Below are 71,872 nucleotides of genomic sequence, written 5' to 3'. Positions count from 1 at the left end.
GGGATGGAGTCGGACTTAAGTTAGCTTCACCAAACTTTCACCCGACATTACGTAAACTCTTGGCGGGTTCCAGACGGGCTTTCACCCGCTGTCCTCCCTGGTTCTCACGATATCAGGAGAGGATGCTTTCAGTGCTTTCTTCTGGTAGCCAAGCCACAGGCTAACGCTAGCGGCTAACAACGGCTACAAATGAACGTGAAAGAGTCAGACAGCGGCTCTAACCTTGTCGAAACGGCTGAAATTAATGAGTGGACTGGGCACGGACTTCATGTAGCAATCATCCTGTCGCGTTATTTGGCATCTCTGTGTGATTTCTCTGAAAGCTTTCATGATGGTATAGCACTCAGCATAAAGTATAATCCAACAGTGAAGCCTATATAATGACAGTTCAATGGCCACAGCTATTTTTCTGTACGTGTTTGCTTTATTCTGCCATCATAAAACCTTAAATGTTTCATTGGCATCAGAGCAATACAGCTTTAACCCTTTAAGGTCTGGGCCTATTTTGTCTGATTTTGCATGCCTTTGAAGTTGCCTTTATATTTCAAAGAAAGAATTGTTTACGATGGCCTGATTTGGTCCCTTTTTTTGTGACACCTTGAACTTCATGTCCAAACTGTTGTTTCATTCACTGACCAATTATAAATCATCATTTTGGGCCCAAAAAGACCAAAAATTCCAAAATCGTTTTGTCAAATTTTTTAATATTGATGTCCAATTGACAACCAAACATGCGTAACGAACAGTTTTGAAACTTTGTAATATTTATTCAACATGTTAGGATGAACATTCAACCAAAAAAATTTAGAATAAATAGTCTTATATTTGACAATTCAACATAACCAACAGGTATAGCCATAGGCGTTTTTTGCCTTTATACATGCTCTAGTCAAAACAGGTTATATACAGCAGACCGAACAGTGAAAAAATATATACCATCTAACACAAAAAGTGTTTAGAGGCCATCTCTTTAAGAGTTTAGGTATTGCGGCCCATCACCTGATGAAAACTATGTACACACAATCAAGCTTCTTGAACACACATTTATATAGACAAATTGAGAAGACTGATTGTGGGGGAAAAAATATATATACAACATTGGGGAAAAAAAGTATTTTCAAAAATATTTACAATAAACAAGTTAAATTTTTTTCAGGCATGCCACTCCGAAAAGCAGTTTCGTTCTGGAATTCGACACAGGGCGACATCACACAGCCCACACTTCCATGGGGTGTCGGTCCTCTTTCCACCCTTCCATTTTCATTTCACTTTACTTTCATTGTCACTATAAATGTACATGAAAAAAAGTCAGTATTTATGAAAATAATAAAGTATAAAATAAAACTATATACAGCAATAAATAATAATGGAAATCTATATGTATGACAATAGAAAGAATACCATAGCTGACTTTGTGCTACATCCCTAATCTTCATATAGAAAGAAGATCACAATTATAAATTCCTGCCTTGGATACACACAGTGCACGTGCGACTTTGATCTGATATGCACATTTTATTATTATATACACAAACACACACTTATATTGCATCAAAATTAACTTTGTCTTGCAATATCAAAAGAAACTTTCAAAAGAAACTTTTTCAGCATCAAAAAAAGTGAGTTTGCTTACCTCTGCTCGTCGATGGCGTCGCCCACGTGTTCAAATCCGTCACTATCTTCACTCGAGGACTCTTCCGAAGAAGACGATGATGACGAATTTGGACCATCCTCTTCCTCAAGTTGATCAAAAAGCACAATTGCCTGCGCTAAATTTAGTTTTCCGTTCATTCTCAGTCACACAAAGTCGCTGCTCGAGCCACACGGCCGTCGCTCGCCACCTCGCTGCTTCAGAACACTCCTCCCTCTTGTTCGGTGGAACCTCGCACGGCAGTTATATTTATTTAAAAAACACATTTTGTGCTTCCACTGTGACTTCGAAAGGGTTCGTTTGATTTGTGTTTTTTTCATGGAGCTTCCGTTTTGAAAAAGGACAAGAAATGATGGAAATATAGACATAAACAAATGATCCATGCAGCGTTTTAATGTTTTTTTGAGAGGACAATAAAACTATTAAACTTAAATGACAATATCTCACGTTTTAGTTGGTCGATTGACTTCAAATAATGAGAGTAAACCGCAACTTCCGCACTTTGAAACGAGACCAACCAACGGCATGTGGGTGACGTAATTAAAACGTGAGGGCGCTTCAAAGACGACGTGCGCTGAGGACGCGCCGGCTCGTCCTTCGACTCTCAAGGGTTAACCTGGTTGTGTCTGTGTGGGGGGTGCATGTATTAAAAAATGTTTTGGGAAAAAAAACCTGAAACCTTGATGTAAACACTTGTGTTGAATAATTATGTCACAGCAGCCATTACCAATAAGTTGTCTGAAGTGTACTGTTAAAGCTGCAAGTCATTTGTGTTAGAATGACATGTTTGCACAGTCGTCATGTTGATTTTTATAATGTACATTTTTCAAGTCATACAAGCTGTTATAAATGTTCACACTAAAATTCTTATTGTTTACAAGATTTTTTTAATACTTAATGTTTAGACTGCATGTGCAATTGTTAAATTGAAAGCTGGTTAAATAAATTTAACGAGAAACGGTTAATTTGTATTCCATGCATTGATTCAAAATTTCAAATTATATAACAGTCTGCTTGGGCGAATTTATCGTCATTTATCGTTATCGAGGTAAATCTGCTCAATTTATCGGGATACGTACTTAAGGCCATATCGGTCAGCCCTAACAGCAATTCACATTTTTTGCCAATTTTCGGACATTTTACTGTCTAACCTAGTTACTTAATAAGGCAGCAAAAACTAATCGATTTAAGAAACAACTGATAAATTCTCAGTTTTGTTCGATTTTAACGATGCCGGTGGACAAAAGCAGTAGTGTTTTGCCTTATGAAAGACTGCTTTATTTACTTAAATGTCCCTTTAGGGGCTCCGTAACATATCACTAATTTTATGAAAATATTTTATAGAGGTTGAAAAGTTACCTAGTGTTGCTTTAAACCGATTAATAAATTGCCAACGAATTAGATAATTGATACAGTTGAAGGAAATACTCATCCATTTTGTCTATATTGCTACTTACAACATGCTGAAAACAACTTTAAGGGAAATGGTGAAGGTAATTGAAAGAAGTGACATTTATCCGATTAATTATTCGCTAAATTAATGATCCAATTAATCTATTTTGAAAGTCGTCTTTAGTTGCGGCCCTAATTGCAATAAATGATTGTTTCAGTGCTATCGGAGGTGATAAATGTCCAATCCATCTGAAGTGGAATCTTTCTGTTTAATTGGATTGAATGTCTGTTCCAAATATGTAACTGATACTTTTTCACTTTTTTTAATCAAATAATTAAAAATACACTGAGGTGTGTTATATTAGGTATAAAGTGCCCCACATCATAATAGATGTTTTTCCGTATCGTCCAGCTCTATTGTGTCTTAACATGGTGTTCTCTGCACATAGGCTTTGACTACAAGACCTGCAATGTCCTTGTCGCTTTGGAACAGCAGTCTCCCGACATCGCCCAGGGTGTCCATGTGGACCGCAATGAAGAGGACATTGGCGCAGGGGACCAGGTCAGTTTTCAGATTTTCTTTTGTTTTGAAAAATACGCGAGCATGACACTGAGCTTTTTGCTTTCAAGGGCTTAATGTTCGGCTATGCCACTGACGAGACTGAGGAGTGCATGCCCCTCACGATCGTCCTCGCCCACAACCTCAATGCCAAGATTGCCGAGCTGCGACGTAACGGCACTCTGCCGTGGCTCCGACCTGACTCGAAGACACAGGTAGTTAATGCGGATGAGCCAATCAAACATGCAGCAAGTGGTCCGGGGTCAGTCTTTAGTCACAATTTAAGTTGCCGTCTCTTTTGCTTCCTCTAAGGTTACCGTGCAGTACCGTCAGGACCACGGCGCCATGCTTCCTGTGCGCGTGCACACGATTGTCATTTCCGTTCAGCATGACGAAGATGTTTGCTTAGAAGAGATGAGGGATGCCCTGAAGGAAAAAGTCATCAAGTCTGTTGTTCCCTGCAATTATTTGGATGATGACACCATCTACCACCTGCAACCGAGTGGCAGATTTGTCATTGGTGGACCTCAGGTAATCGAAGAGGGTGGAATTCAGACATGTTGTAGCCAGTGTTGTTTTCGGCAGCCCTTTTAATTTCGTCTGAGCCTTTAGGACAATAACAGGGATGCATCTGGGCCGCGCCATTTACGCATTTTGACAGTCACTGGCGCAACTTTGTAACTCCGCTGCGCCAGCACCGGCGCAAGTCTATTACGATTGGCGCATATTGCTACTTGATCTGCGCCACATATTACATACTTCTGTTGAAATAGCTAAAGAAATAAATTTAGTTAAACAGCAATTGAAAACTGTTCGTTTTCCTTTAGAGGTTTTAACTTTCGTCGTCTGCCATCTTGACATACCGATATCTAGCCTAGAGGTTAGATCGGGCCTAAAATATCCAGCACGACCCGACACGGCCCGCTGGTATTGAAGCTCGACGCGGCCCGAGCCTGAAAAACCCTATTTAAAAAAAGGGGGAAACAAATGTATTTGTTGGAGTGACGCGAAAAAAAAACGCAGCAGCAGCAATTTACTTTCATTTCTTCGAGTTGGCAGAAAAACGCAAGTTTTCAAAATGTTTCAATAGTCTACATATTTTTATGATCATTATAAAAGCATTTACACAACGAAATAATGCCGGGAAAGTTTAATATTAAAAAAAAAAAAGACATGCGGTTTTGCAGACACAGAGAAGATTCAAAAGGATCACATTTGTGTTGCCTTTGTGTGCATAAATAAGTGTCTTTTGTAACGAATTCTCAGTAGGCAGAAAAAAAAACCGCAAGTTTTCTTAATGTTTAAATAGTCTACATATTTTTATGACCATTATAAAAGCATTTACACAACGAAATAACGCTGGGAAAGTTTAATATATTAAAAAAAAAAAAAAAAAAGACATGCGGTTTTGCAGACACACAGAGAAGATTCAAAAGGATCACATTTGTGTTGCCTTTGTGTGCATAAATGTCTTTCGTAACGAATTCACAATAGGCAGAAAAAAACGCAAGTTTTCTTAATGTTTAAATAGTCTACATATTTTTATGATCATTATAAAGCATTTACACAACGAAATAACGCCGGGAAAGTTTAAAAAAAAAAAAAAAACATGCGGTTTTGCAGACACACAGAGGGCAAGATTCTAAAGGATCACATTTGTGTTGCCTTTGTGTGCATAAATAAAAGTGTCTTTCCTAACGAATCGCAAGCGCTCCAGCGGGAGGAGAAGAAGAAAAAGCGGGCGGCGCCACAGCGTTCATGTGCTTGCACAAGCAAATGCAAAATACAGAGCGCCTGCTCTCGGTTTTATCCCTTTTTTTTTTTTTTTTTAAATATAATTTATTAGTCCGGCGCGGCGGCCCGACCTGACCCAACCCGAACGTGAATGCTTTACATTTTGGGCCCAACCCGACCCCAAATTCGGGTTCGGGCACAAGATCTAACCTCTAATATAGCCATAATCACCTTGCATTTGTTTCGGTGCGTTCCAATTAGGCTCGAGCGTTTACGTCACAACAGCACGGGATCATGCAAGATTTGCGACAACGCAGCCATTTCGGAAGCACGTCTGCATCACGGGACATTTAAACTTAACGGCAAATACAATTCAACTACGAGTGCCAAAGATGGAAAAAAAGTAAGGAAAACTTGCGAGTTCGATACAGAGACAAACTTGTTACCACGGCGAAGGACAGATATGTGAGCAATTTTAAGGATGTGAACAATGTTGACCCTTACGAGCAAGCCGAACACAAATGGAATAAAGATGTCGACAAGCTTCCACACCACTACGCGAAACTGACATCGTGCTGTATTTAGTGTTTGGTGTAAGTTACTACACTCATCAGCAGTTCCGAAACTACAACTCGCTACAAAGCTACGAACAGTTTTGCTGCGGATGGGTGCAGGATCTGCACATTATGACCATAGCAAACGGCAACACCATCTTTCTAGCAAAGGTAGGCAGTGTGTGTTTACATTAGTCTGTGAGCACGGATGTACAATTTTTTTGTTGCAGAAAATGTAGCCTGTGTACAAATTCTTTGCCACTCTCTCACGTCAAAATATTACAGCTTTTTCATTTAGCAACGACAGGAATTATGTCTTATGAAGAAAATGCACATGTATGCGTGCTAGTTGTTTAGCTGTAGCTATAGCTAACAACAGGCCGACTTAGGGCATAAAGTTACCGAAATTTGGGTAAACAAACGAAATTAACTTACCGGAGTGGAAGTGCATAGAGCAAACTCTGTGTGTAACTGGAGAATCAAACGTTATGCCCTTCCTTCTGATCAAGGCCACCCATGCCATTCTTCGACATTTGGTAAGTTCAGATATGACCTTTCCCTCGCCTTTTCTCCATGTCTGGATCCGGAAGAAACTCAATGGTGTTCCGTCGAGCTGTACATTCTCCTTTCTATTCGATCGGTTGTTGCAATTCTTTACCGCACAATAATTTCCAACCATTTTTAAAGAGCGACCTGTGTTGAAATGCCTCACTGTTTGTTTACCGCTTCCATAATGGCGATAGCGGCGGAAACCTCGCGAGTGCCACGTCATGCGCTCGAGCCTAATTAAATTGAAATTGAATTAAAATTGTTTGTTGATATACACTGGGGAGAACAAGTATTTGATACACTGCCAACATTGGCAGTGTATCAAATACTTGTTCTCCCCACTGTATTAGAAAAATATATTTTGCTCAAATAATGGTTTTTCATTTGCAATTTAGAAATATCATGCTCCAACGTGTAATGTATTTTGTTTTATTTCAATCAGTTTTGTATACTTCGTCAATCTAGTTAAATCGGGCCCCATCAATTTTATAATTTGGCCCCCTTGTCAGACACAAGGGGGCCAACTGGCCCCTTTTTTTAAGTTCCCAGATGCATCCCTGCAATAATACTTATTAGTCTTGGTCAAATTTTAGTCATTATATGGGGCATTGCAAGGGAAAGATCCAGAAAATTCTTTTTTTTTTTTTAAATCTCGTTTCTTCGGCACGTCACACAGCCCAGACAGTTTAAACGTGGCGGTTCGAATGTCAAAATCACCTGATTTTTCGTATGACGCAGGCAATTTTCCAATGACACTCCAATAATTTTTGGGGGGAGTTTTTTTTTTTGGGGGGGGGGGGGATTCTAAATGTAGTCCTACAATTTTTGACATAATCTCATCTCGTCACATAACCAAAACACTGCTACGATGCAGGCTAACTACACATAAATTGTCTCACATTGTGAACATGTGACGGAAACTGCTGTATTTTTGTCTTGTTCTCGTCATGTCCGACGAAAACAGGCATTCGTGTCATTATGTTTTAGTCTCGCAAGACATGCTTTTAGGTCGTTATCGTCTTGTCATCATCATGGAAAAAAATGGTTCGTCGACGAAATATTTTTGTTATAGTCATCGTTGACGAAAGCAACACTGGTTGTAACTTGAGTATTCCTCACACATCAACACGTCGCTTCTGTGTAACAGGGTGATGCCGGCCTGACCGGGCGCAAGATCATCGTCGACACGTACGGCGGCTGGGGGGCCCACGGAGGCGGTGCTTTCTCTGGCAAGGACTATACTAAAGTGGACCGCTCCGCTGCGTACGCTGCTCGATGGGTCGCCAAGTCTCTGGTGAAGGCTGAGCTCTGCAAGAGAGTTTTGGTTCAGGTCTGCGGGAGCTTCTGGCAATTTTCCTTCCGGATGCCCTTGCCGCATGATTAATGTATGCCGTCTTAGGTGTCCTATGCCATTGGAGTTGCCCACCCCCTCTCCATTTCCATCTTCCATTACGGGACTGCCAAAAAGAGTGAGCGGGAGCTGCTGGACATTGTAAGGAAGAACTTTGACCTCCGTCCCGGAGTCATTGTCAGGTAATGTATGACTCGAAGTGTTGTTCACTCACACGGCAGCACTCTTTTCCTTTCCTTTTTGTGCGAGAGCCGTGGTCTCTGCTTCTTATTGTGACGAAGGTGATTAGTGAAGTTGCATGGTGAGTTCCACGAATTAGTTGTTTTGTACATTAACTGGAGGGTAGGGCTGCAACGAACAATTTTTTTTTTTTTTTTTAATAATCGATTAATCGGACGTTTAATTAAGGTTGGTATAGATGTAAAATACTTAACAGTAACACAACACAGTCAATAGCGTCAATGCGACTGAAGGGCTGTGTACTGTACAAGTGAATGAACTCCGTCACATGGTGGATGCAGTGAACTGTTATGACCACAAGGTGGCAGTAACGAACTCTGAAATGTTAACTGGCTCTAAACCATGGCAGCTCCAGCCAGGACATGAGCTTTTTTGTTTTTTTAGAATTATACATAGCATAAATTAAAAACCCGATCCTTTTCACCCGATTCTGATCCTCTGAAAAATGACCTGATCAGCCCGATTTCAGATTACACGATCGGATGGGGACGTCACGAATTTGACTAAACAACAAAATCAAATGAGGAGACTGACTGACTAATGAATCTTTTCATCAAAAAGTTGCTTCAATCAATCCAATTTCAAAGCACACACTCTTGTATGACAGTTTATAGGAGACTACGCTATTATATGAATGTGGTTTCTTTATCAAAAGATATGAGACAAGTTTACTATCTAACAATAACGCAAGCGCTAATATGCTTCTCCAAAACAATACAAGCGGACACTTAAGACACTGATTAGCATAATCGCTAACTAGCTTAGCGCGCCGTGCTAAGTAGTAACGTCTCATCAACAAAGAATACAAACGATACAATTGGCTTTATTTACTCACCTCTGGATCTAACAACACAAAAGACAATCTAACTCTTGACACTTCGTAACGTTATTGATTCAGCAACCCAACCTGAGTGTAGCAGTGAACTCTCTCTTGCTTTAATCACTGGTGTACGTGCGTCCTCACATTACACACAGACAAGGACCCAAACGGGACGGCTCGTAGCTGCTGGTGAAAATCTATTAACAAATTAGTTGGCAACTAATTTATTACTGGTAATTGATTAGTTGTTGCAGCCTTACTGGAGAGACCAATGTAGATACCGCATTGGTCAGAGGAAGTATGGTAGGTGGGTAAGTGATTTGTTTCGTTTTCCTTCTACAGCCAGCTTGGTGCACAATGCACATCTCCAGAGTTTGGCCTGTGTGAGGTTGAAAGTGTGAATCTGATCTCTACCTAGCCCCTAATGGGACATTGACAGAAATAAAACAAATTTAAACAATATGGTGCACACCAGAAACCATCTGGTAAACATTAGCATTACATACATTTGCTATGCAAGTTAGCCAATTGTTGTAACCATTAGCGTTATACAGCATTTAGGCTATCGGACTTTTTCTATGCAGGTTGGCCAGTTGTTGTAAACATTAGCATTACATAGCATTTATGCTAGCAGACTTTTGCTATGCTGGTTAGCCAATTGTTGTAAACAGCATTACATGGTATTCAAGCTAGCGGACTTTTGCTCTGCAAGTTGGCTAATTGTTGTATGCATTATATAGCATTTAAGCTAGCAGACTTTTGCTCTGCAAGTTAGCCAATTGTTGTAAACATTAGCAATAAATTGCATTTAAGCTAGCAGACCTTTGCTATGCAAGTCGGCCAATTGTTGTAAACATTAGCAATAAATTGCATTTAAGCTAGCGGACCTTTGGTCTGCAAGTTAGCCAATTGTTGTAAACATCAGGATTATACTATATTTAAGATGGCGGACTTTTTCTATGCAAGTTAGCCAATTTTTGTAAACATTAGCATTAAATAGCATTTATGCTAGCAGACTTTTGCCACACAAGTTGGCCAATTTTTGTAAGCATTAGCATTACATAGCATTTAACTTTTGCTATGCAAGTTGGCCAATTTTTGTAAACATTAGCACTATATAGCATTTAAACTAGCAGACTTTTACCATGCAAGTTGGCCAATTGTTGTAAACATTAGCAACAAATAGCATTTCAGCTAGCGGACCTTTGGTCTGCAAGTTAGGCAATTGTTGTAAACATTAGCATTTTATAGCATTTAAGCTGGCGGACGTTTGCTATGCAAGTTGGCTAATTGTTGTATGCATTGGAGTTTTATATAGCATTTAAGCTGGCAGACTTTTGCTCTGCAAGTTAGCCAATTGTTGTAAACAATTGCATTGTATAGCATTTAAGCTAGCGGACTTTAGCTATGCAAGTTAGCCAATTGTTGTAAACATTAGGATTATACTATATTTAAGATGGCGGAATTTTTTCTATGCAAGTTTGCCAATTTTTTGTAAACATTAGCATTAAATAGCATTCATGCTAGCAGACGTTTGCCATGCAAGTTGGCCAATTTTTGTGAACATTATTGCATAGCATTTAACTTTTGCCATGCAAGTTGGCCAATTGTTGTAAACATTAGCATTATATAGCATTTACGCTAGCAGACTTTTACCATGCAAGTTGGCCAATTGTTGTAAACATTAGCATTATATAGCATTTAAGCTAGTGGACCTTTGCTCTGCAAGTTGGCCAATTGTTGTAAACATTAGCTATAATAGAATTTAAGCTAGCGGACGTTTGCTCTGCAAGTTAGGCAATTGTTATAAACAATAGCATTTTATAGCATTTAAGCTGGCGGACGGTTGCTATGCAAGTTAGCCAATTGCAACAAATCAACAATTGGCATAGCAAACGTCCGCTTGCTTAAATGCTATATAAAGGCAATGTTTACCAGATAGTTTCTGGTGTGCAACAGATTGCCTAAATTTATTAATTTTCCGTCAATGTCTGGTTAGGGGCTCCGTAGATCTCACCGCATTTGTGTGGTTGCTGCTAAACCTGTTGGTTATGTATTCTAGGGATCTGAAGCTGAAGGAGCCCATGTATCAGAAGACTGCAACCTACGGCCACTTTGGCCGTGACTGCTTCCCATGGGAGAAGCCCAAAAAGCTCAAATACTAAACCTGTTAAGCTTTTCATCCCCCAGGCTTGTTGGTGTATACTACAGAGAAGCCTCCAAGATCCAGGGGGTGAAATGCCCTTCGCTGTCTTTCTCTCCCCCCTTCCCGTTCTCAAATGATTCATCGTTTACCAACGTGACTCCCTGTTTTGCCTGTCACATTTATTACACTGTCACCTCGAAGGCATTCTTTTGTTTTGTTAGTTTTATAGGTTTCCAAGAACTTGTCCCTTGTTCTTGTCACTGTGCTAGAACTTGATTGGCTGCAGTTCTGTCATTGAACATTGGTGTAGGTTAACAATCATAGGACAGTGGTGGCGTGTGACTGTAGTTGGCCTTCACTCTATGGTGCTAGGAACACGTATGACCTGCGAAGTAAATTTTTGTCTTGTTTTGATGATCCTCTGCTATAACTGAGCAACATTTTTCCTTCGTCAGTATGGTTAAACAAACGCTCACCCACTTTATTTTTGCTAGCATTACTGGACCGGCACAAAGAAATGGGAAGGTTCTTGCTGTTGACTAAAATGCTATGCATTTCAGGCTGAAGAAACAGCCACATTTTCAAGCTCTAGCCACATGCCGCTGCAGACCTTTGCTTTTTTTCTGACGTCATACAGAAAAGTCAGAGGCTGCTGTGTCCCTGCTCTGGTCTGCAGAGGTGTTAGGTGAACTTGGTTTTTAAGTTTTTGTTTCGTTAATATTGGTTTTTTTTTTTTTTAATTACAAAAAGAGAAAAATGTGCCCTTAGACTCCGCATGTGTATCGATGGCAGGTGTAGTTACAGAGAAACCTGGCTTCCCATCTTTATCCTAGCGGAGTCGGTTAGTCTTAATTGGATGTCCAATGTCAACGCTATTTATTTGTTCTCTGAAGCTCAGCGTGGATACAGAGAAGCTGAGGTTTCAGAAGGCAGCTTTAAAAACAGTTTCTTGAAATTCCTCTTGACTTGATCATTTGTTGGCTTTGAGGTGCCAGAGTGTCGTACAGAAAAGCTTTGGTTAACCTCGAGGACAAATTGCAAATGTGTCATTATTTTTGGACCGCGCAAATATTTTTTTAGATGAGCTGGTTGTCAACGCCCCCCTCTTGTTTTGTCTGTTTTTTAAATGCGTCTGCAGATATGGCTCATACAAATCTTCACCAGGTGATGGCAACATTTGGTTGGTGTAGTACAGAGAAACCAGCCTTGTTTACATGGCCATCTAATGTAACGCTCTTATTGGCGGTCATAATCGTTGGCTACAGTAAGTGTATATGTGCCTTTTCTTTCTTCCATCTTTGCTTCGCTTTTCACACTCCCTCACACATAAATATGCTTCTATTATGAGCACGTAGCTGATTCTGTAATGCGCTTCATGATTAGATAGGACACTTTGCTTGTGCTCTATAATAAACATGTGCAACATGCAATGTGTCATTGTCAGTACCTTTTGATTGTACCAACTTATTTTTACATTATAGGAATTCAAGTATTTAGTACACAGGTAGTCCCCAGGTTACGAACGAGGTTCGTTCCTACGTAACCCGTATTTCCACGGAAGTTGGAATTGACCCTTTAAAGCAAGACTAGGTAACTTTTTAACCTTCTCTTTTTTTTATTTTTTTTTTTTATTTTTTTTTTATTTTTTTTTTTTATTATATGTTACGGAGCCCCTAAAGGGACTTTGACAGAAATGAATTTAAGCAATCTGGTGCGCACCAGATTAGCATTAAGCTAGGGGACTTGTGCTATGCAAGTTAGCCAATTGCAAAACTTGCATAGCAAACCACTTCTAGCTTAAATGCTATATAATGCTAATGTTTACAGCAATTGGCTAACGCATAGCAAAAGTTTGTTACCTTAAATGCTAAATAATGCTAATGTTTACAATAATTGGCTAACTTAAATTGCCAAAAGTCTGTGAGCTTGAATGCTATAAAATGCTAATGTTTGCAACAATCGGCTAAGTTGCATAGCTGAAGTCTGCTAACTTAAATGCTGTATAATGCTAATGTTTACAACAACAGGCTAACTTGCATAGTAAAGATCCGCTAGCTCAAATGTTATATCATGCCAATGTACAACAATTGGCTAACTTGCATAGCTAAAGTCTTCAACCTTAAATTCTAAATAATGCTAATGTTTACAATAATTGGCTAACTTAAATGGCTAAAAGTCCGTGATCTTGAATGCTATAAAATGCTAATGTTTGCAACAATCAGCTAAGTTGCATAGCAAATGTCTGCTAACTTAAATGCTGTATAATGCTAATGTTTACAACAATTGGCTAACTTGCATTTCACTTACTCCAATGTTATATCATGCCAACGTTTACAACAATTGGCTAACTTGCATAGCTAAAGTCCTCAACCTTAAATGCTAAATAATGCTAATGTTTACAACAATTGGCCTACTTGTATACTGAAAGTGCGCTAGGTTAAATGCTGCATTATGCTAATGTTTACAACAATTTGCTAACTTGCATAGCAAACGTCTGCTAGCTTAACTGCTGTAATGCTAATGTTTACAACAATTGGCTAACTTGCATAGCAAAAGTCCGCTAGCTTAAATGTTGTTTATTGCTAATGTTCATAACAATTAGCTAACTTGCGTGGCAAAAGTCCACTACCTTAAATGCTGTATAATTCTAATGTTTACAACAATTGGCCAGCTTGCATAGCAAATATCCACTGGTCAAGCTTACAGTTTGTGGTTCCTAACTGTTGATCAGTGACATGCACTCCCTTCCCTAACCTTTCAAAATGGGGACCCCTAAAAGTCAAGTTTTACCAAGTCCGTTATGTTAACTGCTCTGTAATGCCAATGTTTACAACAATTGGCTAACTAGTGTAGCAAAAGTACGCTAGCGTAAATGCTATATAATGCACATGTTTACAACAATTGGCTAACTTGCTTAGCAAAAGTTCGCTAGCTTAAATGCTATATAATGCTAATTTTTACCAGATACTTTCTGGTACGTGCCAGATTTCTTAAATGTATTTTATTTCTGTCGATGTCCCTTTGTGGGCTTCGTAACATGTCAACTGACATTTAGTTGGATGACACCTCTTTTATATCTTGAGGGGCTCAGTATTGCTTTCAAAGACACTAATTTACTTAGAACAGGGTGGTAGGAACCCTTCTGCACAAAAAACAAATATGTTGACTGCTTTACGGCATATGTCACTTTCCCCATTCATTATAAAGACTGAAGTTGATGAGAACGCTTTTGCGCAAATTCTTCCAAGATGGCAGAGCAACAAAAAAACTTTTTTGAGGAGGGGGAAAAAATGAAGGCTACAGGGATATACAGAATGATGGTAAGATGGAGTGGGGGGTTAGCTACACGGTTGCTAACCGTTATGCTATTATTTAGCTACAACTGGAATCATTACCTTATTACCATTAATCCTTCACAAAGCTGCTGGAAACGTTTCATCAATCTACAGGCGACCGGGAGATAGATTTTTGAATGATTAATGATTTTATGACACTGCGGGTGTGTGCTGGCCCTCATGGGAAACTCCGTCTTCCTTCAGGAAAAACACTACTGCTTTTGTCCACTGGTGTCGCTAAAGTTGAAACTGAAAAGTTACCAACTTGTTGCTAAAAATACCCTTACATATCCCTTAAATCTCAAAATAACTGTTTGAAAGTACTGTACAGGTCGTCCCCCGTTTACAAATGAGTTCTGGTATTTGAAACGATATCTCGATTCTTGGCATCAGCGTATCGATAATCTGAAAGTTTACCATAAGTGACTTCAGTCAAATCACTTTAATTCGCATTTCTGCAAAGAGAGAAAGTAATTCCAAAGCAACAAAGACTGACTAAAACTAAATCTCAACTGCTCCCAGGCTGTAAAGAGAAAATAGTTGACCCAAACAACAGTTGTTGCCCAGCTCCCTAACAACTTGCCTGACCTCGAAACCATGCGAAACTCTGCTGTTCTTTGTTAAATGTATCCTTGGGGACCAAGTCACTGACTGATGAGTAGGGATTCACATCTCAACATGTTACACTATCATTTATGCTACTTATTGCATAGTTGTTTTTGTAACATTTTTTAAATTTAAATGTTTTGAGCCCAAATCCAAAAGTGGGGGGTCGTAAAGCTTTCCAGTAGGGAAGGGGTTATTGGGGAAAAGAAGAAACACAACAAAAAATAAATTGAACGCCTACACTAACTATGAATATGTTTGTGCTATCATCAGCTAGATGTATTTCCGGTTAACCCTATATGGGGGATCTGTTAAGCAGGGAAAGAATAAGGGGGGGGGGGGGGGGGGTCTATAACATAAGTGATTGGGAGGGGTGGAGTATACACATCAGCCCAGTGATCTAGAACCCAGTAATCGTGTGAATATCTTGTGAGTGTAAGCCTGTTGGCAACCCACCCTACGCTTCCCCATCGCCAATCACGGCACCGAGGCCCCCCACCCGAGCGCGCCCAATCACATCCAGCTATGCGCAAGTCTCATCAAGCATTCGATAGCCACCCAGAGGAGCGGAGATGCCGTGCAGGCAGCACCCTAAGACCACGGCCCCCAGCCAGCCAGGGAAGAGGGGGCTGGCGAGGGGGGAGCCAGCGCAGCCCATCCCTCCTCCCGCAGCCCAGCAAAGGGGCCATAGTCACCCTCAAGGGATTCAGGGTGGTCCCCTGGGCCACATTCGCCCCCACCAACAGGGATGGGAAGAGGGGACACACCTCCGACCCCCACACCCTACCCCCATCCGCCCACCCGGCCCACGAGCTGCAGCCCCCTAACTGGTACGGCACACCGCGGGACCCCCAATGACCCACCAAGCCCAGGGCAGGGCCCCCAGCCGGAGCAGACGACACTCAGCCGACACACCGGCGTCCAGCCAGCGACCCACATCGGAGTGCAGGGTGGATACCCAGACAGAGAAGAGAGGGGAAGGTGGAAGCAGGAGAATGCTGAGGAGCTGCTGCAGGGCGACACGAGATCGGAGCCCCGACCTCGCCCCACTCCCGCAGACACGCTATAGAGAAAAAGTGTGGGACCTACCTTCAACCCTATTACTGTGACTGCCAGATCCCCGACTGGCAGCCGTTACCAAGCACTGTGATGGGATTGTGTGGGGAGGATAGTGCCATGTATGTATGCTTTAAAATAGCTTGGGGTAGTGGGACCGCTGCATGGAATTTCTACCCAGCCGCCCGTCCCATCGCCCTTAGCTGGAGCTCCCCTGTGGAGTATGATGTGTGTGGTGCGTTAAAAAAGGTTTGGAAATGGTGGGGTCTGCCGTGAGGAGGTCACCGTGATGGCACCCCCCACCCCCCAAACAGGTTACATCCATCCCACAACCTTGGTGTGTGATGCATTAAAATCAAGGGGGGACTGTATGGCCCTGTCCCGACTCTCCCCAGAGGAATGAATGAGTATGTAGGAGCTAAGTCCTAGCTAGACAACGAGCTAAGCTCGGAAATGATGTCAAACGTCCGTGTGGTTTGCTGGCTTTGTTCATTAGTTTCATATTCCAACTATGCAACAGCACACCGGCCACGGCCAGTTAAATATAGACATTTAAGTGAGCTGGTGGAGTAGTGGAAATGGAAAACCACTGTATTTACAGTGTAAGGAAGACAGTCAGAATGATGTAACTTGTGCACAAATATACTACAACCTGATATTCTTACTTTCAGTGAACTGATTTAGTATGCATAGCTATCTGGATGAGAAATACTTCTGTCAATCAATGACTTAACAGTCAAAGGTCAACAGTGTAAAATGTATTTCCTGCTTTGAGTGTTATGGGCCAAAAACACGTGTACCGTAATTTGAAACCATGTCGCCAGTTAAAACCTTGCAACCCGACTCAACATTTTAAAATACACTACATTCAAGTAATAATATACAGCGGACGTCTTTACATTTTATCATGCTTTATTACAATGGTATGGCGTAAAAATGCAACAACCACATGGTCAAGCTTGTGCGTCACTGTCAGAAAGCTAAAAATAACATTACTCTAGTGATCCTTTGCTAAAACAAGTGGTGGTGGTGTGACCACTCAATACGATTTTCCCTAATATAGCGGCAAAGAGATTTTGGTCACTTAACTCCAGTGTGTAGTTCATTTCGACGGTTAGTGGGCTTACATGGTAAAAACTCTCAATACTGATGAAGAATTGTAACGTTTATGTGACACTCGGAATGATGTGTAACTGCTACTCATTGCTGGTTTCTGTTTGTATATTCTAGCTTTCCGCACCGTCACATATCATTTGCACACTTACCTCAACATGCCAGGGAGAGCAGACAAGCACAAAAACAGTTTGCATTTCAGTGATGTGTACTATGCTTTGTTTGCAACTTCGCAGGTTTCATTAATTAGTTCACATGAGTTGGTTTGCCTAAAGCAGTACTAGGAAGCCAAATCAAAAGACTTAGAGTGAAAACAATGTGATGCACAGGTGTACTTATAACAATAATTTTATAGACCAATCTGTCTCCGGCCCTGTCCGCCTCTCCAGACCGCAGCGGCTGCCACTGCCCTCCTGTCGGCAGGGTCATCGGCGGGGCCTCTTGGGTGGGGCGGATACAGTGGGGAGAACAAGTATTTGATACAGTGCCGATTTTGCAGGTTTTCCCACCTGCAAGCCATGTAGAGGTCTGTAATCTGTATCATAAGTTCTCTTCAACTGAGAGGAACAGAATCTAATACAAAAATCCAGAAAATCACATTGTATAAGTTTTAAATAGTATTTAATTGCATGAAATGAGTATTTGATACATTACCAACTAGTAAATATTTCAGCTCTTAGTTCTTTTTTAAGAACCCCTCCTATTCTGCACTCATTACCGGAAGTGACTGCACCTGTTTGAACTTGTTACCTGTATAAAAGACACCTGTTCACATGCTCAAACAAACAAACTCCAACCTCTCCACAATGGCCAAGACCAAAGAGCTGTGTAAGGACATCAGGGATAAACTAATAGACCTGCACAAGGCTGGAATGGGCTACAGGAAAATAAGCAAGCAGCTTGGTGAGAAGGTAACAACTGTTGGAGCGATTATTAGAAACTGGAAGAAGTTCAAGTTGATGGTCAATCTGCCTCGTTCTGGGGCTCCATGCAAGATCTCACCTCGTGAGGCATCACTGATCATGAGGAAGGGGAGGGATCAGCCCAGAACTACACGGCAGGACCTGGTCAATGACCTGAAGAGAGCTGGAACCACAGTCTCGAAGAAAACCATCGGAAACCCATTACGCCGTCATGGATTAAAATTCTACAGCGCACGCAAGGTCCCGCTGCTGAAGCCAGTGCATGTCCAGACACGTCTGAAGTTTGCCACTGACCATCTGGATGATCCAGAGGAGCAATAGGAGAAGGTCATGTGGTCGGATGAGACCAAAATTTTTGGTCTAAACTCGGCTCGTTGTGTTTGGAGGAAAAAGAAGGATGAGGACAACCCCAAGAACACCATCCCAACCGTGAAACACGGAGGAGGAAACATTTTTTGGGGCTGCTTCTCTGCCAAGTGTACAGGACGACTGCACCGTATTGAGGGGAGGATGGATGGGGCTATGTATCACCAGATCTTGGCTGACAACCTCCTTCCTTCAGTGAGAGCCATGAAGATGGGTCGCGGCTGGGTCTTCCAGTATGACAACAACCTAAAGCACACAGCCAAGGCAACTAAAGAGTGGCTCCGTAAGAAGCATCTTAAGGTCCTGGAGTGGCCTAGCCAGTCACCATATCTGAACCCGATAGAAAATCGATGAAGGGAGCTGAAAGTCCGCGTTGCCCGGCAGCAGCCCCGAAACCTGAGGGCTCTAGAGAAGATCTGCATGGAGGAGTGGGCCAAAATCCCTGCTGCAGTGAATGAATGAATGAATTTATTGTCATTTTCATCATCATCAGTATCATTGACAGTTACAGAGTGTGGGATAGTTTGGCCAAGAAAGAGAAACATTGACACAGAATATAGAGTAATTTGGAGGCTCTGGAGAAGATCTGCATGGAGGAGTGGGCCAAAATCCCTGCTGCAGTGTGTGCAAACCTTGTCAAGGACTACAGGAAACGTTTGGTATCTTTAATAGCAAACAAAGGTTTCTATACCAAATATTAAGTTTGATTTTTGTGATGTATCAAATACTTATTTCATGCAATTAAATGCAAATTTATTATTTAAAAATCATACAACGTGATTTTCTGTTTTTTTGTATTAGATTCCGTCCCTCACAGTTGAGGAGAACTTATGATACAAATTACAGACCTCTACATGCTTTGCAAGTGGGAAAACCAGCAAAATCGGCAGTGTATCAAATACTTGTTCTCCCCACTGTATCCCCTGGGCTCCGGCACTTGGTGTGGCGCCTGTTCAGGGTGCGGGGTGGGTGCTCGGGCGGCTGCTTGGGCCTGGCGCTTCCCCCGCCCTGTGTCCAGTGGTTCTGACAGACAGGGCCATGCCTGCGATACCTGCCTGTTAATTCACGCACTCCTCACTTTGCACTGTAAATATCTTTCACCCTGGTACCGGCCCAGCTCTTCCTTGATTTTAATGCATCATACACCAAGGTTGTGGGATGGATGGGACCTGTTGGGGGGTGGGGCTGACATCACAGATACCTCCTCACGGCAGGCCCTGCCATTCCTGCACCTTTTTTAATGCACCACACACACATCATGTGATGATGGCCCCTTTGCTGGGCGACGGGATGAGGGATGGGCTGCGCTGACTCCCCCACCCTCCCTCCCCTTGGGTGGGGGCCACGGCCCTGGGGTGACAACCGCACGGTGTCTTGGCTTGTCTGCGTTGCTGTCGCTTGTTTGATGGGGTTCACGCACGGCTGGATGTAATTGGGCGCGCTTGGGTGGGGGGCCTCGGTGCCGGGGTTGACGATGGGGCAGCGTAGGGTCGGTTGCCAACGGGCTTACACTCACAAGGGATTCATACAATTACTGGTTTCTAGATCATAGAGCTGAATTGTGTACACTCCATCCCTTCCCAATCACTTATCTCATAGACCCCCCCCCCCCCTTCTTTCCCTGGTTAACAGTCCCCCACCCCACATGGTGTCAACTAGAAATACATCTAGCTGACTATACCACCAACATATTTATAGTTAGTGTAGGCGTTCAATGTATTTCTTGTTGTTGTGTGTTTTTTTTTTCTTGTGTTTTTCTTTTCTTCTGTTCCCTCATAACCCCTTCCTGTTTGGTGCTTTGTCTTAATCAACGAGGTATGTTGAATGATCACAACGGGAGTATGTCATATTCTCAATGTGAAACATTAAAACTGTTCAGACCAACTGGACGCTTAGACTTCCATTCATAGTCAAACAGCTGAACAGGACAGGTTTGATTTAAAAAAAAAAAAAAAAAAAAAAAGAAATTGAAAAAAACGAATAGGAAACTTCTTCATTGATATGTTAGTCTGAAGACCAGTGTTGTTTTTGGCAGCCTTTTTAGTTTTCGTCTTAGTCTTTTCGACAAAAATACTTATTAGCCTTAGTCATTTCAAAATGTTCGTCTTTGTCTAGTTTTAGTCGACAATTACTCAAAATGTTTTAAGGTTACCGACAATTTCAAACACTGACAAACGAGCACTAAATTGTAGAGTACAAGGATATTGTAAAAGGTCCCTGGAGTGGATACCCGTTAAGGTTTAAGTTTATTTTTTTAAAATACAGGACACAAATGAAATGACAAATGGAAGCGTGTTGCCGTTGCAGGAAACATCCAATAATTATGTCTTTATTAACAACCAAAGTTGCATCTGTCTGTCTTTTTTAAGCTTAATAGTATTTACAATAGGGTGACCGAACGTCCTCTTTTGCCCGGACAAGTCCTACTTTCACGTAGTATCCTCGTCGTCTGGGCGGGTTTCATAAATTCATAAAAATGTCCGGTTTTTATGATTTTTCACAGGACCAATTTGAAGAGAATTCCTCCGGCCGCTGGGTGGCAGCGCCTGCCTGCGATGACATGGCTCCTAGTAGTAGGGAGGGAAGAAGTAGTTCTTCTTGTTTTTGTTGGCAGTTTACCCCTATCATTAGGCATTACCGCCATCTACTGGACTGACAATTTGGCCACAACGCCTGCCCAATTGTTAAGTTTTTTATGATAAATACGTATATAATGGCAAATGTTGACTTCTGTCAGAGCTCTGTAAAATCCCGTTTGATGTTGCATCGTTGCGCTGCCGATGATTATAAACTTTTATAGCAGTTTGATTTTTGCCTCAGCTAGCTATCAGTAAGCTAAACCACGCTAGGCATTATGGGAAACGTAGTTTTGAACTGCTACGTTTAGAAACATGCTGGTTGAATAGTTTGTCAGTTTATTTCAGGTATTTTTTGCGTGCAATCTAGAACATTGAACGAGAATATCAATTGAATGGGAATAACAATTTGTCAAGGGCAATTGTCGTGATACTAATTTATAAACCAACTGTGTGTGTGTGTGTGTATTGATTGGACTACATTTCCATGGGTCTGCATTATATTGTGTATATATATATGGCGGAAAACACTCCGGTGATTTGAAGTTCTGCTCTGATACCCCCAATTTAGCCAACTTTCAAAATTGTCCGATATGTTTGTGTGATACATCATTGGAAAGCTTAAAATCTCAATTTTCTGGGGGAATAAAAATTTTGAACAGGAGGACTTTTTTTTTTTTTTAATGTTTTTTAACAGCAAAACCCCATCTGGAGGCGAGAGCACGTGAGAGCAGAATTACAGACGCCATGACTTTAACGAGATATTATCGAGTGCTTACCTTGTTTTGATCCAAAAACTCCATGTAGCATGTATCACTGAGTGTCAAGACACAGCTGTGAATGGCCACAGCTGGATTTTTGGGGGATTTTATGGGTGAAATATGGTAATTTAACAGGGGTCGTGATGCAGAAATCGCAGACATCAAGGAGTGGTCGAGTTTCTTTTTCATATATTTACCCTTTTAAACTTTTTTTCAATTTTTTTTTGTTTGGGTCGATTATTTATCATCTAAAATATCGGAGAAAATGCGACAGTAACAAAAAAAAAATACAATTAAGCGATAGTTATGAGGTAGATATCCGTGACTTTTTTACAGACGCCATTTTTTTCATTGTGACATAATTTGTTTAAAAGTTTAAAATATGCGAGTGAATAATTTTTTTAATTCGTTTTTTTTTTTTTAAACGAAATATGAGGCATCAATTAATGATTATAAGCCAAAAACGACAGACATTTTGAATAATAAATATAATTAATTACCTTTGTTTTACGGCTGGGTTGAAACAAAAGCAGTTGCGCGACGTCTGTAAACGGGGGTTTTCAGGGTAAAACGGACGAATTAAAAATAGTTCGGGGGCTACATGCGCCATGAATCTGCTATGGCAGCATATAGACATGTTGTTCTATCAAACACAACAGTTGTTTTGGCTTCAAATACAGCAGTTTCTTTTAAAGAGGAGTCCAAGAGCAGAAACTGCTTTTTCAGTCTTGTCTGTGTTTTCCGCCATATATATATATATATATATATATATATATATATATATATATATATATATATGTATTTTTTTAGTCATTATTAGTATTATTTTTTTTCAAACTGCATTTTTCCATCCAGAGTGAGGGGGCACACTTTAAATATATTAAAGTGATATAGGCATCTTTGGGTGAACTTCGAGTAATATTCAAGTATCTTGAGGCGGGGCTGAGTGTCCTCTTTTTTGGAAGTCAAAATATGGTCACCCTAATTTACAATGTTTATCATCTTGTCTTTTGAACAACTAAAACATTCATTATTTCACTTGAAACAAAACTCCAATTCTCAAACATAGGCAATATACTCTCATGAAATCAATGTCTCATTTCACACACTATTGTAATGGCATAACCTATGTGCTAGCGATGGTTAGCTTCACTGCTAACGTGCTATTTGACAGTAAAATTGGCATTAATGATGTATAATAATATTTAACTGACCAATATTAACCGTGGTGTTTACAGTACACAACAATGGCATGATAAACACAGTAAGTAACCTATATCAAAATAGTTCTCTAAACAACGCTAATATCTGTTATGCACAGGAGCCTTCTTTTAAAACAACAATAAAAAACAATTGCGGTCTTCCTAAGAGAAATTTTGTGACACAGTATACCTTGCAAGGGCCTTCCTTTCTGATTTCTCAGAAACAATGCGCATAACCTAAAACAAGGCCATGTACTGAAAGGTGTCCTCGTGTAACTGTCAGGTCACTCACAGCGTGCTCACTGTTTATCAGCACCATGTGGAGACACAAGTGTAGACTTAAGCCAGATATTTTCTCTAGGTCGGTGACATCTCCTGCAGGCCTAAGGTGACAGCTGATGAAATATTTGTCATAGCCTGATGATATGTTGTGAAAAAGTGTAGACTAAAGAGCATACAGTATACAGTGTATCACAAAAGCGAGTACACCCCTCGCATTTCTGCAGATATTTAAGTATATCTTTTCATAGAACAACACTGAAAAAAATGACACTTTGACACAATGAAAAGTAGTCTGTGTGCAGCTTATATAATAGAGTTCATTTATTTCCCCCTCAAAATAACTCAAAATATGGCCATTAATATCTAAACCCCTGGCAACAAAAGTGAGTACACCCCTTAGTGTCGATATTAACGTACGTACAACATGTAAACTGTCAATGCTTGAGCCCATCGGAACCAAACAAATTAATCTTCGTCTCATCAGACTAGTGTTGCACCGATACCATTTTTTGGGCCTGATACCGATATCTGGCTGTGCAATATCGGCCGATACCGATACCATTCCGATACCACTCTGTTTGCAAAAAAATATATATATATTATTATTATGTACATATATATATATATATATATATATATATACTGTATATATGTATTTTTTTGAAAATATACAGTATATTTATATATACATATATATTAGGGCTGTCAAACGATTAAAATTTTTAATCGAGTTAATTACAGCTTAAAAATTAATTAATCGTAATTAATCGCAATTAATCGCAATTCAAACCATTGATAAAATATGCCATATTTTTCAGTAAATTATATATATATTCTGTAAAATAAATTGTTGGAATGGAAAGATAAGACACAAGATGGATATATACATTCAACATACGGGCCACAAGGACTGTAGTGGGCATTTCACTCTACTGTCATTTGAATCTGTCTATGCTGTCCTCACTCCGAAGCGTCTACTTTTTCCAAAGCTAGACAGCTAGTGAACGACACCATAATAATCAGAATTCTTTCTTTTTCATCTGATTTATTAATAAAATGGCCTCAAACCATTGTCCTCTTTAGACTGTCGTAAAACTACAAAAAAAAAGTACACAAGCATTGCATTAGCAACAACGTTAGCTTAGCACGCTATACAGGTTCACAAAACATAAACAAAAAGCATCTCATACAAAAAATATAACATTTCGCTTACTAACACAATATGTGCATTATTTACAACAACCATACTTACGGACAAATCTTGTCCAAGGATCATATAAGCACAACATTACAACGTAGGCGTCAGCCCGAGACGTCCTGCAGCCATATTGAACTGGCAAGAAGACAATAAATCATGTCGCAAAGCGACCACAAGAGTTCGCTGTTAGACAGCACAAAAAGCCTTGCTGTAAAACTTACCAAAAGGCAGAATACTGTCTGAGCGGTTAATTGGGTCAAATATTTTAACGTGATTAATTTAAAAAATTAATTACCGCGCTTTAACGCGATAATTTTGACAGCCCTTATATATATACATATGTACGTATAAGGGATGCAACAATACAGTTAAGTCACGGTTCGGTACGATTTTCGATACAATTCAATACATTTAATGCTCTGAAACAGAAAATACAACTGATTTTTTTTTTTTAATTTGGTAACAAGGAAAAATAACATCATATAAACAGGCATTTTAGTGCATAATATTTATGTGCTGACTTCTTACTGATCTGAAGAAATTTTTTATATAAGTGCTGAGAACAATCTTTACTGTTTGTAACGTGGGGCACACTGTTGATTGCTGCAGCTCTCTTAGCAGCTATATTTAAACATCCTATTTGTGGTCCGAGTCCATCTGTAACATGTACTGAATTAACAGTATTTACAGCATTATCTATAGTCACTGGTATGGATTGATTTGGCCTGCTTAACTTTCATTCAGTCATGGCGGTTTCCAATTCATCAATGTAGGATATGGACTACGCGTCGCTCTGGGCTTACGCAGCTAATGGCATGGGATCTAATGTAACACTTCTAAGTTGCTATTTGATGATAACTAGTGTGTGCGTGCGAGAGTTGGCAAGGGATCTAACATAGGACATCTAGGTTGCTATTTGATGATATCTAGTGTGTGTGCTGCGCCGCTTGAGTGTTTTCTGGCCACAGAAGTCACTTCTGCTCATTACTGCACAACACCAGCATATGACAATCGACTTTCATAAACAGGATGAGTTTGAAGTACGGCGCTCTTAATTTGCCACTCATTGTTCATCATGAAACCATGAGTTTGCTTAGTCTCCCACGGTTTTAACCTTTCTGATCCCATCGGCGCTATAATAGCAGGTGTTAGCTTACGCATGCTAATTATTTGTGAATGCCATGTTAGATGAGCAGCGTAACATCGTGGGTATGCGTCGTAGTTTACATCCTTAAAATTGAAGACGAAGGTGTTAATTTCGTTTGGTAATTTCGAGACAAACATACAGATGTCATGCGTCGGGATTTGGGAAGTTAGCTCACGTGGGGAGGACAGTATATTTGCGTTCAAGTGATGCCAGTAGATGGTATCGGCGCCCTAAATGTTGGTACTCGTCGATACCGATACCACCAATTCGGGCCGGATCGGCGCCCCCTGCTGATACTGGTATCGGTGCAACTTTACATCAGACCATAGGACATGGTTCCATTCATCCATTGCTTTGTTGACATGTCTTCTGCAAACTGTTTGCGGGCTTTCTTGTGTACCATCTTCAGAAGAGGCTTCCTCCTGGGGTGACAGGCATGCACACCAATTTTATGTAGAGTGCGGCGTATGGTCTGAGCACTAACAGGCTGACCCCCCACCTCTTCAATCTCTGCAGCAATGCACTCCTGCGACGATGTTTCAAAGAAAGCATTTGGATGTGACGCTCAGCACGTGCGCTCAGCTTCTTTGGACGACCAACCCGAGGCCTGTTCTGAGTGGACGCTGCTCTTTTAAAACGCTGGATGATCTTAGCCACTGTGCTGCAGCTCAGTTTCAGGATGTTGGCCATCTTCTTGCAGCCGTGGCCATCTTCGTGTAGCACAACAATACGTCTTTTAAGATCCTCAGAGAGTTTTTTGCCATGTGGTGCCACATTGGAACTTTCAGTGACCAGTTTGAGAGGGTGTGAGAGCTACACTACAAATTTGAACACACCTCCCCCCCATGCATACCGGGACCTAGTAACACTAACGAGTCACAGGACATTTTGGAGAGAAAATGACAAGCGGTACTCAATTTGGACATTTAGGGATGTAGTTTCTAAGGGGTGTACTCACGTTTGTTGCCAGGGGTTTGGATATTAATGGCTATATTTTGAGGGGAAAATAAATGAACTCTATTATATAAGCTGCACACAGACTACTTTTCATTGTGTCAAAGTGTCATTTTGTCAGTGTTCCCATGAAAAGATAAATACAGTATCTACCAGTGTTGTTAATAACGGCGTTACAATATAACGGCGTTACTAACGGCGTTATTTTTTTCAGTAATGAGTAATCTAATTAATTACTTTTCTCATCTTGGCAACGCCGTTACCGTTACTGAGGCGGGAAAGGCGTGCGTTACTATGCGTTACTAAGTTGGTTGAATAAAAAAAAGTCAGAGAAACGGACTCACGGGAACGAGAGCAGAGCAGGAGTGGGGAAGACGCCGTTGCAACCGCGATGCTAGGTGGCTCCAATAATACCTGACTGCAGCCATAGCCGACAAACTACACCCACATGACACGGTAGATATCATATTATAGAACTAGATGCAAATGACAGACACTGCTGCATTGCCAACATGTTTTAAGGACTACATGCGTTCGTAAACAGCCGCCATCTTAAAGCAGTAGACCTCTCAGGAAGGCCCTGATGTAGAGATCCTTCCTAGCGAACCTAAGTAATTTTTTAAAAATCTAAAATGCTCCTTAATCGGCAAAATCTTAACTTAAATCTATCTTTAAATGATGAAACAGTTTTAAAACTTACGCATGTTTAAAGTAGACAGAAGGGAACTAATGCAATATCGGGAGAAATTTTAACAACTTTAACGATTGATTCACAACTTTAAATGACTTCCACACATAGCAAAGGTTACTAGCTAGTTATCGCAATACCCTTTTGTCTAGTTAAGTTGAGGGTAAAGAATTGGGCTAGGGCCAATTGTCCCCCAAACCCTTTAAGCTTCACATTGTGTGACCTGTTTTTTTTTGTTTTTTTTTTGAGAAAAAAAAAAAATATCACTAGTTACTTTGCCAAGTAACTAATTACTCTTACATTCAGGTAACTGAGTTACTAACGCAATTACTTTTTGGGAGAAGTAATTTGTAACTGTAATTAATTACTTTTTTAAAGTAAAATTAACAACACTGCATGGCACTAAATGCGTTAGTAGACAGCCGCCATCTTAAAGCATTAGACTTTTTAGGACGGCTCTGTTGTAGAGAACCTTCCTAGCGAACCTAAGTAACTTTTTATCTAAAATACTTCTAAATCGGCAAAATCTTGACTTGAATCTATCTTTAAATGATGAAACAGTTTTAAAACTTTCATATGTCGAAAGTAGAGAGAAGGGAACAAATGCAATAATGGGAGCAATTTTAACAACTTTTAACAGTTGATTCAGGGTAAAGGGTAAATTAGGGTAAAGAATTGGGCTCGGGCCAATTGTACCAAAAACCTTCACAAAAAACTTCACATAGTGTGGCCAATTTTTTTTTTTTTTTTTTTTTTTTGAGGGAAAAAAAAAAAAAGTAATTATCACCAATTACTTTGCCAAGTAACTAATTACTCTTACATTCAGGTAATTGAGTTACTAACGCAATTACTTTTTGGGAGAAGTAATTTGTAACTATAATTAATTACTTTTTTTCAGTAAGATTAACAACACCTTATAACTATTGCTTAATTGTATTTTTTTCCCATTACGCTCGCATTCCCACAATATTTTAGATGATAATCGATCCAATCAGAGAAAAATTGAAGGGAGAAAAAAAAGGGTTTAAAAGGGTAAATATATGAAAAGAACATCTCGACCACTCCTTGATGTCTGAGATTTCTGCATCGCGACCCTTGTTATATTACCATGTTTTACCCATAAAATCGAAACAAGGTAAGTACGCAATAATATCTCGTTAAAGTCATGACGTCTGTAATTCTGCTCTCGCGTGATGGTAAATGGTGTTATACTTGTATAGCGCTTTTCTTCCTCTCAAGGTACTCAAAGCGCTTTACACTACATTGCCATCTACCGACTGGTGACACAGCACCAGGAGCAATGCGGGGTTCAGTATCTTGCTCAAGGATACTTAGGCGAGTTCATCAGGGTGGAGAATCAAACCCACAACCTCTGGGTTGGGGGACAACTACTCCACCACTGAGCCACGCCATCCCCCCATGATCTCACCTTCATATAGGGTTTTGCTGTTTAATTTTTTTTTTTTTTTAAACATGCCCTCCTGTTGAGATTTTAAGCTTTCCAATTATGTATCACACATGCATATCGGACAATTTTGAAATTTGGCCAAATTGGGGGTCTCAGAGCATAACTTCAAGTCACCTGAGTATTTTCCGCCACATACATATCTAGTCTTTCAATTTTTGACCAAATCGCGTAATTTACACATAAAACATTGTTTTTCACGGGAAAGTGTTGTCAAAAATGCTGCTGCTGCTTTTCTTCTTGTAAACGGCCTGGTTTAGAAGGAAAGGCCAGAGCATGTTGTCACTTTACATTTTTGAAACCAAATACCTGTTAGTGCATTTATTTATTATTGTATTGATTTATTTTCTACATTGTGTCACTACCAATGTTGAGACCAAACCTTTGCTAAGACTGATAAGTATTTTAGTCCAAAAAACGAAGACAAAAATTAAAAGGGCTGCCAAAAATCAACACTAATTCTGAAGTAGAGGGACAAAAGATAGAAAATGTGTTGGAAATGCGTAACTAATCCAGTGTTTAAAAAGTGATCTTTGTCGCCACCTGTTGAAGACAGCATGTAATGTAATCAACAACCAGTGGGTGACTTCAAACAGAATAATTATCGTACAAAAGTACAGCATGTTTGTATCGATATCTTTATTGTTTGTGTGACACGTAGAACAAATTCACATTGTATGGCTATGTGCTCCAAAATGGCATCAAACACATTTACCGCAAAAAAACAAACAAACCTAAAGCTAAGCTGAAGCTAAAACAAAAATGAGTAAAAAAAAAAAAAAAAAAGTCAACTAAGTACTATACAATAAATTAAAATGCTACAAGTAGTGAAACAAAATAAATAAAGCCCAAAGCAACACTTACTCATTTACTCACAGCACTGTATGAAAATTAAATGTTCAAAACAAAAGAGGATATATCTTTTCTGTCAAATAGATCCATTTCCCCCCCCAAAAAAATAAATATGCACTATGACTGTATATCAGGGGAGGAAACAGTACATGGTGAAAGAATTGAGGTGACAGTGCAACTGCCCTTTACGGCTATTTCTGATTTTAGCCGGCTCTCGTTTTAAAACACAACAGAAGTTTTGATCGTATACAGTACGTGTACGTACTCTCCTACACAACACAATCATCCAGTTCCTCCTTCTCGCCAGCTCTGTCTGTGCCCCTTCTGTTAATCAGGATGTTCTTGGCAGGTCTTTGCCAAGCGTGCCTCTTTCTTCACACTAAAACTTCACATTTGTTTTCCCTCAGCGTTTATCTCTCCTTTTGTCCATCTCCTTTCGAATGCGTGCCTCCAGAACTGCCCTCATGGCTAAATCCAGGACGTTCTTTTCTGCAACACGTTCCACAACCCTTGCTGGTGTATCATCCTTTGTGAAAAGAGGAACAAGAATTCAAAAATGAGCACCTACACAGTAGTACATAGGAGTGCTTCAATGATTAATCGATTAACTCGAACTTCGAATCAAATTTTGCTGCTTCGAGTGTTCGTTTAATTAAGAGTGGCGTTGTAACGCTGTTTTGAAAGTGTCTGCATTTAATTTTACTGATTTGGGGGGGAGACACTGCCCTCTAGTGGCAACATAGAATATGACATGACTCATTTAACATGACTGAATCCAGCTTCTCCCTGTTAAGACCAACATATATATATATATATTTTTTAGTTAATATATTTTTTTATGCATTTGTAATTTAATTTATAGGTATATATCAGGCATGAAAATGGATCAGTGGTTAAAAAGGTGAGAAGGGTGTGGAAGAAATATGTTCCGGGACACTGTACTGGGGCTGTCCCAAACAACTAATTTCCTCCCGATTAGTCAGCTGACTATTTTTACGATTAGTCGACTAATATTATTTTATTTTACTAATTTAGCAATGCAATTTTTGATGATGCTTATTAATTCACAAAAACATTTTGGAACACAAATTCTTTATTAAAGTACAAATAAACATGTAAATAACAACAATAAATCACAAACAATGAGGTCAAATGCTGATAGCATTAATTAGTGCAAAAGAATGGAATGTAAACAGATTCAGAACACTAACTTCACCTTTCCAACATGATTAAAAACAATTCTTAAAAAAATATCTAGCATTAATATTATAGTATACTACTATATACAGTGCCCTCCACAATTATTGGATTTATAATAATTATGTGTTTTCTTGCTTCTAATTTTTTTTCTCTAAATAATATGGGACCTTAATGAAAAAAAAAGAGAAAAATCCAACCTTCAATACAAGTGCATTTATTCAGTGGGGAAAAAAATCCCACATAAAGAAATAATTATTTGACATCAAATAATGTGTGTCACAATTATTAGCACCCCTGGTGTTAATACTTTGTGTGGAACTTTATTGAACAGAGATGTGCAATGACAGACTTGCCGACGTTAGTAAACAGCCGCCATCTTAAAGCAGTAGACTTCTCTAGAAGGCTCTGTTGTAGCAAATCTAACTTTTGATTTAAAATACTAAATCGGCAAAATCTTGTCTTGAATCCATCTTTAAATGATGAAACGGTTTTAAAACTTTGACATGTCAAAAGTAGACAGAAGGGAAATTATGGAATAACGGGAACAATTTTAACAACTGTAAGAGTCTATTCACAATAATAAATTAATTGAATGTAGTTTAAAGCTGCTGATACAGAATGGGGACTGGAGTATTTAATTTACTGTTACTTTTGTATATTTGTTTACTGTTATATGTTAACTTGATACTGAAATAGTAGTTTGGGTTAGCCTGAGAGGATTTTTGAACAATTTTGGAACTAATGTACAAAACATTAAAAAAAAAAAAAAAAAAAAAAAAAAAAGGACGGGGGTGCATCAATAATCGTTCTTTAATCGAATCGGAGCCTCTGAATCGTAATCGTAATCGAATCGTTAGGTGCCCAAAGATTCCCAGCTCTAGTATGCAATAAGTCCATTTATTGCACCGTAAATGAAAATGGGAGGGTGGGGGTAATTTTCACGGCTGCGTTTTATCACCGCGTGCGTGCAAACATTTGTGTGTGCGTGTTGATGGCATATGAGACTCCAGTTCCTTTCACAGATGTTTATCGGTCATCAACACGCCATAAAATTCAGACATAAAAAAAAGAAAACATCTATATTAAACACTGTAACATTAGCATTGCTACATTGAGGCTAATGGGGGGGAAAAAGACAACCTACTTTAGCATGCTCTAAAACATTGGCAGTCTTCTCCAAAACGCAAACTTGCGGTTAAAAGGGGACACCTCAAACATGAAAAATCGCTGGTTAAAAGCATTTGATGAATGAAAAAAAAACTCTATTACTGACACCACATGCAATGACGAAAAGAGCACTTTTTTTTGCAGAGTATAACGCTTACGATTAAGGGTTTAGCGAACGTACTTCCACATTTCAAAATAAAGCCTAGTACCCCTACAGTAGTACATTGGGTGGTCCAACCCACCTTGTGCACAAGGAAAGACGTAACAGCCCCAGAGTCCGCCTGATAGTCGAGCCAGAAGAGTTCAGTTCCCTGCATCTCCGTCTCAGTGCTTGAACCACTCTCGTTCCACTCTTCGGTTTCCACGCCTGCCTGAGGTTCGGATTCATCTAGAACATTGTAATTAGCGCATGTAATTACACCAGGCTGAAGAAAAATGACAACAGTCAACAAGATCGAGCCTAAAAATGCCTCACGTCTTTGTCGGGGATGGTAAACCTGAATGTCAGGTCTCCTGGGTCGTTGAGGAGTTGTGGTGTGCCTCCGTCGCTGAGATTCTTTGGCTAACTTCACCTCTTTGTCGTAGTCATCTCTGGAGGCAAAGACAAATAATAGAATTGTTTATCCGACTTTTAAAGGAAACCTCGGACTTAAACATTTGTAGGCTCTAATGAGCCACAATTGTTCTCTTTTACTAGAACATGTTATTAGAAACGCATATCTTATTGCCATTAATTTAAAAAAATCTATAATATTTAGTACATGTTTTGACCTCCGGAGGGCGCCATGTTTTACGTGCGGAATGCAATGGTTGGGATGGACCCGGAGAATAGTTGTGCTAGCTAGCAAGTGAAGCTAGTATGAGGACTGGCATGATTTTGTCACATTCTGCTGCTGGTCAGATTCGTTTGTTACAGAGCAGTGGGATGAGTTCCCAATGTGGTACCTGCATCCAATTCCAGTTCATCAGCAGTGTCTTTAAAGCGATCCTAGGCGGCTTGCCGAGATATTGACTTGCTGCTATGTGACAGTTTGTATATCCCTTGGTTGCTAGTTGCATCATTGCTTTGTTGTTTTCGTTTGTGTTCCTCTCACCGCGGTTTTCCCTCAGTTAAAAAAAAAAAAAAAATATTCCGACCTACTGTCACGGACCGTTTTTGTGTCTCCCTTTTTGCGATTCGACTAAAACATAATGAGACGGATGCCAGTGTTCGTCTGACGTGATGAGATGAAAATTCGCCATAGTTTCTGTCATTAAGTTCAAGATGTGTGACATTTTCTTATCATATGTGTAGTTAGCACACATCTTAGTAGTGTTTAGTCATGTCACTCATGTGACGTTCCGCTTAGTCAATGACTGGTAAGCAAACGTGTCTACTACAGGCTCATTTCATGAAACGTGCCAGGTGCTGCTTGGTAGGTTTTGTTTTCTTATCTTGGCTAGATATGCCATGTTGCTTTGGCCTTTAAAGGTCTGTGCTGAGTGATCATGACACACTAAATGTAACTAGTAGCACTAGCATTTAGCGTGGTCAGTGTCATCTTAACTCTTGGAAAATTTTTGATAGTTCGTGGTGTCCAATTGAGTTTAATTGAAAAGAATGTACCGTTTTCCTGCCGAGTGTGTATTATCATCACCAAGATGGTGATTTCATTGTACACACAATGATTATGCTCTCGTCCGTCAATGTTCATTCGAAATTGTTGAATACCTTTTATTCATGGACTAAAACTTTTGAAGTTTACAGACGAAACTAGACTAAAACTAGACGAAATTTGTCTGAATTTTCGTTGACTAAAACTAAACGAAGACTTAACACATTTTGAAATGACTAAAATATGGCTACGACTATTAAGTATTTTCGCGAGCTACCAAAAAAACAGCATAAAAGACTGAATAAATTAGAAATGGCCCTCAATGACTTTTTGAGTCTGACTTTTCAAAGTAATTGAGCCTACATTCAAGGGGGCCAGCTAGGAACTGGTCCACCATCGATGTTGCTAACATTAATTATAGCCACTAGCATTAGCTGTAGTCACCTGGCAATCTGGTTCCTGCGGATATGATGCAGGAAGCCGTGGCTCATGTCCAAACGTCCACCGCGTTTGTACTTCAACTCGTGCGCTTCTTCGTCTCTGAAAATATCCATTCCAGCAGACAAATATGACTATGGTTATGCCAATAAGGCAATAGGGACAATAGTCTTGACAAAAAGCTACATAGCTAGCTGCTGGTAAATTGCTGGCCAACAAAGCCACTTCCGGCGTTCAGAGTCAAACGTGAACACTTCTTGAACCTTCTTTAAAAACTTGTTTCATCAATTGTCCAATATCTCGTGAAGGCAATTTTTCCCTAAATACTTTTCTTGTGGGTAAATAATGTTACTTGTTTCACGGACTGCTTTCATCTGTTTCGACGACTTTGGTGAACTCTTCGTTAATCATGGTGGCCCCCGCTATTTTCCTGTCGCAGCAAAGTGACGTAGGTCGGCGGGCTTCAACGCATTTCGTTTTCGACCGTGTGCTAGAAAATAAAAGTTTCTCGTGGTGTTTTCTGTCTGTTTTTACTCAAAATCCGCAATATGATAACCGCAACAGTTCCGCTGAAGCGAGAAAGAGAAGATGATGTGGACGACGAAGAAAACGAGGACGGTAGGAGAAAATGAGTTCCGAAATTCATTATCGTTTTGGAATTGGACGATGTTTGGCTAGCTGACTTCATTTATTTGTGACAGTGCCAGTCAAAAAAGGACGCGGTCGTGTCGTAGAGGACCGAAGAAGTCGTCACTGTCCGTATCTAGACACCATAAACAGGTAAAATGCATTCGGTTGCATTCAGCTTTTTGTGCTAAATGCTAACAAGTTCTCCAGCTAAGCCTATAATTCTGTGTTTGTCCCTCAGGAGTGTGCTGGACTTTGACTTTGAGAAGCTCTGCTCCATTTCTCTCTCACACATCAATGTTTACGCCTGTCTTATATGTGGGAAGTACTTTCAAGGTATGTGCGTTGTTTCACTGTAATATCACTTTCTTACTATTAAGCTGCACTTATTTCTTCCCTGTTTAGGTCGAGGTCTGAAATCCCACGCGTATACCCACAGTGTCCAGTTCACCCACCATGTGTTCCTCAACCTGCACACGCTCAAGTTTTATTGTCTACCTGACAACTACGAGATCATTGACTCCTCACTCGAGGACATTACGGTGAGTTGACTCTGCTCATCAAAGATTAAATGCGTGAATCATAATCAAAAGGAATGCTAACAAAATGGGTTTAATTAAAACCTGTAACGAAGCATGATTCTACGGAGCCCCTAAAGAGACATAAACAAAAATAGAACAATTTTAAACCATTTGGTGCGCACCAGAGAGTATGTGGTGCGCGCCAGAAACATTCTTGTGCATAACAGATCGTATGTGGTACGAACCAGAAACAATCTGGTAAACATTAGCATTATATACAGGGGTGCACATATGTGGTCCGCATGCGCGCATGCGTACTGTACATAGACAAACGCGCTGGCCCTCAGCGGCTTCCATACGCTTTTGCGTACCGATGGCTGACCACTGTATTTGCGGCGGACACGAGAAAATAACTTCTCAAAATGTCGAAAAGGCTGGCCACACTGAGTAATTACTTCCGTGTTCCCTCACCCCCGTCAAAAGACAGACAGACGACAGAGACGTCACCGGAGCTACCGAAAAAAATGACATGACAAGCGACATGCACTGACAAACGTGTTTTTGCTCGCATTTTACAACGCTAAACATGCACCTTCAATGAGGTCTTACGAGGAGGACATCCCACTTTTAAAAAGGCTTGGAGTTAATGTGGGAGCCGCATAATGCCCTTTATTTTGAATTGGTGCTTTTTAATTCTTTACATTTCACTTCAAACAGGGTACCCGCGGGTTATTAAAAGCATTAAAAAAGCATTGAATTTAGTTTTCCATTATTAAAGGTATTAAAAGTATTAAATTAGCTGTCGTAAGTCTGGAATTTTTTCACCTTGGTTTTAATTTTCAAGAACATCTCTGTGCAACCTAAATTATATCCGTGACGAAGTTTTTTATTTTTTAATCCATAACGAAGATGACGCGTAGAATTTTTACGATGCACTGCACCTCGTGCGTGCGCGCCGTTAGCATCATTAGCATAAACATCACAAAAGCAGGCAATCGCACAGTACTGTGTGCGAATGCAAGGAACTTCTCAGATGCCTTAGTTGTTATGTTCGATGAAAGCCTTAACAAGACAACCAAGCCCAAACAGTTGGACCAGCATGTGAGGTATTGGATCGGCGACCAAGTCGCATCCAGATACTTTGGCTCGCAGTTTATGGGTCATGCGAAGGCAGTGGACCTGCTTAACATTTCAAAGTAAGTTGCCAATTTCTCCAATTAGAATGTGTTAGATGCAATAATGTATTTCTGCACGGTTTGCCTTTCGAATGAATGTGAATTTCGCAGTTTTAACTCAAGAGTTAGCCATGTTCAATGGGGTATTGGCAGGTGCACTAGCCTTAGCATGGATAAACCGGAGTCGTAGATTCACCATCACTCTTAGATACACAACACGGTTGACACTGTCTATTATTGGAATGAGTGTGAGGTAACGTTGATCTGAATAACATGGCATGGTGATAGGCAAATTATAATGTAGGTGATAGTAGAACACCTCCTGGTATAGTTAAATGTTTTTCTCGATTAAATAAGAGTATGGATTTTCTATATCTGACTAAAAGAAATGTCTTCAATAGCTAACAAAGGATTAACATGTGTTTTGTATACTTGTAATTTGATTAGAAAAAAACGATTACCAAGGGAAATGATCATGTGTAGCTTTTTTATTTTGTGGTAATTAATGGTAAACTACTGCCATTTAGTGGCTGTTTTTTAAACTTTCACTGCCAATTGCAAGCACTACAGTTAAGGTGGCCAACTTGACAATCACCTACCTACCACATTGATTAGGTCCTCTTAAAAGAGAAACCTGTTGTATTGCAAATGTAATTTCTGAAGTTGCTTTACAATAATAGTGTAAAATCAATTTTATCCTGGGGGAAAAAAATCTGAAAGACCTTATATTTAAATGCGTTTTAATTGTATCTTCAATAAATGTGCATTCTTTTGTCAAACACACTTAGTAATTGAGGTTAAATTTGATGTTCAGTGCTTTATGTTTTAAATATAATTCAATATCATCTAAATAATGGGTGCGAGAAAAGTATTAATTTTCAGTTGAAATGGCATTAAAAAAAGGTCTTAAAAGTCTTGAATTTAGACTTATCAATCCTGGGGGGACCCTGTTCTGTTCAAAGTAATTGCAATTTTGTTGTGCCAGTTGATGTTAATCAAGCATTAATTGTTAATATAATTAATCAAAGTTAATTGGCTCTAAGTAAAGCTTGTCATAAATTTCTTGCATTAGGCGGGTCGGCTCTCAAGCTCAATGAGGACCAAGTCACATCTCCAGGTCCTCCTCTGAGAACCTGGGCAAAAAAATTATGTGCACCCCTGATTATATAGCATTTAAGCTTGTTGACGTTTGCTATGCAAGTTAGCCAATTGTTCCTTGTACCAGGCATGAAAATCACTCATCTTTTGGCGAAATTCGCCGTTTTGAAGTAAAAAATGGTGACCTACGTGAATTGTGTAGATCCGAGGAGAATTTTTTTAGTGGGAGAGGGAGGTGTCGTAAGTCTAACTAACTAACTAACTAACTAACTAACTAACTAACTAACTAACTAACTAACTAACTAACTAACTAACTAACTAACTAACTAACTAACTAACTAACTAACTAACTAACTAACTAACTACATGTTTTATTGAAGTTGCTAAGCCTGTCGCGATATCCAATGAGTCGCAAGGTATCGCAAGGTAACTAAAAACGAGGGCGGTCATTTTCCCGGCTGTGTTTTATCACCGTGTGCGTGCATACATTTGTCCGTGCGTGTACTAGTAGATGACATATGAGACTCCAGTTGTTGTGTCCAGATGTTTATTGGTCAACAAAACGCCATAGAATTACAGTTCACACATACAAAATAAGGAAACACATCTATATTATACACTGTAAACGTTAGCATTGCTACACTGAGACTAATGGGGAAAAAAGACAACTTACTTTAGCCTGCTATAAAACATTGGCAGTCTTTTCCAAAACGCAAACTTGCGGTTAAAAGGTGACACTTCAAACATGAAAAATTGCCGGTTAACAGCATTGACAAATGAAAAAAATGAAACAAACAAAAAAATCTCTTAGTGGCACCACAAGGAATGACGAAAAGAGATGATGTTTAAGCTTGCTTGGCACCATGGCGCTGTTGGATAGCTGCTCATGTCGCGTTCAAGAACTGCTTGGATTTCTAGCCATCGGCCACCTTGCTTTCTTCATCAATGTATTGTAATAAAACACAGGGGGGAGGATTGATGGTCATTACATCTGGATAAAATGAAAATTACACTTTTATGTATATAGACACCTGACGAGTCTAATCAAATGATGTACAGTAGATGTGCTAGGGTCCACATTTTTGCTGAAAGCAAAGTAGCTGATGGCTAGAAATCCGAGCAGTTCTTGAACGCGACACAAGCAATACCTTGCTCATCTGCACATGACTGAAACATTCTACCTACTCCTTCATTCCTACTGCAACTCCGCCTGATGACGCAGAAAAAAATGTGTTGTTGGATAATTTCTCGCGGCACACCTGACGATATTCCACGCCATAAACTGTGGATGTAAATTTAATCACAAATGCATACACAAACATATATTAGCTGAAACAACTTACAGCCTTATTTGGGCCAAACCAGGGCGCAGCTATCCTTTATCCATGTCAGAGGTCTGAGTCTGCTTCTCAGTCATCAGTCAAGGGGACATTCCAGCCAGACCCAACGCTGCCACCAGAGGGCAGTGTATCCGCCATCATTAGACAAAGTACAATACTTTTGGACTTTTTAGATAGTTATTTTTAAAAAACCGTTACTTCTGATTTACGTGGAAATTCGGGTTATGTCGCCAGCGTAGGAACGGAACTCGTTCGCAACCTGTATTTGTTTTTTAAAATTAAAAACCCGATCCTTTTCACCCGATTCCGATCCTCTGAGAAATGTCGCATTCGGACCATATTCCGATCATGTGATTTGACCTGGACATCCCTCTTTATTATTATTAAATCGAAAATAATAAATTAGGTCATGCAGTTATTCAGTGAACATTTAACTTAAGCATGATTGTTTGTTTTTCAAGATGGTTCAGCAATTCATGATAATTTTCTTCCACAGTATGTGCTTAAACCAACATTCACCAAGCAGCACATTTCGGGTTTGGACAAACAGGGCAAGCTTTACAGAGCCTACGATGGAACCACTTATCTGCCTGGCATTGTTGGTCTCAATAACATTAAGGCCAATGACTACGCCAATGTGGTCTTGCAGGTATGAATATTTTATCTTCATTTTATTGAACAAACTCTTAATTGTCCTCAACTGCTTCTCATCTCCAAGGCCTTTTCCAATGTCCCGCCATTGCGCAATTACTTTCTGGAGGAGGAGAATTACAGAGGAATCCGCAGACCACCAGGAGACATAATGTTTCTCTTGGTGCAACGCTTTGGCGAGCTGATGCGCAAACTTTGGAATCCGAGAAACTTCAAGGCCCACGTGTCTCCTCATGAGATGCTTCAGGCCGTGGTGCTTTGCAGCAAGAAGAACTTCCAAATTACTAAGCAAGGTCAGGATTTTGTGCTTGCATTTGGTCAGGACGGAGAATGAGTCATAACTGTCATTGGATGTGTGCTGTAGGAGATGCTGTGGACTTCATGACGTGGTTTTTAAACGCTCTGCACGGTGCCCTCGGAGGCACAAAGAAAAAAACAAGTGAGTTGGAGAGAAAACAAAATAGCAATGTATTATTATTTTTCAATACATTAAGGGAGTTTGTTTTCCTTGTGTTTAGCCATCCTAACAAAAGCATTCCAGGGCTCCATGCGGATCTTCTCAAAGAAGCTCCCACACCCAGATCTGGTGAGGCAAAAGCATCATTTACCGACATAATCTATTTCTTACATTTAAGTTTGTTTTGTTAACAGCTCTAGATGCTATACATCTACATAATTATATTAGATGAGGTTTGATCACACAATGGTTTACAGTGAAGATCTGCAAACAAAAACTGGAGTTCTTGACAGCTGTCACTGTCACTAGGCAAACTTGCCACATGAGCACTACCGTTTTTGTCCGACTCTTGTCTCATCCAGTCTTTCCTATTCATTCTGCTTTTCCTGCTTATTTTTTGAAGTATCCACAGGTGCTGTCCTGCTCATTCCTGTTCCTCTCGGGTTCAAATTGAAAGGCCTGAACAAATGACATGTTTACGTCGCATGTTGTTCTTAAAAGATAAATGTTAGTATGAGTTATAATAATTTGATGTCAAAACCCCTCTTAATGTTTTCGTTTTAATAAAATTTGTAAAATTATTTTTTTGACGTCGCAGGGCGGTGACGTCACATGGGTACGCTGTCAGTAGAGCTGGGAATCTTTGGGCACCTAACAATTCGATTATAAAACGATTATTGATGCACCTCCCTCCCTTTTTTTTTTTTTTTTTTTTTTTTGTTTAAATGTTTTGTACATTAGTTCCAAAATTGTTCAAAAATCCTCTCAGGCTAAACCAAACTACTATTTCAGTATCAAGTTAACATATAACAGTAAACAAATATACAAAAATAACAGTAAATAAAATACTCCAGTCCCCATTCTGTATCAGCAATTTTAAACTACATTCAATTAATTTATTGTTGTGAATCAACTCTTACAGTTGTTAAAATTGCTCCCGTTATTCCATAATTTCGCTTCCGTCTACTTTTGAGATGTCAAAGTTTTGAAACTGTTTCATCATTTAAAAATAAATTCAAGACGAGATTTTGCCGATTTAGGAGTATTTTAGATAAAAAGTTAATTAGATTTGCTACAACAGAGCCTTCTAGAGAAGTCTACTGCTTTAAGATGGCGGCTGTTTACTAACACCGGCAAGTCCGTCATTTCGCATCTCTGTTCAATAATACATGTTCTAACACAGCCGTCGTCTGTCATATTGCATCTAGTTCTACATATATAGGATATCTACTGTAGCCGTTTGTTTGTGGCAACTAGCAACCGAGCGTTGTTTGTTGTGGCTGTCGGCCGCAGTCAGGTATGATTGTTTTTTTTTTTTTTTCTAGCGGCATGAGTTGAACATGATATTTACTCTCGGTCCGTTCCTCATTGTGTCCCAAAGACCGCGCTGACTGTGTTTTACTTCCGCTCTACCTGGTATAATTCAATAATCGGAATTTGAAAGTTTGTGAATCGTTCTCGAATCTTCCACGGCCGAATCGCGAATAATCTAAGAATCGGAAATTTCGCACGCCTCTAGCTGTCAGACTTCCACAGTGTCACTCTTTGACTACATTAACAGGTCATCTGCCCTTCCAATTTGAACCCGAGTGGAACATTAATGAGAAGGACCGCAAAAGCAAAATGAACAAGAAAGACAGGATGAGACGGGTAGCGTTCATGTGTCAAGTTCACTAGTGACAGCACTCCCCTGCTCTAGTGACGAGAGCAGGAGAGTGTTTAATGTCAAAAACTGTTTGCAGATGTTCACGGAAAACTATCGTGTGATCCAACTTATTCCAATATTCTTTTGTAGATAGTTAGCATCCAGACCTGTTGTGTGCTTTAGATATGATTAGAGTATACAGTGAAACACAGCGGTTTGATTATTTTTGCTGATAGCCCGGGGCCGTGCATCACAACACACAAAAACGTTTGCCTCTACCGAGACGTCTAATGGCGTCTTATTTTTGTCATGTAAAAGCAGATGTCCAGATTGTTGATCATCCTGCTGGTTGCTTCCTGGTAAATAAGCGACACGGAAAATGAATGATTGTATTATTCTTAGTTTGATTGCTGGCTATTCATATGATTTTCTGCCCAACAGATAATAATGACGCCTTATTTTGCACATTGAGATCTAAGAGGCAGAGAAATGCGAGTGGACACAGGCGTTCAGACTCGTAGCTTGGACCGCGCCGTTTATTGGCATAAGCTTTGGCAAATCCTTCCCAACAAAAATAAGTATCATATAGTGAAAATACAACAAAAATAATATCCATATATGTCTAAAAAAAAATAATGTTCACAAAAAGAAAAGTGCTCCAATCTGTATTAACGAGGCCATATTCTCACACAGTTAAACAACAATGCAAAGAGAACTGGCATTCACAAATTCACAATCAAAATAGATATGCGAAATACACATAAAACTTACTCAGACTTTGGTCAACTCTATTTAAACATTTTAGACACTCGTTTAGCTCAACAAATACACTGGATGGCAATATTTAGTCACAATGTACAAACTATGATGCTGGGAGCCATTATCATGAGTCTTGTATGTCGTGAAGACAACATACAAATAAGGCACAATGGATCCGCACTACAGTGTCAGTCGAGAGACAAAACACACTCATCATTGGCTTGATCTGTAATTAAGTTGGAACTCACCTTTGATACCTTGTGGTGTATTTAAATCGCTACCTTAATTAGTTAAAGAGTGACACTGTGGAAGTACGGCAGCGTACCTGCGACGTCAACAACAATGGTGAACTACTAGTTTAATTTTTTAATTTAAAAATTGTTAGAAATCTTATTAAAACGAAAACATTAACAGGGGTTTCAATATTTAAATGATTAAAACCTGTACTAACATTTATCTTTTTTAAAAACTACATGTCTTTCTGTCCGTGGTTCCCTTTAAGGACCGCAGAAAGTCAAGCCTTCGACTGGACCACTTTTTAAAACAATGAATCCTCATGTTTATGTTTGCAGACGCCAGAGGAGAAGACTTTACTGCTCCTGACCGACGAGTATCAAGAGCAGATGTCAGAGTCCACGTTTTTATTCTTGACCCTTGACCTCCCTACGGCCCCCTTGTACAAGGATGAGAAGGAGCAGCTAATTATCCCACAGGTCCCACTTTTCAACATCCTGGGAAAGTTCAATGGAAACACAGAGAAGGTAAGTGTTCAGTGGTTTATCTAATGCATTCAAATGAGACACCGTGTGTACAATTGTGAGGCAAATATTTGGACCACGTATTTGTCGTGATGGTTTGCCGGTTTTCACCAAAACAGATGAAAATAAACATTACAAGACGAATAACCAATATTTGCCTTGTAGCTCATGCTGATTCTCGTGAAAGGAAAGCTAATTTTTACTTTTAAAATACTTGGAACTGTTAACTAGTGCTGCAACGATTAAATGGTTAATTCGAGTAATTCAATTAGAAAAAAAGCTTCGAATCAAATTTGTTGCTTGAGGGAATCATTTAATTAGTGTGCATTATAATGGTTTGTTTTGATAGTGTTTGCATTTAGTTTTATTGATTTGGATGGATACACTGCCCTCTAGTGGCAACAGTGAATATGACATAGCTAACATGGCTGGATACAGCTGCTCACTGTTAAGACCAATATAATAAGTTTTTGTTTGAGCTAATATGATTGTTTATGCATTTTAAATTTAGTTTAGAGATATATTTAGTATTTCTTTGTGGGAATATGTGTTTGAACGATTTATTAAGAACACTAAAAAAAAAAAAAAAAAAAAAAAAAGTTGACATTTTATAGGATTTAAGCTAGCGTACTTTTGCTATACAAGTAGGCCAATTGTTCTTTTGTTGTACTTCGATTCACATTTATTATTTTTTTATACCGTTTGAGGCTAAGCTCAGGTATTTTATTTTTAAATGCATTTATTGCTCTTGTGAAATGAAAGTGCAATTCTGAATAGTTTGAATGCTCTTTTGAAAGTTCAATCTTAGAAAGCCTTTGTTTTACATCTCCAAAAATTGAATCGCAACTAATCCAATTACTCGATTATTTGAATTAATTGATAGACTAATCGATAACTTAAATAATCGATAGCTGCAGCCCTACTGTTAATGCTGTGAATTAAGCTAGAGCTAACACAGCTTCCCTAATAATTGTGACACTTCTCGCAGCATTTTCCCCCATGAAACTGCATTTGCTTTGACTCACGCTGCAAAAAAAAAGATATAAATGACTCATTTTATATTATCCACTGATGTTCATTAATACTTATTTAAAAACTAATGTTCCCCCAGGAGTACAAAACGTACAAGGAGAACTTCCTGAAAAGGTTCCAGTTGACCAAACTCCCACCCTACCTTATCTTCTGCATCAAAAGGTTTACGAAGAATAACTTCTTTGTGGAAAAAAATCCTACCATCGTCAACTTCCCCATCACGTATGTGTTGCTGTTGCTCTAAGAAGGGGGTGGGGAACCTTTTTGACGGAGAAAGCCAAAACGCACAACATATTTTAAAATATGATTCCACGAGAGCCGTACAGTGTGCAAATGTTCTGTTGCCAGCTTGTCAGAGTTCATTTTGTGAGGACCATTTTTTTCGTGAATGCATTTAAACTAAGGATGCATGATATCCATTTTTTTGAAACCGATATCGATGACTTCCTGCTCCTCAAAGCAGATACCGATAACATTTTTTAAAAAATGTATAACCTGAGTTTTTGAACACCTGGAGGTTTAAAAAAGGAAAAAAAAACAGTGGTGGATTCAACATAGATTTGCCTTTGATCTCAATAGATTTTTCATAATGACATGAACAAAACAGTGCGTTTCACTTCTGCACTGCCCGACAGCCAGCTAAGAATGAATGCACTTCCATAAACCACAAGGATTGGTCTTTTCATGCTTTTATGGGAAGACCCTCGTCTTAATATTGTGAAAGTACAACAGAAAAATACATATTCAATGCTCAATTTACAACAAACTGCACAATACACTTATATACACAACTATTATATGTAGGGCTGTCAAACGATTAAAATTTTTAATGGAGTTAATTACAGCTTAAAAATTAATTAATCGTAATTAATTGCAATTCAAACCATTTATAAAATATGCCATATTTTTCTGTAAATTATATATATATTCTGTAAAATAAATTGTTGGAATGGAAAGATAAAACACGAGATGGATATATACATTCAACATACGGTATATAAGGACTGTAGTGGGCATTTCACTCTACTGTCATTTAAATCTGTCTATGCTGTCCTCACTCCGAAGCGTCTACTTTTTCCAAAGCTAGACAGCTAGTGAACGACGCCATAATAATCAGACTTCTTTCTTTTTCATCTGATTTATTTATAAAATGGCCTCAAACCATTGTCCTTTTTAGACCGTCGTAAAACTACCCAAAAAAAGTACACAAGCATTGCATTAGCAACAACGTTAGCTTAGCACGCTATACAGGTTCACAAAACATAAACAAAAAGCGTCTCATACAAAAAATATAACATTTCGCTTACTAACATAATATGTGCATTATTTACAACAACCATACTTACGGACAAATCTTGTCCAAGGATCATATAAGCACAACATTACAACGTAGGCGTCAGCCCGAGACGTCCTGCAGCCATATTGAACTGGCAAGACAACAATAAACCATGTCGCAAAGCGACCACAAGAGTTCGCTGTTAGCACAAAAAACCTTGCTGTAAAACTTAAACTTTTGTAAAACAAAAGGCAGAATACTGTCTGAGCGGGACATGTGCGGTAATTGCGTCAAATATTTTAACGTGATTAATTAAAAAAAGTAATTACCGCGCGTTAACACGATAATTTTGACAGCCCTAATTATATGTATAGCATAGCACACTAGCTTGAGATACTAAAGTATTGGCTGGCTTCTATAACACAACAACTTATGAGGTTCTGGACAAATGACCCTTCACCACAGAAGTAAACATATATTACACATTCATATGTTATAGTAAACATAAAATACTTATTACATATATTTCCGAGGCGGAAACGTAACAGAAAGCACTCACGATTGTCAATGCTTCTGCTAGACACTGCAATGTGTAAGTGAATGAACCAAACTACTGTAACAAAAAATAGATGCAGTGAATTATTCTGACCAGCAGGTGGCAGCAATGCCCCACAAATGGTCAACTGATTTCCCATACTAGTGTGTACTGTAAACTGTAAAGCCAGCACACAATGTTATTGGATTTATTGGGATGAAGTCATAATTCCTATTATCGGACCAATAATTATCGTGCACCAGTAATTTAAACATTACTCAGAGGCGAGAATGAGGTCATGCTCGGCTTTTACAAGCAGCCGCTGAGTTGTGATTGAAATTAATGTTAAGAAAACAACAATGAAAACCTAATAATACAACATCGTTACTTGGGACACTACTTGGAAAATAACAAATAGAAAGATGGGGTGGCCGAATGCACTATCAGCTCATCACAGCTCGTTCATGTCAAGCGAGCCGACCGGTTCCACATTTGAGATTACAGTTGGCGGCGAGCCAGATAGACATAGGTTCCCGACCCCTGCTCGAAGAAATACATAGCAATTACTATAAAATGAAATTAGAAATATAGAATTTAAAATCATTGTCGAAATGACCTTCCCTTCATCAGGAATGTTGATCTTCGGGAGTATTTGACAGAAGAAGCTCAAGTGACGGAGAAGAACACAACGTATGACCTCGTTGCAAATGTGGTACACGATGGGAAACCATCGGAAGGGGCCTACAGGATACATGTTCTGCATCATGTAGGTTCAGCCTCAAGGTGTACAATGTTGAGCCCTGGAGTGTGTAAATCCTTGTTTTGTCTCAGTTGAACTGACCGTACGTTTTTCCTAATCAGGGAACTGGAAAGTGGTACGAGATGCAGGATCTGCAGGTGATAGACATCCTCCCCCAAATGATCACTTTGTCAGAGGCCTACATCCAGGTGAGCCGTCTTTGTGTTTACTGGTAGTCCCTGGGTTACGACGTATTCGATTTACACGATTTCGACGCCAGTTCGAATACGACGCCAGTGTCTCATATGTAATTTTGTCACCATTTGTTTTTTTTTTTTAGTTGCAGAACAAGTACCTTATTGTACCTCACAATACATGATTTTTTACTCTATTAATAAGACGTGTTCTGTCCTCACTAAATGTGAAGTTGTTCAGCTTGACAGACGGTACACAAAGACAATTATGCTTTTTGAAGCTTTTAACTTCCTTAACTTTTGACAATTTGTAAAGCTATAACACATACACTAATGTTCAAAACAGCACGCACACAAAACAATTGGTGTTCAAACGTCCATCTAGTCTGATCAATATTTAAATTTAGTAGAATAAATTTGCCTAACAAAATTCTGCCATCTTTAATGCCATCAATACTATTTACAATTCTCATAGCAAATCGCTCGCACGCAACTCCACAAACTGTAGTCGTAAAGTTAAGTACAGTAGAGCTGAAACAAATACTCGAGAAACTCGAGTTTAAAAACTGATCCGAGTAATTTTATTCACCTCGAGTAATTGTTACATTTTGACAGCTTGAAGCATCACGTTTTGCCCAGACTACTTTTAATGCGGGACAACGCGCTAATGTCACGTGCGTAGAGGAAAAAGTAATTAAAAAAAACAACAATTTACTGCAGCCGACAGCCGCTACAAACGATGCCGACGTTGCTAAAACTAGCCCGCATGATGCTACGGTGGTAGCAGGTAGCGTCTGATGGGTCTCATAGAGATCACATTTATGTTGAAATGGATGCGAAATGACAGTCAGCGGCGTTAGTAAACAGCCGCCATCTTAAAGCAGTAGACTTTTAAGCGCTAGTAAATAACATTAACGTTACTGTCACTCGCTCACGTTAGCCCTGCGAAGGGCTAGGTTTCTATTAATTATGACCACTGTTGATGCGTGGCTAACGTGTTTTACATACAGACTTTATTTAATCTATCAAAACATAGCGCTGTAGAGTGATGATGGTGTAAAATAAAAACTTAATAATGCTAACAGTCAATTTTAGCTCAGTAGTCATTGCTGAATAAAACACCAAGTAACACTGGTCCCTAATATGCTCCAATACAGCAGGTATCATACATTTATTTTAAACACTGCAAAAACTCAAAATCCTATCAGGACTTACAGTATAGACTAATTTAAAACTTAACTACAACTTAGCTTGACACAAATGGAAATTCAATTGAAACACGTGGGAAAAACACCTAACTTTTAAGTGATGTGTGTTATCAAGCGTAATGGCATTTTTAGGTAAGAAATACATATATACATATATATTAGGGCTGTCAAACGATTAAAATTTTTAATCGAGTTAATTACAGCTTAAAAATTAATTAATCGCAATTAATCGCAATTCAAACCATCTATAAAATATACCATATTTTTCTGTAAATTATTGTTGGAATGGAAAGATAAGACACAAGATGGATATATACTTTCAAAATACAGAACATAAGGACTATTTGTTTATTATAACAATAAATCAACAAGATGGTATTAACAGTAACATTCTGTCAAAGCCATCCATGGATAGAAAGACTTGAAGCTGTTAAAAGATAAATGTTAGTACAAGTTATAGAAATTTTATAATAAAACCCCTCAATGTTTTCGTTTTAATAAAATTTGTAAAATTTTCAATTAAAAAAAAAAAAAAATAGTAGCCTGCCATTGTTGATGTCAATAATTACACAATGCTCATGGTTGCTGAAACCCATAAAATCAGTCGCAACCAAGCGCCAGCAGAGGGCGACAAAACTAAAAAAAAAAAACACAAGTAACAAGTGGCGATTACACTGTGCTGTCATTTTAATCTGTTTGAGCGGGGCATGTGCGTTAATTGCTTCAAATATTTTAACGTGATTAATTTAAAAAAATAATTACCGCTCGTTAACGTGATAAGTTTGACATCCCTAGTTTTTTTAAGTTTTTTCCCACAAAGTATAATTAAAAACATATATAATATATATATATGTAATATATTTATTAGGGTTGTCAAACGATTAAAATTTTTAATCGAGTTAATTACAGCTTAAAAATTAATTAATCGCAATTCAAACCATCTATAAAATATGCCATATTTTTCTGTAAATTATATATATATTCTGTAAAATAAATTGTTGGAATGGAAAGATAAGACACAAGATGGATATATACATTCAACTTACGGTACATAAGCACTGTAGTGGGCATTTCACTCTACTGTCATTTAAATCTGTCTATGCTGTCCTCACTCCGAAGCGTCTACTTTTTCCAAAGCTAGACAGCTAGTGAACGACGCCTTAATAATCAGACTTCTTCCTTTTTCATCTGATTTATTAATAAAATGACCTCAAACCATTGTCCTCTTTAGACCGTCGTAAAACTGCAAAAAAAAAAGTACACAAGCATTGCATTAGCAACAACGTTAGCTTAGCACGCTATACAGGTTCACTAAACATAGACAAAAAGCGTCTCATACAAAAAATATAACATTTCGCTTACTAACATAATATGTGCATTATTTACAACAACCATACTTACGGACAAATCTTGTCCAAGGATCATATAAGCACAACATTACAACGTAGGTGTCAGCCCGAGACGTCCTGCAGCCATATTGAACTGGCAAGAAAACAATAAACCATGTCGCAAAGCGACCACAAGAGTTCGTTGTTAGACAGCACAAAAAGCCTTGCTGTAAAACTTACCAAAAGGCAGAATACTGTCTGAGCGGGACATGTGCGTTAATTGCGTCAAATATTTTAACCTGATTAATTAAAAAAATCAATTACCGCGCGTTAACGCGATAATTTTGACAGCCCTAATATTTATGAATAAATATATTAATAAATTGTGTTTAAGCACTTCATATGTAATAATAGCATAGGTTTTAAACATGTTGCTGTCCCACTGATTTTTTTAAAAACAAGAATAAAGTAGAAAAAGGCTCGTCTTTATTAAATGCTTCATTGAGTGAGTCCACTCAAATCTGCTCACGCCGCTCACTTACACACAATGAGTTGCCACAGCAAATGTTTAACAAGCTTAACGATGATTGATACATGCGGCGCTTTGAAGTTTCGGCTTCCAAGCATCTCTGGCAAAATCAAACCTTAACGTCAATCATCGTTAACTTTATTAAGCAACTTCAGTGCACTGCTTGACCAAGAAGAGCAGCAGGAGGGAGAGGGAGACTATGTGACTGGATCAGGACAGCTCATCTGTATTTATTTTTTAATCGAAAAAAAACCCCCCCAAAAACTGCAATGGACTGAGAACAAGAAGTAGTGAGGGATCACTGTACAAATGCATACACGAGCATACAGTATATTACCTGATACAACTTACAGCCTTATGTGGGTCAAACTAGAGAGTCTGCTTCTCATTCATACAAGGCGACAGTCCAGCCAGACCCAATGCTTTCCCCAGAGGGCAATGTGTCTTCCATCACTGAAGAAAATACAATACTTTTGGACTTTTTGGATAGTTATTTTGATATTTCAGGGGCACTTAATAAACGGTAAATTCCAACTTATGCAGCCAGCTAATATTTATGTTGTCCATTAATCTATCAATTAGTGTGAATAATCGAATAAACAGGTTTGGAACATTTAATGCATTTCAGAGTATGTTTTAGGAGATGTAAAACAAAGGCTTGCCAAGATTGCACTTTCAAAAGAGCATTAAATAAAAAATCCTCAAAAGCTGTAAAAATATAAATAAAAGAGGATCTTAGTACAAGAGAAAAATTGGCTAGCTTGCATAGCAAAAGTCCGCTATCATAAATGCTCTAATTTTTTACAGTACTCCTAACAAATTGTTCAAACACATATTCCCACAAAAAATGGCTAAATATACCTTTAAACTAAATTAAGAATGCATTTTTTTTTATTTATAGCTCAAACAAAAACTTACCTATGTCCTCACAGAGAGCAGCTGATTCAGCATGTTAAATGAGTTATGTCATATTCACTAATGCCACTAAAGGGCAGTGTATCCACCCAAATCATGAAAACTAAATGCAAACACTTTTAAAACAAACCATTACAGCGCCAATCTAAAGAAATATGCGAAGCAACAAAATTTGATCCAATCCTTTTTTCCTAATCAAATTGAGTTAATCGATTAATCGTTGCAGCACTATTAGGAGCGGAACTCGTTTGTAACCTGGGACTACCTATACAGAGATTATCAGAGTTATCCATTTGTTGTAATCATACCATTTTTATTGGGTGAGTAGTGTGTCAAGTATTGATGTTCCTTCTTCTGTAACAAATGTTTACATTGATCATCAAACAAAAAGGCTCTGTGGCTTAACAACTCATTACTTTACAGGAATGTCTGAGAATTTTATATCCAGCGGACACTCTTTAAAGTTGAAGGCCTATTAGGTTGTTCAGTTCAGAATTCTATTCAAAATTGCAATACAAATGTTCACTGATGCTCAATTTAACACTGGGGAAACTAGAAATTGGAAGTATGACATTCAACTTTTGTGGTTCCACTGAATAAGCAAATCAACATGTCAAGTTTATTTTTTTGTTCTCAAGTGGCATTGACTCAACAGATGATACAGATTCCATTTTGATCTGTCTTGCAGATTTGGAAGAGGCAGGAGAGTGATAAGGACATAAAAAACCACACTGGTGCATAGTGGTTACAAAAGTGCATGACAACACAGAAGATTTCTTACAGTCAACGAAAAAAAAGATCAAGAGCACGTACATTTTTTTTTTTTTTACACTGTTTCAAAATAAACCGTTTCATGCCCCTACAGTATGTTGTCCATCTGAGCAAAACCGCTCTTATCATGACCTTTCAGTCATCTGAAGATGTTTAATATCAACCACACAATGTTTAAAGATTCATTGACCAGAATACAACTAAAAAATACTCAGCAAATAATGGTTGTGATTTAAGCCTGGCTCTGTCATATTTTTCCATGCAGTGAAGAATTATATAAAAAGAAGAAGAAAAAAAACCCCACAATGTAAACATAGTATATGAGGCTAATGTGTGCCTGCGCAGGTATTTGCTTGAGAGCTGTCACTCCTTCCACATGTGCTTCTTACAGAATGCCACGTTCTGAAAGAAAAACAAAAAATATTACAAATCAAAAAAGCAGGGTCACTCAAACCACTATCCATTCAAGGCAATTTTAAAATGACTGATTCTTGTTTACAAAAATGATAGACTTTAAAGAAGGGTAATGCAAAATCACTATCTCTGAACATATGACTTTCCTACCCTTCTACCACTGTGGTTCCCATCCAAGAAGTTTTGTAGAAATGGTGCATGTTGCGTTATGCTGGTAAAAAAACAATGTAATAAACCTAACTCATCAGCAAAACGAAATAGTGATATATTGGCAGTGATTGATGAAGTACTCACTTTTTTGTGCTTAAGTAAAAGTACAGATACAGGTGCAAAAAAGTACAAAAGTAATTGCTTTAACATTTACAAGTATTTTCTCCTGATGCAAAAATGTAATATATATAAATGGCAGAAAACACAGACAAGGCTGAAAAAGCAGTTTCTGGTCTTGCACCCGCTTTAAAATAGCTCTATTTTAAGCCAAAAGAACTGTTGTGTTTGATAGAACAATATGTCTATACAGTATGCTGTCATAGCAGATTGATGGCGCATTGAGCCCCCGAACTATTTTGAATTTGTCCGTTTTACCCTGGAGACCCCCTTTTATAGACACCGCGCCACCGCTTTTGTTTCAACCCAGCCATAAAATGAAGGTAAGTAATTATATTATTAGAAATGTCGATCGTTTTTAGCTTAGAATCATTAATTGATGTCGAATATTTACTTTAAAAAATGTATAAAATTATTTACTCGCATATTTTAAACTTTTAAACAAATTACGTCACAAATTACACACTCCTGTGGAAAGAATTCATCACCTTCGTGTTCAAAGACATATTCATATACAACTAAAAAATAACCCTGTGAGAAGTTCATAGAATTCATAAATTTCATATTAATTGTATCAATAATAAATAATACATTTTAAATTCACGTAATTTAAAAAAAATCGAGAAGTTAATAGACGTTAATATAAACTAATACATTTTTAAACTATAGTAGGGCTGTCAAACGATTAAAATTTTTAATCGAGTTAATCACAGCTTAAAAATTAATCGCAATTCAAACCATCTCTAAAATATGCCATATTTTTCTGTAAATTATTGTTGGAATGGTAAAATAAGACTGACATAAACATTCAACATACTGTACATAAGTACTGTATTTGTTTATTATGACAATAAATCCACAAGATGGCATAAACATTATTAACATTCTTTCTGTTAAAGGGATCCACGGATAGAAAGACTTGTAGTTCTTAAAAGATAATTTGAGTACAAGTTATAGTAATTTGTTTAGAAAAAGAACGTCTCCTGCTCCGCCCACATGCATGATGGGAAATTGGGTAACAATAACTGTCAGTGATGGCTGCAAATGGTATACAGTATGTTCTATGCTGTGTTCAATTAGGCGTGTTAAGAAAAAATGTCTCCTGCTCTGCCCAAATGCATGATGGGAAGTTGGGTAACCATGACTGTTAGTAGTGGCTGTCAAAGCTTAAGCCAATGAAAGGCGCAGTCCAATGAACGCCTGTGTCCATTCGCATTTCTGTGCGTTTTCGCTCAATAAAACGACGTCATTGTAAACTGTTTGAGGCAACGCATGAACGGGTCATTCCGTGCATGTGTTAATTGCGTCAAATATTTTACCTAGGGCTGTCAAACGATTAAAATTTTTTATCGAGTTAATTACAGCTTAAAAATTAATTATTCGTAATTAATCGCAATTCAAACCATCTATAAAATATGCCATATTTTTCTGTAAATTATTGTTGGAATGAAAAGATAAGACAAGCCGGATATATACATTCAACATACGGTACATGAGTACTGTATTTGTTTATCATAACAATAAATCAAGATGCCATTAACATTCTCTTAAAGCGATCCATGGATCGAAAAACTTGTAGTTCTTAAAAGATAAATGTTAGTACAAGTTATGGAAATTTTATATTAAAACCCCTCTTAATGTTTTCGTTTTATTAAAATTTGTAAAATTTTCAATCAAAAAATAAACTAGTAGCTCGCCATTGTTGAAGTCATTACACCACACACTCCCCAAGCCCATAAAATTAGTTGGACCCAAGCGCCAGCAGAGGGCGCCAAACAACAAAAAACAAGTAACAAGCGGACATTACACTGCTGTCATTTTAATCTGAGCGGGGCATGTGCGTTAATTGCGTCAAATATTTTCACGTGATTAATTAAAAAAAATAATTACCACCCGTCAATGCGATAATTTTGACAGCCCTAATTTTAATGTTATTGATTTAAAAAATTAATTACCGGCCGCTAACGCGATAAATTTAACAGCCCTAAGCTAGAGATTTTTTGATCCTGCCTTTTTTTTTTTTACCCTGCCTCTTAAAAGAATCGGAATCGATCGTTTGGAACTGGAATCGAAACATGGAACCGGAATCGTTCAATTTCAAACGATCCCTGTTGAGATAATTATCGAGGTTTGATTGATTAAATATTAGATCGATTGATTGAATATTTGCTTGTGCTCATATATACCATAAATAATACATATTGCCATATTTTTCTTACTAATATAACCAGTAAATGATTATTGCTTGCTATACCAGTTTGTAGTATAATGCTTAAGTGTTACAAAGAGTAAAAGAGGGTCGGGATGACAACTGCCTTGCTTCAGGGCCGCATCATTGCGTAACTAGACCTTCCGAGGCATCTTCAGCACCTGGCGTCTCGACTTTCGTCTAGACCTTTGAGGACAATTTTCCATCCGAGGACATCTTCCATGGCCGCAGCGTTGCATAACTGAAGTGTCTGGGTCATTTTGACTGTTTACATGATTGTTTTGACTGTTTACATGAGCTCTTGCTTACACACGTGTATTTACTTAGTTCCACCTACATGCACACACATATCCATTCGAAAACCACATGGGTGTCTCCAGCTTGCTCTCCCCCTCCCACAGGGCAGCATCCATTTTTTAGGACAAACCCCTAAATAAATTACCAAGGAGGATTTTTTTTCTTTCGATCAATTTTGGTGACTGTCACGAGTCACTCTTTTGCTCTCCTTGGCCAAGAAAACTGAGTGTCTTCCTTCTCTCCTTATTTTTGGGTGATTTTACAATGTCTACCTAAGGATCTATTTTTGAACTTGACAATCCCCAACCCTAATGGTGGGAGAATTGTTATTTGTGAGCCTTGTATTGCACACCGTATCGTGAGGTACCCAGAGGTTCCCACTCCTAGTGTTGAGTTTAACTTACGCCACACTTCTGAGCTGTGTTTGTATCTCTGCACCAGTAGCTTGGCCCCCAAGTGCATGGATTGCTTCCCACTAGCTCGGACTTGGCAGTGCACAGATCAGCTCTCTGTTGGACACACAAAAGGTGAAGACAAATCTCACAATGGCACAAAATGTCACAACTATGTCTTTTCGATACATATGTAACATCGGTCTCATGAAGTGGTTTGTCCTGCACAGACTTACTTCGCAAATGTCTTTACGGTGCCCCTGATTTTCCAAAACCTGCTGCAGTCTTGCACCGTAAATTTTGGTAAACGCCTCACACTGAAAAGATATAAAATAGCACAGATGTGATACTACCTCAGAAGACTTATTGAGTGATGACTTTGACCATGTTAGTAGCAGTGACAAAAAGAAAATCGCACCTTTGGGATAGCATTGGGGTGACGATCGCACACAGAATGGAGAAAAGAGGACGTCTGAAGCTTTGTCGCATTCACGCTCAGTTGAAGTCTGCTCAGTACAGCCAGCGTACGACATGAATCACAGTCCGAGGCTGGGGTCACCTCTGAAAATTCATCACAGCATCAGAAGTTGGCCACGTCCATACATTCGGTTAATACAGCTGCAACTGACCTGGAGCAGGAGAGTCCTTGAACCAACAGACATGCAGCAGTGTACATATTGTGTGAGGGGCAGCTGAGGCCAGAAGGAACTCTACTATTTGTACGCCATATTTGTCAACGAAGTCATCGCACTCGTCCTTGTAGCTTTGAGGTAGGAGATCGCAAACCTCTCCCATGAGCTTCATCAAAGCATCCTTCAGAAAGAAAAAAGTGTCAGATGTTGGACAAGAAGAATATGGCACAGAAACTAGATATGATAACAGACCTCGGTCATGTTTTCTGGCAAGAGAGTCTCCAGTTTCTTGATAATGAACAAGCATAGCGTACAAGCCGGGTTGTACTGATCCTGGATGACATGGAAAAACAATTGAGAACATGTACAACAAGATTCAAAAGTTCAAATTTTCTACAACCTCGAGCAAAAAGTACGGAATCACCAGGCTCGGACGAGCACTCACTCAGACATTTTATCATGTAGAACAAACTCAGATAAAAAGCTTGAAAAAATAATGAATTAGTTCAAAAGTGCAACTCTTTAGCATTCAGAAATGAATTAAAAACATTGTGGTAGTCAGTAAATGTTACTTTTATAGAGCAAGTGCAGGGAAATATATATGGAATCATGAGAAACAAACAAAGAAATAACAATCAAAACGCATCTTTAGTATTTAGTTGCACCACTTCTGGCTTTTATGACAGCTTGCAGTCTCTGAGGCATGGACTTGATGAGTATTGTTCATCAATTTGGTACCAACTGTCTTTGATTGCAGTTGCCAGATCATCCTTGCAGGTCGGAGCCTTGCTGTGGACCATTTTTTTCAATTTCCACCACAGGTTATCAATAGGGTTGAGATCTAGGCTATTTGCAGGCCCTGACATGACTGGATGAGTCTTTCTCCAAGGAATGCTGTAACAGTTTTAGCTCTGTATCATAATGCATTGTCATCCTGGAAAATGACAAACATATTTTCAATTGAAGGGATAAGAAAGCCGTCTAAAATTTCAATGTAAACTTGTGCATTTAGTGAAGATTTAACCACAGCCATTTCCCCAGTGCCTTTGCCTGACATGCAGCCCTTATATCGTCAAGGACTGAGGGAATTTTTATGTCTTCTTCAGGCAGTCATCTTTGTAAATCTCACTGGAACAGCACCAAACAAAAGCTCCAGCATCATCACCTTGTCCAATGCAGATTGACTCTTGACACCTTGTCCAATGCAGATTCTTGACACTTGACAAGGTGATGATGCTGGAACTCTTGTTTGGTGCTGTTCCAGTGAGATTCCAGTCAATGTCATGGCCTGCAAATAGCCAAGATTACAACCCTATTGATAACCTGTGGTGGAAATTGAAAAAATGGTTCACAACAAGGCTCTGACCTGCAAGGATGATTTGGCAACTGCAATCAAAGAGAGTTGGCACCACGAAGAATACTCATCAAGTCCATGCCTAAGAGACCGCAAGCCAGAGGTGGTGCTACAAAATAATAGAGATGTGTTTTGATGGTTATTTCTTTGTTTGTTTCTCATTATTTAAATATATTTTTCCTCAGAATGAAGTGATTCCATTATATATATATATATCCCTGCACTTGCTGTCAAAATTATCGCGTGAACGGGCGGTAATTAATTTTTTAAATTAATCACGTTAACGTTTGGCGCAATTAACGCACATTCCCCGCTCAAACAGATTAAAATGACAGCAAAGTGCAATGTCCACTTGTTACTTGTGTTTTTGGCAGTTTTGTCGCGCTCTGCTGGCGTTTCGGTGCGACTGATTTTATGGTCTTCAGCACCAATGAGCATTGTGTAATTATTGACATCAACTATTGCGGGCTACTAGTTTATTTTTTGATTGAAAATTTTACAAATTTTATTAAAACGAAAACAGTAAGAGGAGTTTTAATATAAAATTTCTATAACTTGTACTAACATATATCTTTTAAGAACTACAAGTCTTTCTATCCATGGATCGCTTTAACAAAATGTTAATGTTAATGCCATCTTGTTCATTTATTGTTATAATAAACAAATACAGTACTTATGTACTGTATGTTGAATGTATACAGTGCCTTGCAAAAGTACTCGGCCCCCTTGAATCTTGCAACCTTTCGCCACATTTCAGGCTTCAAACAAAGATATGAAATTTAATTTTTTTGTCAAGAATCAACAACAAGTGGGACACAATCGTGAAGTGGAACAACATTTATTGGATAATTTAAACTTTTTTAACAAATAAAAAACTGAAAAGTGGGGCGTGCAATATTATTCGGCCCCTTTGCTTTCAGTGCAGCAAACTCACTCCAGAAGTTCAGTGAGGATCTCTGAATGATCCAATGTTGTCCTAAATGACCGATGATGATAAATAGAATCAACCTGTGTGTAATCAAGTCTCCGTATAAATGCACCTGCTCTTTGATAGTCTCAGGGTTCTGTTTAAAGTGCAGAGAGCATTATGAAAACCAAGGAACACATCAGGCAGGTCCGAGATACTGTTGTGGAGAAGTTTAAAGCCGGATTTGGATACAAAAAGATTTCCCAAGCTTTAAACATCTCAAGGAGCACTGTGCAAGCCATCATATTGAAATGGAAGGAGCATCAGACCACTGCAAATCTACCAAGACCCGGCCGTCTTTCCAAACTTTCTTCTCAAACAAGGAGAAAACTGATCAGAGATGCAGCCAAGAGGCCCATGATCACTCTGGATGAACTGGAGAGATCTACAGCTGAGGTGGGAGAGTCTCTCCATAGGACAACAATCAGTTGTACACTGCACAAATCTGGCCTTTACGTAAGAGTGGCAAGAAGAAAGCCATATCTCAAAGATATCCATCAAAAGTCTTGTTTAAAGTTTGCCACAAGCCACCTGGGAGACACACCAAACATGTGGAAGAAGGTGCTCTGGTCAGATGAAACCAAAATGGAACTTTTTGGCCACAATGCAAAACGATATGTTTGGCGTAAAAGCAACACAGCTCATCACCCTGAACACACCATCCCCACTGTCAAACATGGTGGTGGCAGCATCATGGTTTGGGCCTGCTTTTCTTCAGCAGGGACAGGGAAGATGGTTAAAATTGACGGGAAGATGGATGCAGCCAAATACAGGAACATTCTGGAAGAAAACCTGTTGGTATCTGCACAAGACCTGAGACTGGGACAGAGATTTATCTTCCAACAGGACAATGATCCAAAACATGAAGCCAAATCTACAATGGAATGGTTCAAAAATAAACGTATCCAGGTGTTACAATGGCCAAGTCAAAGTCCAGACCTGAATCCAATCGAGAATCTGTGGAAAGAGCTGAAGACCGCTGTTCACAAACACTCTCCATCCAACCTCACTGAGCTCGAGCTGTTTTGCAAGGAAGAATGGGCAAGAATATCAGTCTCTCGATGTGCAAAACTGATAGAAACATACCCCAAGCGACTGCAGCAGCTGTAATTGGAGCAAAAGGTGGTGCTACAAAGTATTAACGCAAGGGGGCCGAATAATATTGCACGCCCCACTTTTCATTTTTTTATTTGTTAAAAAAGTTTAAATTATCCAATAAATGTTGTTCCACTTCACGATTGTGTCCCACTTGTTGTTGATTCTTGACAAAAAATTAAAATTTTATATCTTTATGTTTGAAGCCTGAAATGTGGCGAAAGGTTGCAAGGTTCAAGGGGGCCGAATACTTTTGCAAGGCACTGTATATTAATCAGAGTTTTATTCATTTTTTTCTTAATGCATTGCCAAAATGTATATGAAAAATTATCGGGAATGATTGGAATTGAATCGGGAGCAAAAAAAAAAAAGCAATCGGATCGGCGCATACTCAAACTAAAACGATCGGGATCGGATTGGGAGCAAAAAACATGATCGGAACAACCCTAATTTGGTGTACATTCTACTTTGCTACCAGACGCACATGGGTGTTGGTGAGTGCAGGCATGTCTTTGTCGGCGTCATAGAAGGGAAGTGCCACCGCTTCCTTATGATTGTGGCCAGCACATAGCCCAAAATCTGAGCAGGTTGCTTCCACTTCCTAGAAAAGGCAATCACACATCATTGTTGTCAAATTGCTAAGTCCACATCTTTCAGCAAAGGATGTAACATACCCTGTCGCCAAGTGGTTGCAGCAGGAGTTTAGGCAAATAAGTCTTTAACTGAGCGTCACATTCCAACCCCTGTTTGTCTGGAAGGTGCTGGCAGAGCGCATGCAAGGTTTCATACATGCGCTCCTGCAAAAGCACATGCCATAATGCAATTAGCACTCATGGAATAATACTGACAAAGGTAAGATAGATCGAACATAATTTGATAAGGTCATTGTTCATTAAAAGACAAATTAAAGTGATGGGCACCTTATTGTCATGGCTGGGAATCATGTTATTAGAAAGCTGGATGATTTTGCTGCATTCTGAACAGAGACCCTTCTTACAAAGAGAACAGAAATTGTCATTGTTGATGTCCAACGTGTTGCATTTTAGTGAACACATATACTAGGGTGACTAAACGTCCTCTTTTACCCGGACGAGTCCACTTTTTACATACTGTCCGGGGCGTCCGGCTTGGGTTTTATAAATTCATGAAAGTTTGGTTTTCATTATTTTTCACGGCTGTTAAAACCAGTGTTGTTAATAACGGCGTTACAATATAACGGCGTTACTAACGGCGTTATTTTTTTCAGTAATGAGTAATCTAATTAATTACTTTTCTCATCTTGGCAACGCCGTTACCGTTACTGAGGCGGGAAAGGCGTGCGTTACTATGCGTTACTAAGTTGGTTGAATAAAAAAAAGTCAGAGAAACGGACTCACGGGAACGAGAGCAGAGCAGGAGTGGGGAAGACGCCGTTGCAACCGCGATGCTAGGTGGCTCCAATAATACCTGACTGCAGCCATAGCCGACAAACTACACCCACATGACACGGTAGATATCATATTATAGAACTAGATGCAAATGACAGACACTGCTGCATTGCCAACATGTTTTAAGGACTACATGCGTTTGTAAACAGCCGCCATCTTAAAGCAGTAGAGCTCTCAGGAAGGCCCTGATGTAGAGATCCTTCCTAGCGAACCTAAGTAATTTTTTTAAAATCTAAAATGCTCCTAAATCGGCAAAATCTTAACTTAAATCTATCTTTAAATGATGAAACAGTTTTAAAACTTACGCATGTTTAAAGTAGACAGAAGGGAACTAATGCAATAACGGGAGAAATTTTAACAACTTTAACGATTGATTCACAACTTTAAATGACTTCCACACATAGCAAAGGTTACTAGCTAGTTATCGCAATACCCTTTTGTCTAGTTAAGTTGAGGGTAAAGAATTGGGCTAGGGCCAATTGTCCCCCAAACCCTTTAAGCTTCACATTGTGTGACCTGTTTTTTTTTTTTTTTTTTTGAGAAAAAAAAAATATATATCACTAGTTACTTTGCCAAGTAACTAATTACTCTTACATTCAGGTAACTGAGTTACTAACGCAATTACTTTTTGGGAGAAGTAATTTGTAACTGTAATTAATTACTTTTTTAAAGTAAAATTAACAACACTGCATGGCACTAAATGCGTTAGTAGACAGCCGCCATCTTAAAGCAGTAGACCTCTCAGGAAGGCCCTGATGTAGAGATCCTTCCTAGCGAACCTAAGTAATTTTTTAAAAATCTAAAATGCTCCTAAATCGGCAAAATCTTAACTTAAATCTATCTTTAAATGATGAAACAGTTTTAAAACTTACGCATGTTTAAAGTAGACAGAAGGGAACTAATGCAATAACGGGAGAAATTTTAACAACTTTAACGATTGATTCACAACTTTAAATGACTTCCACACATAGCAAAAGTTACTAGCTAGTTATCGCAATACCCTTTTGTCTAGTTAAGTTGAGGGTAAAGAATTGGGCTAGGGCCAATTGTCCCCCAAACCCTTTAAGCTTCACATTGTGTGACCTGTTTTTTTTTTTTTTTGAGAAAAAAAAAATATATATCACTAGTTACTTTGCCAAGTAACTAATTACTCTTACATTCAGGTAACTGAGTTACTAACGCAATTACTTTTTGGGAGAAGTAATTTGTAACTGTAATTAATTACTTTTTTAAAGTAAAATTAACAACACTGCATGGCACTAAATGCGTTAGTAGACAGCCGCCATCTTAAAGCAGTAGACTTTTTAGGACGGCTCTGTTGTAGAGAACCTTCCTAGCGAACCTAAGTAACTTTTTATCTAAAATACTTCTAAATCGGCAAAATCTTGACTTGAATCTATCTTTAAATGATGAAACAGTTTTAAAACTTTCATATGTCGAAAGTAGAGAGAAGGGAACAAATGCAGTAATGGGAGCAATTTTAACAACTTTTAACAGTTGATTCAGGGTAAAGGGTAAATTAGGGTAAAGAATTGGGCTCGGGCCAATTGTACCAAAAACCTTCACAAAAAACTTCACATAGTGTGGCCAATTTTTTTTTTTTTTTTTTTTTGAGGGAAAAAAAAAAAAGTAATTATCACCAATTACTTTGCCAAGTAACTAATTACTCTTACATTCAGGTAATTGAGTTACTAACGCAATTACTTTTTGGGAGAAGTAATTTGTAACTATAATTAATTACTTTTTTTCAGTAAGATTAACAACACTGGTTAAAACTGACTGACGCTTTGCACAGAATACTACAGTACTGTGCTGCCTGTGACGTGTTCCCAGAGAAGTTGTGGTTGGTTGTGTCACACATGTATAGAGGTTGGTAGTAACGCGTTACATTTACTTAATTTTTTTGTACATTTACTTAATTTTTTGGGAGAAAAATGTACTTGTACAAGTAGTTTTACTAAGCCATACTTTTAACTTGAGTATATTTGTGAAGAAGAAACGCTATTCCTACTCCACTACTTTGGGCTACACTAGTCGTTACCATCTGCCTCCTTATTCTACATATTAGATTTCACTTTTTTTGTTGTTTCAGCATTTCTTTGCCATGTGGCAAAATGCATTTTGCCATGTTTTTTGCCATGTGGCATTTTTTTTGCCATGTGGTAAAATGGATTTTGTCGTGTGGCATTTTTTTTTTTTTTGCCATGTGGCAAAATTGAATTTGCCTTGTGGCATTTTTTTCTTTGCGATGTGGCATTTTTTTGCCATGAGGCCAAAACTGATTTTGCCATGTGGCATTTTTTTTGCCATGTGGTAAAATGGATTTTGTCGTGTGGCATTTTTTTTTTGCCATGTGGCAAAATTGAATTTGCCTTGTGGCATTTTTTTCTTTGCGATGTGGCATTTTTTTGCCATGAGGCAAAAACTGATTTTGCCATGTGGCATTTTTTCTTTGCCATCTGGCATTTTTTTGCCATGTGGCATTTTTTCGCAAAGTGTCAAAATGGATTTTGCCATGTGGCATTTTTTTTGCCATGTGTCAAAATGGATTTTGCCATATGGCGTTTTTTTGCCACGTGGCAAAATTTGCCAGGTTTTTTTGCCATATGGCAAAATAGATTTTGCCATGTAGCATTTTTTTGGCCACGTGGTAAAATAGATTTTGCCGTGTGGCATTTTTTGCCATGTGGCAAAATAGAATTTGCCTTGTGGCATTTTTTTCTTTGCGATGTGGCATTTTTTTGCCATGAGGCAAAAACTGATTTTGCCATGTGGCATTTTTTTGCCATGTGTCAAAATGGATTTTGCCATATGGCATTTTTTTTGCCACGTGGCAAAATTTGCCAGGTTTTTTTGCCATATGGCAAAATAGATTTTGCCATGTAGCATTTTTTTGGCCACGTGGTAAAATAGATTTTGCCGTGTGGCATTTTTTGCCATGTGGCAAAATAGAATTTGCCTTGTGGCATTTTTTTTTCTTTGCAATGTAGCATTTTTTTTTTGCCATGGGGCAAAAACTGATTTTGCCATGTGGCTTTTTTTTCGCAATGTGTCAAAATGGATTTTGCCATCTGACATTTTTTTGCCATGTGTCAAAATGGATTTTGCCATCTGGCATTTTTTTGCCATGTGTCAAAATGGATTTTGCCATATGGCCATTTCTTTGCCATGTGGCTTTTTTTTTGCCATGGGGCTTTTTTTCGCCGTGTATCAAAATGGATTTTGCCATGTGTCAAAATGGATTTTGCCATGTAGCATTTTTTGCCATGTGGCAAAATGGATTTGTTTATGGCAATTTTGGGGGGTATACGGCAGTTTTGCAGGCCATGCATGTCCATGCTATTGACAGCTATACACGTCCAAATTTTCCATTCATTTTAAATGGCAGAAAAACATGGGTGGCTGTGATTTTTGACCCCAAACACCCAACTCATCGGTGTATGCAGGCTTGCTTGTTTTGCAACACACTGTAAGATTTGTTTTCTTATCTTGGAAAGAGATCATGTGCGATGTTGCTTTAGCTTTAAACGGTCTGTGTTGAATGATCACATACAAAAGTACTAAATGTAACTTGTAGCATTAGCATAGATTTTTTTTACATGGCATCCAGGTGGGTATAATTCATTGAAAATAATGTGCTGTTTTGCTGCTGAGTGTGTATTATCACTAGCAAGTCCTTGCAGACGCTACAATATGTGCTCATCTGTCAATACTCATTCAAAATTGTTGGAAACCTTTATTTATTTTTGGATCAAAACTTGAAGACATTTGGAGTAAACGTCGACTAAAACTGGATGAAATCAGGCTGAGTTTTTGTCAACGAAAACTACACGAAGACAAACACATTTTGAAATGACTAAAATATGACTAAGACTAACAAGTATTTCCGTCCAGAAGACTAAGACGAAAATTAAAAGGGCTGTCAAAAACAACACTGGCTGGCAGGCTATGGTTTGATTTACATTATTTCACTTTAAAAAGAAAAATAGTTTTTTGTTGAAGAGGTTTTCTACAGAAGAGGTTTTTATTTAGAACATTATTTTAGGTTATTGGTTTGCACAGTAGGAAATAAAAAAGGCAGTTTTTAATTTTTAAACATTATTCTTGCCTTTTATTTATCATGAAATATATTTATCGTTGCTGTAAAGCACTTTGAAGACCTTTCAGGTTTTTGTCAAGGAATATAGAAATACATTTGATTTGTTATTCTAGGAATTTTGGTTATATGGCCATTTTTTGTTTGTTTGTTATAAAACTGATTTTTCTATCCCGACAGAGGAGGGGCACACTTTAATTACATTAAACTGATAAGGCACCTTTGGTCACCCTAACATATACGTATGTCATATGATTTTTTTTTTTTTTAGTAAGTCTTACCATAGGCTTGTGAGGGTCATTGATGACCATTGAGTATCCTTAGAAACCCCAGGCAGACATAAGAAACACAAATATAAAATACAGAATGTCAAATTTTAAACCTGCTAACAAATAAGCCGCATTCCATTCTGTACATTTCAATACATAAGTCAATTTCACATTTATCAATATTGCTCGTAAGGAACATTTTCGGTAGTCCATTAATGCGCACAATAAGGTGTCCACCTTCATCTTACCAGGGCATAAAGACGCCGTTAGGACCACCAGGAGAAACCCGAAAGCCAACATGATGTGCGAGTAGGAGCTGTACAGAATGACAAGCAGATGACTTGTATTTGTTTGTCGGACACACCGGAAGTTAGCTGCCCGATGCGGCGAACATGCAATCTCAAAAGGTCGAAAACTAGTAAGGCAGTTTACAAAAATAGAAGAATATTTAAAAGAAAGCATCATTTTATGCTAATTAAATTGATAATAATAATAAAACGTGAGTTGGTCATTTGTCTTTTTATTTAAATTCAATAGTCAATAGTATTCCGTCAGCGCATCCTCCATATTGGATGTGGCAGCTCATTAGCTCCCAACGTGAACTCGAACTCAGTCTACTGTCACTAATGTCGTGATTTTAAAAGCTTAATATTTGTAGGTAAACTCTAAAACACTACATAAATATTTAAGATATCGGTTTATCCCCCCCAGCTAACAATAATATTCATAACACTGTAGAATAAAGTGACGATAAATTTGTAAATACTCGTATAAAAAAGTTAGCTTGTCTTGAAACAGCCGGATCCTTAAATGTTGTGACGTCAGATTTAGACGTAACGAATTGTTTATGAATTCCAAATGATAAAGTTATTACTATAATTTTTTGTTTTAATTCGTTTGAAATTACCAGATGTTTTAGTCTAACACATCGCCAGACTCGTAAAAACGTGATTTACCACTTGGATTACAAATCTAGTGAACCATTAGTTAAAAGTGGTCATTTATTTACTCAGATATTTACATATTTGTCCAACAGAGGGCGCTGTCTTCCAAGGTTTGGAAGTAACAAGTCAACTAGCAGCTTGAAACAACATACAATGATGTATTTTGATTGGGGAAGATAATTTGGATATTTACGAGTTTATTATTCAAATCAAGGCTCGAGCGACGAGTGGTGCGAGAGCCTTATTGTTCTGCAAGTGTTTTTATTTTTTCTTCATGGCAAATGAAAGTGGCCAATTTGGAGGTCTTAACATGCTCAAAAACTCCCAACTCCAACAAAAAATTGCATATAAATGCGGTTTGGCGTGATTTTTTTTTTTTTAACCTGTCCTGTTCAGCTGTTTGACACAGAGAATGGAAGTCTAAGTGCCCGGATAGTCTGAACAGTTTTAATGTTTCACATTGAGAGTCTGACGTACTCCCATTGTGATCATTCAAAATACCTTTTTATTATGACAAAGCAGCGAACAGGAAGGGATTATGGGGGGACAGAAGAAAAGAAACACAAGAGAAGAAAGAAAAGAAACACATACACAAACAACAACAAGAAGTACATTGAACATCTACACTAATTACTAATATGCTGGTGCCATCGTCAGCGAGATGTATTTCCGGTTTACACCATGTGGGGGCCTATTGGCCAGTGAAAGAGGGGGACGGGGGTGGGGGCGTCTATAAGCTAAGTGATCGAAAGGGGTAGAGTGTACACAAATCAGTTCTGTGATCTAGAACCCAGTAATCGTGTGAATCTCTTATGAATGTAAGCCCGTTGGCGACCAACCCTACGCCACCCCATCGCCAATCCCGGCACCAGGACCCCCAACCCGAGCATGCCCTACCACATCCAGCAGCACGCGAGCCCCACCGGGCGTGCGACAGCCATGCAGACGGGCGCCAACCCAGGGCCACGGCCCCCACCCAGCCAGCCCGGGGAGGGAGGGTGGGCGGGGGGGGGTTCAAGCTCAGCCCATCCCTCCTCCCGCAGCCCAGCAAAGGAGCCATTGCTCCTTTGCTGATCCAGGGTGGTCCACCGGGCCACCCGCGCACCCACCAACCGGCCTTCAGGGATGCCAGGAGGGGACGCACCACCAACCCCACGTCTACCCCCACAAGGGGACCATGAGCCACAGCCGCAGCCCCCCAACCAGCACAGCACGCCACGGGACCCCAGCGGCCCACCAAGCCTAAGGCAGGGCAGGGTCCCCCGCCGGTACAGGCAACACCCCGCTGATACACCAGCGCCCAGCCAGCGCCCAGCCAGCGACCCGCGACGGAGCGCCGGGCAGATGTCCAGCCAGAGAAGAGAGGGGAAGGCAGGAGAACGCCAAGGAACTGCCACGGGGTGATGCAAGATCGGAGCCCCGACCCCCCACCCCACTCCCGCGGCCGGCAGCCCAGGCCACACCCCAGGAGCCACGCCATAAGAAACATGAGATCTTAATTATAAAAACGATGAGTTTTTGTTCAGGGGCCTGACCTGGCCGGTGTGCCAAATTCGTCAATTTTTTGGGCAACACGCCAAATTCAGTAAATGACTAATAACCCCCAGGTACAAGGTTCAGTTTTTTCATATCTGGCATGTATTAAAGTTATTCCAGCCTGAACACGACTGCATTGAAATATTACCTGATATTGAAATATTAGGCCTGGCGCACCCTGCTGGGAATAGGGTACGCGTTCTAGGCTCCTTCTCTGAGGGAAAAAAATGCAATTGACCTCAAAGCTGCATCAGAGGAGCATTAGGACTTGTGTTCAGGTGCCTGGTGAAAAATATTATAATAACAGGAAAGTGAAAATGACCATCGGCATTTTGTCTCGCCACATATTTTGAACAGTCATAACTTGGCAGATATACATGCCAAACTTCCCGTGCTTGATGAGAGTCCTACACTATAGGGTCCTGTAGGGGTCATTTGCATTAACCCTACAGTGCCAACTAGTGGCAACAGAAAGTCACCTATTTGACTTATACGTGTCCAGTTCCTTTCAGGCTGGTCAATGTAGTTACAAGACTTTTGGAATACGACATTTTAAGGCCCATGTCTGTTGCCATGATGACCCTTTGTTCGCCATTTAAAGGAAGTAAATTTCATCAGGGACTTAGGCAGTTTGGTGAACCACGAAATTTGGCACACTTGGTCGAATTGTCGCAATTAGAAGATTAATTTGAGTTTTGAATAAGTGTTTTTTTCACCTAGGTGTGTGAATGTGTTTCTCATATACAAAAACATCTCTGTCAGCCATGCCCACAACACAAAACAGGTTCGACACAAAAAAGAGGCGAGTTTCAAGCACATGTTAGTTTCTCATTAGATGTTGAGAGGGGGACGATCTGCCATCACCCTGAGTTGCGTGCCATCCAAGTTGCGCCAAACTGCAGGGGTCAGTTCAGTCCTGCTTGCAAGGCTAGTTCTTATTAGTTTTCATATCATGGAGGTGTTTTATTACAGTGATGGATATTGTTAACTACAAAGTGGATTTGACATTAAATGTCATCAATGGAAGCAAATGAGTTGAAGAATGTTGTTGTTGGAGTTTAGAACGTAGAATGGACGTTTTAAATTTTCTTTGTGCGCGCAGTCTATTTCAGGCATGTTGATTATTCAAACAATATAGAGCACCAAATGCATAACACGTTTGTAATTCAGGAATTAACAATTTTGGTACAGTGTGCAGTCATAGGTTGCTAGTTATACAAATAAGCATTCACACGTCACGGCATACCTCCAGTTATCAAACACGAAGGCGCCACTTTGATTTGACATGCAAATTATCCCCTTAAGCAGGGACTACCCTGATTAAACCATTGGCAGAAGTCCTTGCGTAATTGGTGCATTTATTGTACATTTGACAAACCACAGCTACAAGTGTGGTTTACCCCCCTGAAAAACCTGAATGGCAAACAATTTTTTGACAAAAATATAAAATGATGGTTCAAAATCATGACAGTCCAAGCCATCATACGTGGAGATGCAGAGGAGGCAGGTGGGATAGTGCCGCTCCTGTTGGCTGAAAAATGACATTACATGTAATTGACTTCCCTATATACAGTGCCTTGCAAAAGCATTCAGCCCCCTTGAATCTTGCAACCTTTCGCCACATTTCAGGCTTCAAACATAAAGATATGAAATTTAATTTTTTTGTCAAGAATCAACAACAAGTGGGACACAATCGTGAAGTGGAACAACATTTATTGGATAATTTAAAAATTTTTAATAAATAAAAAACTGAAAAGTGGGGTGTGCAATATTATTCGGCCCCTTTACTTTCAGTGCAGCAAACTCACTCCAGAAGTTCAGTGAGGATCTCTGAATGATCCAATGTTGTCCTAAATGACCGATGATGATAAATAGAATCCACCTGTGTGTAATCAAGTCTCCGTATAAATGCACCTGCTCTGTGATAGTCTCAGGGTTCTGTTTAAAGTGCAGAAAGCATTATGAAAACCAAGGAACACAATAGGCAGGTCCGAGATACTGTTGTGGAGAAGTTTAAAGCCGGATTTGGATACAAAAATATTTCCCAAGCTTTAAACATCTCAAGGAGCACTGTGCAAGCCATCATATTGAAATGGAAGGAGCATCAGACCACTGCAAATCTAGCAAGACCCGGCCGTCCTTCCAAACTTTCTTCTCAAACAAGGAGAAAACTGATCAGAGATGCAGCCAAGAGGCCCATGATCACTCTGGATGAACTGCAGAGATCTACAGCTGAGGTGGGAGAGTCTGTCCATAGGACAACAATCAGTCATACACTGCACAAATCTGGCCTTTATGGAAGAGTGGCAAGAAGAAAGCCATTTCTCAAAGATATCCATAAAAAGTCTCGTTTAAAGTTTGCCACAAGCCACCTGGGAGACACATCAAACATGTGGAAGAAGGTGCTCTGGTCAGATGAAACCAAAATTGAACTTTTTGGCCACAATGCAAAACGATATGTTTGGCGTAAAAGCAACACAGCTCATCACCCTGAACACACCATCCCCACTGTCAAACATGGTGGTGGCAGCATCATGGTTTGGGCCTGCTTTTCTTCAGCAGGGACAGGGAAGATGGTTAAAACTGACTGGAGGATGGATGCAGCCAAATACAGGAACATTCTGGAAGAAAACCTGTTGGTATCTGCACAAGACCTGAGCCTGGGACAGAGATTTATCTTCCAACAGGACAATGATCCAAAACATAAAGCCAAATCTACAATGGAATGGTTCAAAAATAAACGTATCCAGGTGTTAGAATGGCCAAGTCAAAGTCCAGACCTGAATCCAATCGAGAATCTGTGGAAAGAGCTGAAGACTGCTGTTCACAAACACTCTCCATCCAACCTCACTGAGCTCGAGCTTTTTTGCAAGGAAGAAAGGGCAAGAATGTCAGTCTCTCGATGTGCAAAACTGATAGAAACATACCCCAAGCGACTTGCAGCTGTAATTGGAGCAAAAGGTGGCGCTACAAAGTATTAACGCAAGGGGGCCGAATAATATTGCGTGCCCCACTTTTCAGTTTTTTTATTTGTTAAAAAAGTTGAAATTATCCAATAAATTTTGTTCCACTTCACGATTGTGTCCCACTTGTTGTTGATTCTTGACAAAAAAATTAAAATTTTATATCTTTATGTGTTGGAATTGTTGTGCATAGAGTTAACATTTATGCTTTCCTTATAGTTAGGTACCAGATAGGATAACCTCTGTCTAGTTAGCCTTTCCTTTGTTCTGGGCCATGTGGCCCTCGTGTGATCTACTCAATGTCCCATAATGCCTTCCCGACGCCTCCCATCCTATTGTTTTACCCTGAATAAATAAGGCTGCTTCACAGCAGCTTGGGGGGAGCAACAACCAACCTCCACAAAAGCTACATCGACTTCCTGCGTGTTCTTTTTAGCCAAGCTAGGTGTACATAAACTTAGCTTCAACTCTAACATTATGTTTGAAGCCTGAAATGTGGCGAAAGGTTGCAAGGTTCAAGGGGGCCGAATACTTTTGCAAGGCACTGTATTTAGTTTCATTAAGATCCATCAAGTAGTTTCCGAGATATGGACATTTAGAATTGGGGCAACCATTTTGGAACACCCTGTACTTTTGTCCGGGCCATTTTTGGAGTTTTGTGTAAAATGGTAATGATTTACTACAAACCATTTGTAATTGCAGTCATTTTTGGGGAGAAATTGAGCATTATCTGACAAATTGCAGGGGAGTCAATACTTTTGGCCAGCACTGTAAAAGTACAGATAGAGGGGCAAAAGGTTTGCATAGGAATGGTAGGGACATAAATCTAGTAACTTTTCAGGATGTTCACATTGTCTCCACCAACTTTCAAGCAACCCTATTTGCATTTTAAAATGACTTCAGTTATATAGGCCCAAGGGTGTAGGTTTGGTTTCAACGTGGTAGGGATGACATAACAGCATAACTTGGATGTGCACTTTTTGCTTGGGGGAGGGACATTAATAAGACCAAACAGATTATTGAACGGGGTCATAGCTACATTTCTCACGAAAATGAACATAATAGGCTAAATGATCAATGCAAAATAAATATGAACGGACTTATACTAACTTTCACGTGTATTGGTTCAGGTGATACAGCGTTCGATTCAAACCTTTGTTTTCAAAAACCACTAGAGAAAGAAACATTTTTAAAAATTCCAGAATAAATGTCTGGATTGTATTAGCAAATTGAAATGGGAATTTTTGAGCATTAATTATATTAACATACACAATAAAAACTAACTTGCTAATAATCTCAACTATCCATAATTGCAAAAACTAAACATTTGTCTTAAGAAAACTCAACATTGCGTGTTAAATATAACTGAAAACAACTTCTTTAGAGCATAACAAAAATAAATAAAAAAATGGTAAATCTCTAATGCTTTTGTCCACAAGCGCAGCCAAACTCTACAAAAAAATGAAAACTTT

The 71,872-nt window shown here is 39.1% G+C and overlaps 4 protein-coding genes across 8 annotated transcripts in view; 2 read left to right on the top strand and 2 right to left on the bottom strand.

Moving 5' to 3' along the window:
• mat2ab (methionine adenosyltransferase 2Ab) overlaps positions 1 to 12,426 on the top strand; it is a 21,922-nt gene extending 9,496 nt beyond the window's left edge. For both annotated transcript variants that reach the window (XM_057832664.1, XM_057832663.1), the window contains 6 exons: positions 3,493 to 3,605; positions 3,674 to 3,817; positions 3,915 to 4,133; positions 7,587 to 7,769; positions 7,839 to 7,972; positions 10,913 to 12,426. In XM_057832664.1, the coding sequence (XP_057688647.1) occupies positions 3,493 to 3,605; positions 3,674 to 3,817; positions 3,915 to 4,133; positions 7,587 to 7,769; positions 7,839 to 7,972; positions 10,913 to 11,015 (896 nt within the window). In that variant the 3' untranslated portion in view covers positions 11,016 to 12,426. The remainder of the gene's footprint in view (positions 1 to 3,492; positions 3,606 to 3,673; positions 3,818 to 3,914; positions 4,134 to 7,586; positions 7,770 to 7,838; positions 7,973 to 10,912) is intronic.
• Positions 12,427 to 29,301: 16,875 nt separating this feature from the next.
• On the bottom strand, positions 29,302 to 34,347 carry c3h2orf68 (chromosome 3 C2orf68 homolog). Of its 2 annotated transcripts, XM_057832414.1 has the most exons (5): positions 34,273 to 34,332; positions 33,927 to 34,022; positions 32,363 to 32,478; positions 32,130 to 32,275; positions 29,302 to 30,046 (listed from the first exon to the last, which is right to left on the bottom strand). In XM_057832414.1, the coding sequence occupies exons 2-5, from the start codon at positions 33,971 to 33,973 to the stop codon at positions 29,924 to 29,926; spliced, it is 432 nt and encodes a 143-aa protein (XP_057688397.1). In that variant the 5' UTR covers positions 33,974 to 34,022; positions 34,273 to 34,332; the 3' UTR covers positions 29,302 to 29,923. The 2 variants fall into 2 exon arrangements, with proteins under 2 accessions (XP_057688397.1, XP_057688396.1); XM_057832413.1 differs by having other exon boundaries at positions 29,303 to 30,046; positions 33,927 to 34,347.
• usp39 (ubiquitin specific peptidase 39) lies at positions 33,909 to 51,700 on the top strand. Its single transcript, XM_057832409.1, has 14 exons — positions 33,909 to 34,372; positions 34,485 to 34,538; positions 34,622 to 34,700; positions 34,789 to 34,883; positions 34,953 to 35,089; positions 39,178 to 39,330; positions 39,400 to 39,625; positions 39,697 to 39,771; positions 39,851 to 39,918; positions 42,766 to 42,954; positions 44,063 to 44,205; positions 46,425 to 46,560; positions 46,656 to 46,742; positions 51,396 to 51,700. The coding sequence occupies exons 1-14, from the start codon at positions 34,330 to 34,332 to the stop codon at positions 51,447 to 51,449; spliced, it is 1,539 nt and encodes a 512-aa protein (XP_057688392.1). The 5' UTR covers positions 33,909 to 34,329; the 3' UTR covers positions 51,450 to 51,700.
• On the bottom strand, positions 50,815 to 65,332 carry sftpbb (surfactant protein Bb). Of its 3 annotated transcripts, none has more exons than XM_057832411.1 (11): positions 65,206 to 65,329; positions 64,970 to 65,007; positions 60,086 to 60,154; positions 59,840 to 59,962; positions 59,650 to 59,766; positions 56,002 to 56,082; positions 55,747 to 55,930; positions 55,536 to 55,678; positions 55,354 to 55,434; positions 55,130 to 55,234; positions 50,815 to 51,880 (listed from the first exon to the last, which is right to left on the bottom strand). In XM_057832411.1, the coding sequence occupies exons 1-11, from the start codon at positions 65,255 to 65,257 to the stop codon at positions 51,842 to 51,844; spliced, it is 1,032 nt and encodes a 343-aa protein (XP_057688394.1). In that variant the 5' UTR covers positions 65,258 to 65,329; the 3' UTR covers positions 50,815 to 51,841. The 3 variants fall into 3 exon arrangements, with proteins under 3 accessions (XP_057688394.1, XP_057688395.1, XP_057688393.1); XM_057832410.1 differs by having other exon boundaries at positions 50,820 to 51,880; positions 60,086 to 60,157; XM_057832412.1 differs by lacking the exons at positions 60,086 to 60,154; positions 64,970 to 65,007 and having other exon boundaries at positions 50,818 to 51,880; positions 65,206 to 65,332.
• Between the last annotated feature and the right edge of the window lie 6,540 nt (positions 65,333 to 71,872).

This window comes from Corythoichthys intestinalis, chromosome 3, assembly GCF_030265065.1.
Source record: "Corythoichthys intestinalis isolate RoL2023-P3 chromosome 3, ASM3026506v1, whole genome shotgun sequence".
NCBI classification, from domain to species: Eukaryota; Metazoa; Chordata; class Actinopteri; order Syngnathiformes; family Syngnathidae; genus Corythoichthys; species Corythoichthys intestinalis.
This window is presented reverse-complemented; position numbering and strand designations above follow the sequence as displayed.

What these genes read in the sequence shown, in the direction of transcription:
- c3h2orf68 (XM_057832413.1), bottom strand. Translation starts at nt 34,036, where the DNA reads ATGGATATTTTCAGAGACGAAGAAGCGCACGAGTTGAAGTACAAACGC. An exon ending in TTACCATCCCCGACAAAGAC is followed by an intron (nt 32,276 to 32,362) that starts GTGAGGCATTTT and finishes ACAATGTTCTAG; the next exon opens with ATGAATCCGAACCTCAGGCA. An exon ending in CGTCTTTCCTTGTGCACAAG is followed by an intron (nt 30,047 to 32,129) that starts GTGGGTTGGACC and finishes CTTTTCACAAAG; the next exon opens with GATGATACACCAGCAAGGGT.
- usp39 (XM_057832409.1), top strand. Translation starts at nt 34,330, where the DNA reads ATGGTGGCCCCCGCTATTTTCCTGTCGCAGCAAAGTGACGTAG. An exon ending in TATCTAGACACCATAAACAG is followed by an intron (nt 34,701 to 34,788) that starts GTAAAATGCATT and finishes TTTGTCCCTCAG; the next exon opens with GAGTGTGCTGGACTTTGACT. An exon ending in CTTCCAAATTACTAAGCAAG is followed by an intron (nt 39,626 to 39,696) that starts GTCAGGATTTTG and finishes TGTGTGCTGTAG; the next exon opens with GAGATGCTGTGGACTTCATG.
- sftpbb (XM_057832410.1), bottom strand. Translation starts at nt 65,257, where the DNA reads ATGTTGGCTTTCGGGTTTCTCCTGGTGGTCCTAACGGCGTCTTTATGC. An exon ending in TGCCAGAAAACATGACCGAG is followed by an intron (nt 55,931 to 56,001) that starts GTCTGTTATCAT and finishes TTCTTTCTGAAG; the next exon opens with GATGCTTTGATGAAGCTCAT. An exon ending in CAAGGACTCTCCTGCTCCAG is followed by an intron (nt 55,679 to 55,746) that starts GTCAGTTGCAGC and finishes ATGAATTTTCAG; the next exon opens with AGGTGACCCCAGCCTCGGAC.